Source organism: Mytilus californianus, unplaced genomic scaffold (genome assembly GCF_021869535.1).
Source record: "Mytilus californianus isolate M0D057914Y unplaced genomic scaffold, xbMytCali1.0.p SCAF_1, whole genome shotgun sequence".
NCBI lineage: Eukaryota > Metazoa > Mollusca > Bivalvia > Mytilida > Mytilidae > Mytilus > Mytilus californianus.
In genome coordinates this window covers 47,101,905-47,173,993 of record NW_026262581.1, presented here as the reverse complement: position 1 = coordinate 47,173,993, position 72,089 = coordinate 47,101,905, and the positions used below count along the sequence as shown (strand labels likewise).

Genomic DNA, 72,089 nt, shown 5'->3' with positions numbered 1-72,089 from the left:
TATGGAACTTTATAAAGCCATATCAGCATCCTGCAAAGATGAAGATGCTATTTCCATATTTTTATGCCCCCGCCAAAGCGGAGGGAGCATTTAGTTTTACCCTTGTCAGTCTGTACGTACGTACGTCCGTACGTCCAAAATTTGGTTTCCGTTCTCTAACTTAAGTTTGCCTCAAACAAACTTATATACAATGCTTATTACCACAAAACACAGATCAAGTTTGAATTTTGGTGGCGTCACTTTATCCTTTCTAGAGTTATGCCCCTTTATAAATGGAAAAACTTTTCATTTCCGTTCTCTGACTTAAGTTTGCCTCAACCAAATGTTATGAAACTTATGCACAATGCTTATCACCACAATACACAGATTTTGTTTGAATTATGGTGGCGTCACTTTTACTGTTCTAGAATTATGCCCCTTTACAATAGCAGTTTTTCATTTTTTTCAAAAAATATCAATGATGCCATTGTTCAAGTAATTTTTATACGACCGCAAAAAAGTTTTGCTGTCGTATATTGGTATGACGTTGGCGTCGTCGTCGTCATCTTCGTCGTCGTCCGAAGACACATTAGTTTTCGCACTCTAACTTTAGTTTAAGTGAATGGATCTCTATGAAATTTTACCATAAGGTTCAATACCACAAAAGAAAGGTTGGGATTGATTTTGGGGGTTATGGTACCAACAGTTAAGGAATTAGGGGCCAAAAATAAGCATTTTTGTAACTTCCAGACATCGCTTGTGTGTTAGTGTATGGATCTCTCTGACATTGTACCACAAGGTTCCATATCACAAAGGGAATGCTGGGATTGATATTGGGGATAATTGCCTCCAAATTTTAGGAATTAGGGGCCAAAAAAGGGGCAAAAAACAAGCATTTTTCTAGTTTCATGACAATAACTTGTGTGTAAGTGTATGGATCTTTATGAAATTGTACTACAAGGTTCCATATCACAAAGGGAAAGTTGGAATTGAGTTTGGGGGTAATTGCCTAAAACGTTTAGGAAAAAGTTTCCTTTGTCCATGATTATAGTTGAATCAACTACAATCAATGCTTTATACAATGCAATGTTTAATTTTGCCTTCCACTGATAAAACACAGATCAAGTTGAATTTGGGTAGTGTCACTTTAACCATTATTGAGTGATGCCCCTTTATAAATCGAAAAATTGCAAAATTTTTAGTTTCCGTTCTGTTACTCAAGTTAAGTTTGCCCCAACCAAACATGAAACCTATACACAATACTTATTACCACAAAACTAAGATAAAGTACAAATTTGAGTAGCGTCACTTTTATTGTCCCTTTATAATGTATGCAAGCAGGGGCATCATCTGTGTCGATGGGGACACATTCTCCATTTATTTTGTATAATCCGCCAACACATTTTTTAAATATCCTGTATACAAAAATAATAATTGTTAATTGAATAAAACAACCTCTCAACTACAAAAGGCAATGAAAGAATTAAATAGGCATCCGATATTTTTTAAAACCAATAAAATTTGTTCAGCAGAATCTGCTACCCATAGAGATGAAATGAATCCGTATGCTTGAAGTAAGATTAGCATATGTTGATACTATATTATCATACATGAAATTGAATATTATGTCCAGAACAATGCAAGACATAGAAGCGATACAAAAGAAAGTTATGATAAATCCGAATTTTATTCAGAATGCACCAATAAGAAACCGTAGTTTTTCTTCAATTTATTTACCTAAAACTATTATATCAGCTGCAAAATTATTATTATATGTACGCCTACATTGCACTACACAATGGAAATTAACAATGTATATTTATATAAACGATCAAACTTGTTAATTATAAATAAACAAAAGTTTCAACTACCTCATAAAAAATTGACATTGAATAAATTTTGCTATTGTTTAAGTCCTTTTTGTTTATTTAGCTCATCAACTGTTTCGGTTCTTATACATCCTTGGCTTTCAAATACTCTGTTTTGGGCGTTTCTGGTAAAGGTAAATCCAGAAAAGCGCTTCGGGCGCATAACATTTATAGTGTTGTTTTCATTTTTTCTAGGTCTTGGTTAGTTTAATAAAATTAATCTAGCCTCTTGGAATATACCTACTGTAGATAAGTACTTTTGGAAACAAGGACATTCCATAACATAAATGATGTGGCAGCTAAGAGATCGATTAGAGACGACAGTTGTTTACCGATGTTAAAATCTTATAAATCCAATAAGAAGATACACATGAAGGTAAAAACAGAAAATGAAGAAACTGCATGAACTCTAAAAGGAACGAAACGGGTTTCGTAGACTGGATAAGTGTCTCCTCGTATGCATGTGTCACCCGTCATGCGAATCCACTCTCAGTTTTAATGTCACTATCAGAAATGGAACACAATCGGTAACTTTACAGATCAGACGACCATTCTAAAATTTAGAATGAAAATAAGGAATGTGTCAAAAAGACAACAACCCGACTAAAGAGGAGAAAACAGCCCAAGGCCACCAATGGGTCTTCAACACAGCGAGAAAATCCCGTACCCTGAGGCGGGATTCAGCTGGCCCCTAAATAAAAAAATGTGTACTAGTTCAGTAAAAATGGACATCACGCTATACTCCGAAACATACAAATGAACTAGAATTAAAAAAACATACAAGACTAACAAAGGCCAGAGGCTCCTGACTTGGAACAGGCGTAAAAATGCGGCGGGGTTAAACATGTTTTGTGAGATCTCAACCCAAGTCAATACAGATATAATTTCAGCAAAAGTAGTTTGCTGAGTTTTAAAATAGAAGAAACAAATCAAGGTAAATAAAAATTGAACATCAAAGATTGCGAAAACATGTCGTGTGATACCAGATAATATATGATCCGAATTTATTTTAATGGTCCATGAAGTATTTTGTTTTGGTCTGTTAACTTTATATTGAAACCTTCATTTCAAATTTAGCTATTTAACCGAAATCTGTGTACCTTCAGGTTTTGACATAAAAGTAGAAAAGATCTATTGGTAACCTTTACAATAAAAACTGTGAAAAAGAAAAGTTAAGTTATGATAAACAATACAGTTTTCTATTTTCTTATTTATTGCTTTCATAATGTTGGAGTAGTTTTTGTATTTAGATCTGGTGAACACATATCATTTTCAATTTTATCATGAAATTGTTGTTTCATTGTATCATCTTTAAAATTGAAAGCATCTTATTTCGAATTGTGTGCGAGTTCAGAGTGAAAATGACGTATGTATATTTAGAAGTTCGATTCAGATCATCAGCTTTTATTACAAGACTACGGCAACAAAACTATTGCGTATAAATCCGACAACTGCGATAGAAAAATTAACATTCACAGAAATTATGTTTTGTACAATATTTATTAAAAAGTAAGTCGTGATTTAATAAAAAAAGCAACAAAAATGAGTGTCGTCTTTGGTTTCTAAAGTCTTCAAAAAAAGTCTACCATTAAAGCTGAAAAGGAAACACAATTCTAATAAATTTTTGGAATGTTTATATATATATATATATATATTCATCTATTATCTTTACATTTGCGATCAATCTAGACTTCCATATCAGCCCAATTTCTCAATTGATATCACTGAACCACCAAACTACCTAGCAAACTGTTCTGTGTCACTTTAATATGTTTAGAAAACAATTTGACGCAGGATTGAACTAACTATTTTTCTCAGTCTTAATACATTATACATGATGAAACGTGGATTTATTCTTGATCATACTTCAAAAATCTTTAGTTTAGATCAGAAGCCTCTGTTGTCTAAACTCCTTCCTATTATTTTTTCTATTAGCTCTTTTGTCCTGACGTTTTTTCTTCTTTTCCATTAATCTTTCATGCAAATCACATGAATATTCAAATGACCTATTTTCACATGAATCGTCGTCATCTATTGTTGGTATGTATGATTTTGTAACCATGTTCGTTGTAGGATCACATTCGCTGAAGGTAACATCAAAGCTGCATCCGACTGAAAACAAATACGTCAATATACTCCTATGTTCATAAAATACAATACAAAACTATACAAAGGGGTTCTTCAAGGCCTGGCTTTGAATGTATCGGTACTTATCCGTGTATGCAACGGAACCGTAAATCAATAAAGAAAGGGTTGCTGATTAAGATTCATTCTGAAACCTTTTTTCGAATTCAGTATATGAAGTAATTCTTTTCATGAATGATAACAACGTGGAAAATCAATAAACAGGGATACCCTTTAAGCTATAAAGGTAAAATTCATACTAATTTAATAAAATTGAAAATCATTCTATTTACTTGAACAAATAACCAGACATGACTTAAACATCAGTTTTAAAACTACTATGTGATTAAGAGCTTGACATATTGTATAGACATCTGTCCATTGTTAAAGACTGTGTGTTGATCTGTTGACGTATCTTGTTCGTTAAATCGCATTGAAGTACATTGTATATTCTTTAAAATTAACCTTTCAATCATTAGCATATACATTTTGTAATCGGGGAATCCACTTATGCTTTTGTCAATGAGAGCTTGATTGTTACTGAAAGCTTCTTTTTTTTAAATTTTAATTTTGTTATGTTGTTGTTTACTTGTTTGGTTCTGTTCACGTATTTACTTACGTCTACGCTGTTCCTTGACTATCTTTTTATTATCTTTCCAAATATTTTTCTGTTCTCTAATTAACATTTTATTCTCCTTCTTTTCATTTTTGCGCTCCATTTTTTTTGCTTTCCACTGTTGAATACGCTCAAACTTTGTACATGAAATGGTGACAATTATTGTTGGTTCGCATTCTTCTTCTTCTCCGTCCTTTAATGTCAGAACTCGGTTTACTGTGTTTGTTGTATTATCACAATCACTCCAGTTTTCCTTGTCGTATTTGCATTCTATAATAAATTGTGATGAGAATAAATTAAAGGAATTAACATATTTTACAAAGAAGTCTGAATATCAATGTTTGACCATAACAGTATATTTGTGTTAAAAAACAACAACAAATCTAAAAAACAAGCAAAACCCTCATTAAAACTTGCAACCCCCTTCCAAAAATTAAGTGATTTCCATGCGCACATCAAGTGTCTTGAAATAACTTTCATCTAGTACGCTCCTGACAATTCGAATATGACATTTCTAAGTGCATTTTAACCGTAATTATTTGTATGATTAAAAAGTTGGTAGCAGACCATCTAAGATTGGTAATACCGAATAAACAACAATAGTGAATTGAATTTAGAAACAATACATACTAAGTCTTTGTTCTTTTACAAGCTTTCTTTTTTCTTTTCTCTCTTGCTTCATTTGCAATTTTTCATTCTTTCTTTTCTGTTTACGGTCCACTTTCTTTGCTTTCCATGCCTGTATTCTGTTAAGTTTATCACAAGTTATGGTGATAGTGTGTGTTTGTTCACAACCCTGTTCGCCTTCACTCAAAGTAAAATTTCGGGTTACTGTATTTGTTGCTATATCGCACTCACTCCAGTCACTGTGGTCATACCGGCATCCTTTATAAACAGAATGATCGCAATTACAAATTAAGTAATCACTTGTATTGACTACATGCATGGCCCAATTCGTATTCAAACCAAACAAAGCATTCATTCATTTACAAAAAAAAGTACTGATATCTTAGGTTCCCGATTGCTCTCATACATCCCTCTCTCTCACAATGTTTAGTTTTGAGTGAGCATCCATGATAAATGTAGATCCAGAAAATCCAAAATATTTTTTTTCTTTACCTATATACTGATCAACGGGAGACAAATCCTTTTATCAAACAAAATTTATTTATACAATAGACAAGGGTATCGTGATAGTAAATATGATTGATTGTTGTTTGTTTATCAGCCAGTGGCAAATGTTTCATTCATTTTCAGGACAAGACAAGAAGAAAATAACTTTTATTCAGTAAGTAGAAGATTCTGCAAAGTGGGTCTACCGAAATGAAGAGCGAGATTATTTTATAAAACACGAAATTGAGATTGCTATAGTGACAAAACAAAGTCGGTGTCCCTATTTTTACCTCATATTTTGTTCCCAAATTAATGGAAAACCTTGCCACCAGTTTAAAGAACAAAATCACACTTAGAATTGAATAGGTTGTTCCTACTTCAAGTAGAAACTGATGGTATGTGGTTGAATAACGAAGTTTTGTTTAATACATACAGATAAAGATAATTATAAAGATAAAAAATAGTTCAATTATATTTATGATATCAGAGAATCGTTTTAAACTTCAGAGGGATAGTTAGAAGAATAAATTTACTATTACTTATGTTATTTGATAGACAGTTATATATTTCTAAAAAGCTTCAATCAAGTAGAAATTAGATTTTTCAAAGATAAGAGGACTCGTAAGAAAATTGTAGTCAATTTTATTAATTACACATTTTAAAAATATATTCCACATGTGTCTATATAATACTTACGTTTAACGAAATGAATAAAAAAGCTCAGTTCATTAGGAAGCGATTTTTTTAAGTGACCATAAATTGCATCAGAAACGCCAGATTTTTTCTATAAGTAACAATATTGTTTGTGTAAGATAAAATATAATATTTCCATATATTTACTTACTTTTAAGTTGCATTTTTACAAGCTGTTTATTCTCTTTCATCTCTTGTTTTTGTTCTTTTCTTTGTTGTTTCTTTTCCTGCCATTCTCTTCTACTTTCCGCCTTTTTTACTTTCCATGCTTGTAGTCTTTCAAACCTATCACATGTTATAGTTTGGTTCTGTGTCTCTTGGCATCCTTCCTCGCCGGATTTTAGAGTCAAAACTCGGCTGACGGTATGTGTTGCTGTGTCACAGTCACTCCATGCACTTTTATCATATTTGCATCCTGAAAAGTTGTTTTGTTCATTTTTATGGTTTCAAATAAAAATTATAAGTAAATAATTACTAATATTTTGACACATATTATATTCAATGTTTAACCTTTATGATAACTCAAACAAGATCTTTAATATATCAGGGAAAAAACGGATATAACATACATTTAACTACATATCTTCTTTGTTTGGCCTTAAATGAGTTCTTATTGGAGTTTTTCGGTACTGACATAATGTATAACCTACTTTTCTTAAATTTTCCGTTAATAAATTTCGAAACTATTACGAAACAAATATCCCAAATCCCTCCAGCAACGGTGACTTAAGATACAATAAACCATTTTTTGTATTCCCCATTTTGGTCATACTCTGTATTCGTATTTTATAAGCCTTTGGATTGAGCGTTAATACTGAAAAGCGCCCCGGACTCTCCAAACTTATGAAGTGTGTTATTTTAATTGTTCATTTGTAAAATCAAATCAGAATATTTTCTTTATTGATAGTATTTTATTTTATATATTTTTAAGGTCAGCTGGTTTTGATATTAAATTATTTGTCAAATTGTAATGAAAGACAGTCTTGTTTGAACTGACCATCTTGTGCACAATGTAGTAATTTCGGTAATTAAAATGCTTGTTAAACTTATAGAAATGCTATTTATAGTAAATTTGAATACTTGTTAAACTAGTTGAAATGCTTGTTAAACTAATAGAAATGCCACTTATAGTAATTTGAATACTTGTTAAACTTATCAAAATGGTTGTTAAAGTAGTTGAAAATCTAATGCTAACTAAACTAATTAAAATGCTTGTTCAACTTTAGACTTACGTTGTCGCTGTCGAAGTTTCCATCCCTTTTTAGCAGCGACTGTAGCTACCAGGACAGCCACCAAAAGAACAAACACGTTTTTCATGTTGTAGCGTATATACTAGTATTGAAGACCAAAGAAAACTGGAGTGACCTTAGCTGATGTTTGCGACTTTATATACATATTAGTAACCACAAAACTCTTGACACACTTATGGAGCTACATCATCTGATCACAATTGTAATTCTTAGTCAACTAATCCCTAGACAAATTAATTGGGAAGGCTAAGGACAAACGCATCCCATAAGGGTTAATATGAAGAAAAGATAAATAAATCAAACTCATTAGTACAATTTCTGGTTAGCAATAACCACGTCACTTCAATTGATGTCAGATGTTGTCCATTTCGTGTTATAATCTTTCCGACAATAATAACAAAAGTTCATAATATGGGATTATATGTCAAAAAGACACTTTTGTTACAAGTGTGTCACCTGTATATTTTTATGATTCACAACAGTTATTTCATTTCTGACATATTTTCAAGGGTCAATATTTACAAACAAAGCGTAACTGCTGTAGGAAAGTGTAAAAAATGTACTAAGATTACTAATGAAGTATGCAATTGGGTGTTGGTTTAATAGGTTTTCGTTTTTATGTATATTTCACTTGACATCAATTTTGAATATACATGATTAAAAAAGAAAATTGAAACAAGACTAAAATAAATGATTTCAAATAATCAACTAAAATAAAGACAAATTATAGGCTATAATTGTCCTCAGTAAGAAAATGAATCTAAATTTTTAGGATAACAGAAATTCAAATTCATTAACGGACAAACATTAAGCAATTTTAATCAATAAGTTTTCGACAGTTTCGACGAATATTACCAAACGACGTAAATCGCATAACGTACAGATGTATATACAGAAATTATTTAGATATCAAATGATAAATTTTGTAACAATATACATTTATATTCCGATTTATGCATATATGTAACTATTTTTGCATAATTTAAGCCTTTTGATTTCCGTTATATGCATAAAACGAGTTATGTGTTTACAGAAATAATTTTTAAGCATAATTGAATATTTTTGAATATGATTTCGCTCCATATGTCTTCCATGACCTTTTTGTTATATTTTTATCATTATAGAATTGTTATATGATTTGGTAAATTATGTTGAAAAATATCCTTCTTAACCACAATTAGTATTTTTTTGGTACTAAGAAAAGAAAAATTAAATAGTGTCTTGCAGAAAAAAGTTTACTTAATTCATTTGTATTAAGACATCCTGTGTCCCTAATATATCAAAACATGTAAACTTCGTTAAAACGTACACAAATCGGTTTCAACAGTGCTATGTAGTCCTAAATATTACTTTGATTCTATGAAAACAAGTGACCTGGCAAAATATAACTATATTCAACTCAGATGTCCGCTTACGGTATTGAGAATATTGTGTCGGGAACCCAGACTATCGAAATATGTAGAATCGTTTTCTGCTTTTGTGGGTTAAACAAACACAGGGGTAATTTGCCTTTTTTTTCTTTCTTTTTTTTTATCAGATTAGAAGTACTTTGCAATTTTAGTGTGTTTAGATACAGACAAGGTTGGCTGTTAAAACAGATCAATCATGCCAAATTTGTGAAATCAAAGGGATCAATAAATCAAAGTCAATTTATAGGATTGTGCAAAATTATAATTTAGAAAATGATCTTATCGATTTACGGGCATTCTGTTTTCCTAGACTCTATTCCATTGGCCCCTTGTCGCTCTCGGTAATTACAAATACATCCAAACATTTTTTTAGAATGGATGATTGACAGTTTGTTTCCGTCTGCAACTGTGAGAGAAAATGTATACTTTAACTGCATGAACTCGCGTTAGAACTTCAACCACCCCACCGTTTGCCCACAGTGCAAGTGCGAGGTGGTATACCGTGATGAAATAAAATTGAGAATGGAAATGGGGAATGTGTCAAAGAGACAACAACCCGACCACAGAACAGACAACAGCAGAAGGCCACCAACAGGTCTTCAATGCATGAATTCTCTCCATATGTCTTCCATGTAATCAAACGTGTACTGGAAGTTTAATAGTAAAAACTTATTTTTACAGAACAAATTAAATACACCAAATCTTTGAACAACTATTAAGGTTAAAGTTTAGTAAATAAATGAGAACGCAGGGAAAATGTAGAAAAGAAATATCATGACTCTATCAATTCTCTTATTCGTCATGTGCTGCACTTGCTCTGTATTGATTGTTTATCAATGTTACGATCCGGTAAACTTCGACAGCAAACACAAAAGATAATTAGCTTGCGATCAACAATCACTGAATGAAATATTATATGTTATATATTCGTAGTAAATTTTAAAAAAAAATGCATACAGAACTTAGTTTAGTATTTATGCATGCATTGTTTCAATACTTTCGATATCATTATAATTAAAATAAACTCATTTCATATGACTTTAAATTAAACATGTGTATTATATGAAATAATGGGGGAATTTCCGATGGGTAAAACCCGTTTGACCTAATAGAAATCTTCTATCTACTATTTTTTTCATGATTTCATTATTCTATGCATGCAAATTAACATACATGTTTTTTTCTTGTTCTTGTCGAATATTAAGTCGTTTCTATTGGATCCGATTCAGTTGTGTTTGTGAAAATATTTACTTTTTTTGTTTTTTTGTTTCCTTTTCTATCAGGAACTCATACCTTACTGTATTGCCAATTGGAAGCTATACCGACAATGTACTACTTTAGATCTACCTTGTCGGCTGTTGAATTGTGTTTTAAGAGTGACGATTTCTCATAGGTGTCAACTCTCCAGATATCAGCAATAATAAACTAGAAATGAATATTTTTACCAAAAAAAAAAAAAAAAAAAAAAAATCCTCTTTAAATACCACTTCTGATAGAGAGTTGAAATCTTCCACTTTAGAGAAAACAATCTCCTTATATTACCCCTTTCGTCATGACTTCATTATTATCATTTGTTTTCCAATGAAAATGAGAAATTAATGTCTAACCTTTGTTTATTACAAAATACAGTGACCAAGCTACATGACATGTTGTTTTCATTTCATTGTTGTTATGGAAATTTTGCAGACATTTAACATTTTAAGTGTAAAAAGCAATTCAAACTATGAATAACTACTTAAAAAAGGTTCTACGGTTAAACTATCTATTTTAAAAATTCCCACTGAAGAACCCCCCACCACTTTGAAGGTTTTATAATTTCACACCTATTATCGTGATATCATGTCGTTCTATCGTGGTAACATATTATAGTATTTTTTTTAAAAAAAATTTTCATGCGAAATTATGAATACGCGAATGCATTTCCTTTTATCTTCAATAGAACTCTTTAAGTAAATTTTTGGTTGATTTATTTTATTTAATGTTGTGAATCTTTAGTCAACAAAATGTGAAAATGTTAGGAAATGATTAATTGACACATGAACCCATATATTGAACTTAGATGATGATGTGGTCGGAAATGTAGAACATGACAAATAAGAAGTCTTTGGGAATGTAGGGTAGGGCTTATTTTAAGATAATCTGTTAAGTATCTTGGTCGTATGATTGTTAATTCTATACGGAAGCCCATTTAGGACCTTCCAAAAATGCAATATGTCAATTAATTTGTCTGAATGTTTGATTTTTCGCTTTTTGAGGATATTCATTGAAAAAAAACATTCATAACAGAAAAATATTATAGCTCCGAAATAAGCACCCGTTTGATATTCCTAAAATTTGCCGATGTAAAACGTTTGCTGTGACCATGTCCAGTATATTAATACTTCCATATCTGACGAACAAATCCTAAATAAAGGCAACAGTAGTATACCACTGTTCGAAAGTCATAAATCGATCGAGACCAAAATAAAACCGGGTTACAAACTAAAACCGAGAGAAACACATCAATTATAAGAGGAAAATAACGAAACAACAGAAACACTGAAGTGAACAAAAAACAAACGTCAATGCAACACACACAGAAACGAACTATAAGATAACAACTGCTATTTTCCTGACTTGGTACAGGACATTTTAAGAAAAAAAAAATGGTGGGTTGAACCTGGTTTTGTGGCTAGCTAAACCTCGCACTTTTATGGCAATGTTAAAGGGGCACTAGCTGTCAAATTCATGTTCACCGATTTGACTCAAATTCTCATATTTGATTTATAATAATGTAAAACATTTATCCAAATTATTAAAAGTCTAAAATAAACAGTTAACAGGACATGGGCATGATAACACGTAGCTTCGTTTCGTGTGTATTTTAGTCTAGATGCCATCTAATTAACTATTGAGTTGACCTCCAAAGTCATCCGATGACCATATAAGCGATGTAACCATAAATAAAGATATAACTTAAAAGCGAACTCGTGCTATTGGATTTTTCTAGGTCTGTTTAATTTCATATTATAGATTAAAAATATATGTTTATCATCGTTTTTACCTGTATAAGAATGATTTTCTTTGTGGATCGGATCAGGCAATCAAATGATTTACCTTTGTTTCACTTCCAATGTTGACATTCTTTTCCTTTAAATAACTTTACACATACAATTCACGTGTTATCCATCTCTAGCTAAGGGGTTAAATTGAAGTTCACATGAATACGGATTCAATGAGGTCGAATTATTCACTTGCAAGTGAATGATTCATCATCAATGTTTCTTAGCTTATTTTGACAAAATTGAACCATACTGGCGGCTTATTTCACTATTTCACTTTCATTAATGATTGAACAAAAAAAAATCATAAATTAGATTTTTTATATATCTCGTAGCTAGTGCCCCTTCAAATATAACACTAAAATGACACCATTACATGACAGGAATACAGTCTGCTCATTGAAGTATTATATTGATAATATAAAACCTCCATGTTCTGCCCAAGCACAACAGCAACACTTGTTTTACATATTGTACTACTGTCTTGTTTACATGTTACTCTATCACTAAATTATCTTAATTGGACTATGCTTAGTATTGTACAAATTTGACTCAGCAGAGCTATAGAAAACTGCACATTAACGGGTGTTACACGGACACTTTTCATGAAGTTACACGGACACTTTTTATGAATAGAGTCACTCGTGCATTCAGTGGGTTCATAGGCACTTTGTCGTACACCTTGTGACCTCATTACCTGCTCCTATAAATATAATTTATATGAAAAGTGTTCATAAAAAATTATATCTATAAAAAATCTAATTATGTCCCAAAATGATGAAATTAAATAAAGTGACTACGAATTTACTGACTGCAAGAGTTCTGTAACCATAAAATGTTTCCATGTTAAAAACCTCTCTTCGGTTTGCTTAGTACTTAAACTGAAATCTTCCGAATCGTCTATATTTAACTATACGGAAGATTGCCTCTTATCTCTTCTCGTCAATGAATGTGTTCAAGTCGAATTGTGAAAGCGCAAAATCAGTTTCAAATTCAAAAAAATATCACCCATTTTTGACATTGGATAGGTAAATGAAAACATATTGTGTCACGCGTGTCTATCCGATTATCACTTTAGCTTGCTCCAATTAGCACAAAAATAAACTGTAACATTTGATTTCCAAAATATGTGGATCCACCAATTTAAAAAGAGACAAAATACATTATTTTTCATAACATTTTATTCCCCATAATAAAAATAAAACGTTTTTTTTTTTAGATTCATATATTTGCTCTTTTGATTTCATATTACACGTTATATATATATAGCACACCTTTTACGAATTAACGTATTCAATTCACGAAAAGCGTAGCTTTGAGTGATTAAATATGTTAATGAGTTATGCGTGGCTATGATTTGTAACATTAATGGGCTATGACACACGTCAAAGGTTAAATGCTGACCAATAAAACTTTACGTAATTGTTATACACTGAGGGAGTATGTGTGTCTGAATAAGAAACCCCGACGGCCGGAGGCCGGAGGGGTTTTCTTATTCAGACACGCCGTATCCCGAAGTGTATAATTAACTTACACCCGATGCTAAACCCTATATTTGTTTAAATTGCATATTAAATGAAAAAGAACGGATAGCATTTTTATTGACATTATCAAATCATGATTAATAAGAAATATTTTTTTAGATGAAACCCACCTAGTAACCTTACTTTGACGATCTTCCTTCAAACTTTGACAAGTGAGTAGATTTTACAAAGTTGTCGTATTGCATGTTTTTGTTAAATCCATGTGCTAATATGGATCAGCAGGTCAGGGTTGACCGTATCGTGCATTCTTATTACAAAAAAAATACATCATGCTCCTTGTATGCAGTTGTCAATATGGACGGGTATAAGACGGACGACATTTTGAGTCAGGCGTTGGATTTGGTAGAAGAGACTAAAGATGAAGGCAATATTTATAACCCAAAGTACTTACATGTATCAGTTTAATGAAGGTAATCATAAATGTATTTTATATATAACGGTTTTATATATAAAAAAAAGCCCCACCCCCCTCTTCTCAACATTAAACAAACATTCATATTCGAACATACTGAGGGATAGGTGTGTCTGAATTAGAAATCTGAGGACATACAAAACTACAGATTGCATATTTAGGACCCCCCCCCTATCCAGGGGGTTCGGGGGGTTGGACCCCCCCTTTTTTACGATCAATGCTTTAGAATAGAGACATATGACTGGAATCCCCTTTCATCCTGGGTTGGCACCCCCTTTTAAAAATGGCTGGATCCGCCCCTGGGTTGATATCATTAGTCTTCAACAATCCAAACATTAATATTTATTTTATGATTAAGACTTGAGGGATAGGTGTGTCTGGATTAGAAACCTGACGACATACAAAAATACAGATTGCATATTTAGGAACCCCCCCTAATCCAGGGGGGGGGGGGGGGGGTTCGGGGGGTTGGAACCCCCCCCTTTTTTTACGATCAATGCTTTCGAATGGAGACATATGACTGGAACCCCCTTTTATCCTGGGTTGGCACCCCCTTTTAAAAATGGCTGGATCCGCCCCTGGGTTGACATCATTAGTCTTCAACAATCCAAACATTAATATTTATTTTATGATTAAGACTTAGTCCAAATGTAATCTATATGTTTTAATGTATAATTCAAATAAAAGTTCTAATACATGTATGTTCTTTAAGACATTACCATATGGGATCAAATATTTTTGCTTCAAGCAAAGGATTTTTTTTAATTCAAAATAGATGCTTAATTTTTTTTTCGCTATTGGAATTTCCTGAAATATGTTTTTTTTATATGTCTTGAAACAACTTGTAGTGAGCACTGTTCGTGATCTCTTATGTCCATGCTATTAAAAAAAACCAAATTCTATAGTTATGAATAACAATGGACTGTGTTTTCGGGATGTAGAAGCAGGGGTTTCCAGTTGGGAATGTGATACTTTTATTTTCAGACAATAGTTACAATTTTCTGTGTGTGTAGATTGTAGTGTGGTACGTTAAACAATGGACAATTGTCTTGAGACATGGGACAAGGTCTGACCCGGAGAGTTTAGCATAGAGAAAAGTAAATTGTGGAAATATCAATTATTTAAAACAAATTTATATTGAATTTTTTTTTGTCAATTAACCATAGGAATGCTCGACTTGCGCGCTATACGTGTGGTTTCTCACCTTAAAAGAGAGACGAAAGATACCAGGGGCCGGTTGTTCAACTTGTCGTTAAGTCTAACGCTGTCGTTAAAATATGTTAACGCATCGTTAAAATTTAACGCATGGTTAAACCTGTTGTTCATCTCTACGTTAAATTTAACGCAACGTTAAACTGTCGTTAACTTCTATAAAATCTAACGCTGCTATAGACCTTCGTTAAATACTTAACGAAGGGTTATAATTTATAAAATGGCTGCTCTGTTGATGGTACCTAGGCAAAGAAAAGAGAGAATCTTCAGAGGAATGGTTTCTCATCTAAATAATTTGACAGATACTGAAATGAGGACAAGATATAGGTTTGGAAGAGACTCTATAGCCTACATATGTAATATTGTGGGAGATAAATTGAGGAGATCCACAACAAAGGAAACTGCTTTAACAGTGGAACAACAAGTATGCATAGCCTTGAGGTTTTATGCCTCTGGGTCATTCTTACAAGTCATTGGAGATACGATGGGGTACGATAAAGCAACTGTATCTAGAGCAGTAAATGATGTAACTAATGCTTTGCTCGATGTTAAAGACAACTTCATCCAGTGGCCAAAAGACATTAATTCTATAAACAGAATGAAGTGTGGTTTCCACAGACAAATGAACTTTCCAAATGTTTTGGGATGCATTGATTGCACGCACGTCAAGATACAAGGGCCATCAGAGGACGAGGCAGCTTTTGTCAACAGGAAGGGGTACCATAGTGTGAACGTGCAGGCTGTGTGTGATTACGAAGGTACTTATTTAATTTAGTAATCTTGTGTATCTCTGATCTCCTCTTCGCCTGTTTATTTGTTTACCTTTATTATTATCAGTTACCAGTTACCAGTTAAACTTAAGCTGCTTACTGGATCCTATATACTGCAAAGCAAACGTATAAAAATGTACAAGGACGAAACCGATCCGAAATGCCTTCTATGCTCAAAGGATGACGAAACTGTGACCCATTTCATATTAAAATGTGAACAACTCCATAATGTAAGGAATAAGATACTACTAGAAACAGTTGTTGTACTAGACAGTCTTGGAATCAAATTTAATGAACTTTTGGACAATGAAAAGTTGCAAATAATTCTGGACATCACACCGGTTGCAACATCAAGAAAACTCTCTCCAGCCAGTGTAGCAAAAGTAGAACGCCTAACTAGACGCTTGATATACCAGCTACATATAGCCCGTTATAAGATAGTATGCGGTTGATAATAATAAGGATAATAACTTTAAAAGGAAAAGCTAACCACTACCATAACAGAAGAAACAATACCTTAGCCACAAAACTCATATATACTAGTCAATTTACAGAGTGTAACATAATGAACCTATTTTACCATATATACATACTAGTGGTGACACTTTACTAAAGTGTGCGATCTTATATCGAAATTATCTTAAATTATATATAGCCAACAGAATTTTAAGCAATATATGGATTATATAAAGGACTTTTTAGAAGAACCGAATATAACTTTTAGACAATACTTTACTATATATCTTTTAAATCATGAGGAAGAGGCACTCATTCTTTTATCATCTTACCGTGATAGGAAAACAAATGATTTTATGGAATAATGTTATTGATATCTTACAGAAATGAGTTATACTTTTAAAGCATATCTAGCTACGTACACAAAACGGTTAGGGGAACCGAAAACAAATGTGTAACATGCGTGTATATATATATAAAGAAAGAAAGGAATTTTATATTATATAGTGACTGACTTTTAACCACCGTATGATAGGCACAGAAACATTTTAATTATAAAACAAAGGATTTTTAATATAAGTGTGTGGGTAGGATTTCACTGTAAATATAGAGCACTGCAACATATTGGTGGAGGCATCACTGTACATAGAAATTGCGGATCACAAGTTCTACATACTAGCGTATGGTTCCTCTACAAAGGGGGTTAAAGATACAGAGGTAAGGTAAGGTATTATCTCCCTTAATCTTTCTCGTCAGTAAACGAACAACTCGGCCCTCGATGTTATACGACCCAAATATTACCAGTGATCGATCGACGATGACCACGATAACTAAATTTAGAACGCTTATTCCTTAAATGGAGTTGTAAAATGACAACCCTCACCCCAAATGTTCATCTGCATATTTTGCATTCAAAGGCGATGCAGATATCGGAATCTGAGGCTAATAAAGATGGGGGGGGGGGGGGGGGGGGGGGGGGGGGGACATGGGAAAATATTTCGATCGATTTTTGTCCAGGAGTAAGGGAATAGGGAAGTGTGAATCAGGGACCCCCTGAACACCCCTCAATAAATAAAAATAACGGATTTTTTTTTAATTTGTACGTTCAAAGCTCTTTTGTTAAAACTATACCCTCATCAGCAGAAAAAAATATGTGTAAATACATTTGTACGTTGAAAAGTTTTTGAGTAATATTAACAAATGGGGCCTTAGTGCTTATACAATTTATAAATCATGGTTGGGCTTTGGGGTTGGGGTGGGGGCATTGTATGCTATCTTTTTCAATTAGAACGCGCACCTGTGAGGGGACCCAAAACACTGTTTCATGTGCCACTTGAATCATATGTACTATTTCTAATCTATACAATGTTTATAAATGAAAGCATATTACTGTTGTATTTTTTTTTGTACGTTTAACTTTTATTCCATGATGATTTGATTGAACCTATCAGTAAATTCAATAATTTTATTATTTATGTATGTTCAAAATTGTTTTCAGGAAAAAAAAAATGTACGTTTCCTTCGTTATTTGTCACAAGTAACAAAAGACTGACCTTTATTCAAGCTGCAGTTAACTGTAACATTAAATTAGTACTCCTCATAAAATTAAAGTAGTTTAATATATTTTTAGGGAAGTTTACCAATATATCTGCTAACTGGCCAGGGTCAACCCATGATTCCCACATCTTCAACACCTCAAACCTGTGTCATTACCTGGAGACAAACAACAGAAGACTTGCAGACGGTTTGATCCTCGGAGATAGCGGGTATGCATGTCGCCCTTTTCTCATGACACCCTATCCAAATCCCAGAGAAAGACACCAGCAAAGATTTAATAGAGCACACTCCAGCACAAGATCCATTATTGAAAGGGCTTTTGGAATCTTAAAGAGAAGATTTCATGTTTTGCACTCCGAGGTAAGAATAATTATAGAGTACTTAAAATATGTTAAAATAAACATATGTGGTACGATTGCTAATGAGAATACTCAAAACCAGAGACCAAATTACATAGAAGTTAACATCTATAGGTAACCGTACGGCCTTCAACAATGAGATAATCCACGCCACATAGTACGCTGTAAAAGACCCAAAAATGACAAATGTTAAACAATTCAAACGAGATAAGTAACTTCCAGATTTATGTACAAATAATATATATACGAATCATCTTTACAAACACCCCTTATGATGCAGAGCTATAACATTTAAATAACCTCAGCAGTTTCGTACAACAAATGCAAAAAAACTTCAATCGAGAAGAAAGAAAATATATAGAGAACAGTGGCGGATCCAGAACTATTCATAAGGGGGGGCCCGCTGACTGACCTAAAGGAGGGGGGGGGGCGCTCCAGTCATGCTTCAGTGATTCCCTATATAATCAACCAAATTTTTCCCACAAAAGGGGGGGCCAGGGCCCCCCCTGGATCCGCCTATGGAGAAAAAAGGGACACAAAAAAGAAACTAATTATGAAAAGGACAAGTAGACACTAAGGGAGCTACCATTTAATTTTTTTTTTTGTGGGGGGGGGGAGGCTAGGATGAAAAAAATTGTCCTGCCTTTTTCTTTTAGTTGTGATCTCTGTCCTGCCTTTTTATTTTTCACACTTATTTTTACATAAATTGTCATTCTGCCTTTTTTCCCTCAAAACTCCTGTCCTGCCTTTTTTTAAAATTTCACACAAGCCCCCCTCCCCCCCAAAAAATCAAATGGTAGCTCCCTAAAACTAGAGACAATTGTTGCAGAAAGACGCACAGTTCATATGAATTAAAGATTGTCAATAGTGAACCTGCTATTAAAGTAACCATTGTTTTTTTTAGAATGCAATGAAAAAAAGTCATTAACATGGTATTTTTTTGTAAAGGGGATATCTGCATGGGTAATTTTCCAGGAGACAATTGTAGAAGAGAATACTCTTCCGAAACAGTATTTTTTTCCAAGTGAAAGATATCCGAATTAAAAATTAACTCTTCATGCCCATAATTATACCCCACGCAACGAGTTGCGGAGGGTATAATGTTTTTTGACCCATCTGTCCGTCCGTCTGTCCTGTTTCTTGTCATCGCAACTCCTCTCAAACCACACAACCGAATTTCATGAAACCTTTTCAGATAATAAGGACATACTCCGTAGATGTGTATATCGACAGGAAATTACGATTCAGTTTTTTTCCAGGAGTTACGCCACTTTGAACTTATTGTCCAATATACTACTGCAACCTTTTGTCATCGCAACTCCTCTCAAACCTCACAACAGAATTTCATGAAACCTTTTCAGATAATAAGGACATACTACATAGATGTGCATATCGACAGGAAATTACGATTCAATTTTTTTCCAGGAGTTACGCCCCTTTGAACTTATTTGCCCAATATACTACTGCAACCTTTTGTCATCGCAACTCCTCTCAAACCACACAACAGAATTTCATGAAACTGTGTAGATAATAAGGACATACTATGTAGATGTGCATATTGACAGGAAATTATGATTCAATTTTTTTTTCTGATACAATTTTTTTTTCTTACACTTATTTTATTTCTCCAATGACAATGTGGGGACGTGGGGTATGTGAGCGCGCTCACTAAGGTTCTTTCATTATGTTTTTAAATTTCAGGTCAGAATGAAACCAGAAAAAGTCTGTCGAGTCTTTGGTGCTTATGCTGTTCTACATAACATAGCTTTAACAAGGAATGAACCTTTGGATGATGTTTTTGGTGTACATGTTCAGCAAGACCAGCCAGTGCAAGTTCCGCATTTTGAAGGAGAACAGGATGGTAGACACATAAGAGAGCATATCGCAAGAGTTTTCTTCAACTGAAATACATGTTTTGAACACAAAAGAGTCTTTATTTTTCATCCAATATAAAATTGTGATAAATATAAATACAAGTTATGTTTTCTCAAAACACATGCATTTGACATGTTGAATTGAAAGCAAATTATGAGTTCATATTACATTTACGGTAATGTGAGCTGTTGGCACTACTAGGTGTCCGTCGTCAACATCTTTTTTACACATCATCTCCTTGTTAATTCTACTCTGAATGATATCTTACCCTAAGGATTGATTAAGGTATAGATTTAAGGTCATCCTTTGGACTTTGTTCGTCCAATCAGTAAAACCCTTGCCGCAAAGTGGGTCTTCCATAGACTGTTGGATGTGTAAATACGCGGGCACATCCGGTTGGAAAGGGGATGTAAAATCTGATTGCATTGTGTGGAAATAGTGTAACGCTATGCATATTATAAGAGCCCTTACAAAAACGTGTGAGTTGTCTGATCATACCTATTGTACTCTTTGTTAATTTGTTCTCATCATGAACATGCATGAAATATTTGCCACTGGATGTAAAGCAAACGATCAAAATGAATGGCCCTTATAAAAATAGAGTGATCAAATCCAAGGTTAGAACACAGTGCCAAACTAAAAACATTTCCAATACAATTGAGAATTGAAATGGGGAATATGTCAAAGAGACAACAACCCGACCAAAGAGCAGACAACAGCCGAAGGCCACCAATGGGTCTTCAACGCAGCGAGAAAATCCTGCACCTGGAAGTGGTACTCAGCTGGCCCCTTAATAAAATTGTGTACTAGTTCAGTGAAAATGGACGTCACACTAAACTCCAAAACATATAAATGAACTAGAATTAAAAAAAAATACAAGACTAACAAAGGCCAGAGGCTCCTGACTTGGGACAGGTGCAAAAATGCATAGTCAGAATTAAAAAAAAACAACATAACATACCAATTGTAAAATTCAATTGTCTCGAATACACCAAAAAATAACACAAGGAGACTCAAAAGTGGTATATATATATATATCAAATCAAAATAAAATAAAAAAATGCAAAATATTATTGAACGAAGAAATTGAGTCCTAAACATCATTTGTGACTTGGTACCGTACACATGCATTTTTTTTGGCAAATAATTGTTGATTGATAAGAAAAATAAATAATTTAATTCATTAAAAGTTGAGAAAATGTTAGTGGCGTATTCTCTTTGTCTCGTTTCATTTCTTCCAGCAACTCTATCTGAAGATCTAATTTCCTCATCTCTTTAGTCTGCTTTGTCATTTCTCCCTTCAAATACAGTATCTGAAATGAAAATGATACATGTAGATCTATATATTTTTAACATACCGGTATATCTTTATATGTGTCTGTATACCTTACAACTCTTGTGGAATATACAGAAGTTTTGCATGAAATTGAGAGTTCCAGATATAGTGTATGATCTGTTGGACATATGCTTTGTCCAGAGGCTGGAAGCCCATAAATTTGAATTAATTATATTGGAAGATTTTCATAAAGATGAAGATTGCAACATTTGAAAATGAAATGTTGATTAAGTGTAATTTAAGATCGATTCACGGTCTCACATCATTGCCTATAGATACAAACCAATCGATGGGGACCCAAAAGGTCAATTTTTCTTAGTGTTGATAATTGATTTTTACCTTTTCATTTTTCCGAGTTATGACAGTCTTGAACCTACCACCGAGTCATTCATTATAAGACAATGGTATGTCAATCGTTTCTAAATTATTCTGAATTATTTCTAAAATAAATGCAATTGTGAAATTTTACCTGTAGCTCATAAACATCATCAGCAGTTGCTTTCCTCTTCTTTGGATTTACTGCTTTCTGTGTTGTTAGAGTCCCCAGCTCAACTACTGCAGCTGCTGGGCATGGCACCTGGGTATTTACAGCTGGTAGAAGTGGTAGAAGTGGTAATGGCTGATGAATGGAATCAGATCCAGATAGGGACAGTGGCTGGCTTGGAGGGGTATCAAACAGGTCCTGGGAATTTGTTGCACTCTCCTCTGGCAATGCAGCTGAGTTGTCAACTAGAAAATATAATAAGGTGGTTGTTATAAATTATCATGAATGGAAGTCATGTGTGTCTATTGTTAAATTTTCTTACTTAAAGAGGTTTTTTGTTTAGCCATTCTTTCTTTGCTTTCATTGACCTAGCCTGACAAACCATATGCATCAATGACAACCAAAATGAGATGGCTAGAAACAGAATTATATCAGAAGACAAACTCCTTTCCAATTATAAGGCAGTATTGCACCATTTAAAATAATTTTCTAGTAAATCTATTGGTTTTGATGGATTAATGGATTGGTGTTTAACGCCGCTTTCAGCACTCCATGCTATTTCGTGGAAGTCAGTTTATATTGGTGGATGAAGCTGGAGTAAACAACCGACATTAGGTAGGGAAATGTCCAATCCTTATTCAATTATCATTGGATTGGAGTGCACCTGCCCCGTGCTGGATTTAAACTCACAATCTAACTCACTGGCTATATATATATATTGCTAATTGTAAAATGAAAATTACTGGCCCATCTACATTTTACACTTAATTGTAGATGTAGAAATTACATCCCCTTGGTATATTTGACAAAATAAAAAGGACCTATTCCAGTGGCACTTCTGTGTATACCTTTCTGTAGGACCCCTCCCCCTTTTTATCAACATAACTTTTTCACTCATATCCCACCAAGTTTAACACCATCTATATATATTTATTTTCAAAATCTTGAACGATCATCAAAAGATGATTAATAAAATTGTTTTAGTCTAGGCCTTTACGAGCGTATTCCACGATCGAATTTAAGGTACGGGTTAGCCAGGGTCCGAGAGACATCGTCCTGTAGGCTACAAATCAAAGGGAAATAACAGCAAGCAGGTTCTTCCATGGATAAACGAAAATTTGATCTGAACATGTATTGTCCCAAACCATCATTACAACATAGTCAAATGACAATATTTAAAATCAACCATCGTTAGAAGAAAGTGTGTCATGAGGTAATAAGGTTCAAAACCTAATATGTTCATTAGCATGCTGAGCGTCTTTCAAGGTTAAGGTTCATGTGGACCCTTTGGCTAAAATGGCTGCAATTTTACCTCAAAATTTACTCTGAGGACAGACAAACTTGCGCATCTAGAAAAGTTTTAAGGCATAGCATGCCCTAGATAAATAAACTTCTAATGCATTGTATGTTTTAGAAAATTGAAAACTTAACTGGATTTAGCAGTGCACTTTTTTTCGGCCCTGCATAAGATGATAAAATTAACAAACAGTTGAGTTTCACTTGATATGGTCCACTCAGGTACACAGTTTAAATCACCAATTATTGTCAGGTATCTATTGTCCATCTATTGTCCATGTCAATCAAAACAGTTCACTTCAATTATTACCTGTGGGGAAGTTCTCAAACCTCTTTCCCAACTTTGTTTATTTTGGCACCTTCTGGTGGAATGAAAAAAAGTGCACTGCAAAATCCGGTTAAGTTTTTAATTTTCTAAAACATAAAATATATTTGAATTTTATTTATCTAGGGCATGCTATGCCTTAAAACTTTTCCAGATGCACAGGTTTGTCTGTACTCAGAGTAAATTTTGAGATGAAAATGCAGCCATTTTAGACGAAGGGTCCACATGAACCTTAATATTTAGCACGTAAATATGTGAATGCAGACGACATAAATAATTGACTAAATGAATTAAAATAACTTATTATTCACTGAGCAAAACTGAATATAGCCGAATGCCAATTAAATACTAAGCTTACACATGATTAAGGATCAATAAATCAGTTAAATACCTGTTAATTTTGGATGACATGGTATAAATAATCGGCGATTTTTTTAATCAACAAAAAGTTACATGAAATCGGAGAGAATAACTGAATAACGAATAGCATTTTAAGATTCATTATTTTTATATATTCACAAAAGAGTATGAATTAGTTTCTGATACATACCAAGTACACTTTCAACTCCTTCAAGACCTTTGAAAGAAGCTGAGTCTTTGCAAAGGTCTATTGTCCTTTCTATGGCCAGACTCAATCTTTTTGGCTGTGGACCACCACCAGTAGCCCTCTGCTCTTTGTTCAGTTGGCTAAACACCTTTTTAGCCTCCTTCTTGGTGTTAGCCCACTTGTCTTTACAGTCTTTGGTAGACCTGTTGGCAACACCCAGAGCACTGACCAAGATAGAAATCCTGCTCCAGACAGCAGTCTTTCTAGAATTGGTAACTCCATCCCCAAACTTTTCATTTAACACTTTGTAATTTTTTTGTACTTGATCTTGTATAACATTTACTTCTTCTTGAGTAAAGTTAGGTTTTCTGTCCCTTTGTTTTTTAGCAGAAGAAATGTAAGCCATGTTGAAATAAATATTAACAAACCAATGCATTGTGGGTAACAAAAATAATCTCTAAACTTTAGTTAAATATTTAACGCGTGGTTAAAATATTTAACGTCATCGTTAACTAACGACGGCGTTAAACCAAGTTGAACAACACCATTTTAACTATGGGTTAAGTAACGACACGTTAGAGTATTTAACGACACGTTAAATTTAACGAGTCGTTAAGTTAACGACAAGTTGAACAACCGGGCCCAGAGGGACAGTCAAACTCATAGATCGAAAACAAACTGACAACGCCATGGCCAAAAATAAAAAGACAAACAGACAAATAATAGTACAGATGACACGACATAGAGACTAAAGACTAAGCAACACGAACCCCACCAAAAACTGGGGGTGATCTCAGGTGCTCCGGAAGGGTAAGCAGATCCTGCTCCACATGTGGCACCCGTCGTGTTGCTTATGTTATTACAAAATGTACAAATCCGGTAAATAGTCTAATTCGGTAAGTCACATTCGTGAAAAGGGAAGGGTATATTGAAGTTACGACATAAGGAACATATCCGATATCATCTGTGAAACGGTTACAAATGTATTCCATAACGGTCAACCAACTCGTGATGTCGTCCGTAAAATTTTCGAAGGGATGATTTCAACTTCACCATTTGGAACTCTTGGCTTAATAGCTTCCTTGTGAGCAGCAATCCTCTATCAAGGAAATCATGATAGGAAACACAAGCCCGGGAATATCGTATCAATTGGGAGATATATACTCCGTATGCAGGCGCTTAAGATATATGTAAACACAATTTAAGACACATCATGATAAACGAAGCTCTTTACGTGTCATTGAACATTTTAACTTGCTACATGTATCAGATAGTGAGAAGTTTATATTTTTATTCAATAATGAAAATGTTGCTAAAATACTAAAATTGTTAATTCAGAAATCATTAAGACACTCAGGTTACAACTCACTCAGGCAAAATTGACCTTAGATGTGGTTGGTTAATATTTTTAGGTCCCTATAAGCTCTTCCCGTGTTTCGATACTTAGACCCCGTTCACACTAGGACATTTAGATCGATTTAAACTAGATCGGTTCACTATAGATCGATTTAATGGCCTATGTGAATTCTTTGAACCGATCTTCAATCGGTCAGAACTAAAACACCAAAAGAGGTAGTTTAGTTTGAATCGATCTAAAGTAAAGCGATCTTACTTTAAATGTGAACGCAGAGATCGGTTTAAACTAGAATATGATTGTAGTCCTTGTATATATCGGTGGTTCGTTGCCGTTTAAGCCATATTTCTCTGTTGACAGACCTCAAGTAAAAAGGAACTGAAAAAATGTTGTCTTCGCCGTAGCAAATTTGTGAATCTGTGTCTCCTCTTCTTCTGTATTTCTTTTTTTCTTTTTTCAGAAACCGCAGTATTTCTTCCTTGCTACAGTTTTTTGTTTCAAAATTAAAGAAAAACTTTAAAAAATTGGACTTGTGATTCAAAACTGAGACTAAAGTAGTCTCAGTTCAAGAGAAACAATAACTTCATCCATTTTTTTCTAGTATGTGTATCAGTGTATCAACACATACATTTGATTTATTATTTCTATTTATAAACAATGTTTACGGTTTTACGGGTAATTAGGTCAGATCGATTGCATTTTTAATTGTCTTGTGAATGCAGTGGTTCAGATTAGACCGATAGAGATCGTTATGATTAAAGATAATGCGAACGCTAACTGGTTTTATTTAGATCGATTCAATTTAGATCGATTAAAAAAATGCCAGTGTGAACGGGGTCTTATACATCCTTGGTTTACACACATTTTGCGCTGAGCTTACGAAGGAAAATCTGGAAAAGCGTTCGGACGAATAAAATTAACAAATGTTATTCTCAACTGTTGTTGCCAAAAACTGCAACAATATTTATTTTAGGAGAAACGATATTTTATTTCATTAGCTTTAAAAAAAAAAACTATGTTAAATACCAATTTGAAATTTGAAAATTGAATAGGTAGATGAGTAAAACATATTCATATAATACCGTATCATGTCTTAAAGTCTTTCATGAATCGATCTAAAAGCCCGTCGAAGAAGCACTCTTTCGATTTTTGTAATTTTCTAGTTTGTCGTTCCAGAGTTACGGGACTTTATTTGTCAGATTTAAGTAAAAAGTATTAAAGTCATGCACATCGCTTATTCCAGTTTCACATACAGTGCAAATGTCGGTATCATTACTAACAGTAGCCTAAACCTCACTGCTATATAGTAAATAAATAAAAATAGATAACGATGTGATAACAAGCACTTATACGAAATAAAATGTAAAACTTCGATAGTTAGAAGATCTCATAATCCTACAAATAGTTTCGAAAATTTGTCGTCTACGTTTGACTTTCGTACAATTGAAAACATATTATTAGCTAAAATCAACACACACATATTTATGCGAGCATACTTAAGCGAGTATACATTCAACAATATAAAGCAAAGGACAAAACTGCCAAATGATGATGAAAAATCAACAACTTCAAGAGAATTCGGTACATTTCTGACCAGAACTTAGCTGTCTAAATATAGTCAACATCATAACTACCATGTACCTTGAACTGTAGCGTTGCCAATTTTTTCTGCAATAAATGCATCATAAATATAAAACACATTTATTTGGCTATGTCTTGTGAACGTGAAGAAATATGCAACATTGTGGCTTTAATTTGTTATAAATGTTTTAAGGAAGCAACTGCTTTAGTTAAATCCAGATATTACCATAAGCATTATCAATAGTTATTTTTACTTCTATAGAAATAAGAAGATGTGGTATGAGTGCCAATGAGACAACTCTCCAGCCAAGTCACAATGTGGAAAAAGTAAACAATTATAGGTCAAAGTTATTACAAAACAAAGAAAAGTATAGTAGGAAAAATCACCGCTTACAACAATGAAATATTTAAAATTCAACCTTAAGAACGATCATACATTAGCGTTACTGGCATAAGACCAAATAGATTATAATTTCGAAAAAGAAGCTGATTGTCAACATATGAAAAACCTTCATTAAATTAATAATTATTTAATATTTAGTGTGTTCAAGATACACATGTATAACCATGAAAGTTAATGTAATACTTCTATGATATAACCAATAAATCAAATCATGATAGAATTTAATCACAAATAATTTAATTTTGGATGTAACGCGTCTTCTGATTGGCTGACGTTGTTTTGTTTATCAGCTCATAGACATAATTTTGTCATGTGACCGTGACGTCATCAACGTTTTTTCATGGTTTACTCCGGTTAAAAATGGAATTTAGAATTAAATTATAAGAAATGACTGTCATATTTTTTCTGTCTATTCGAAATAACATAAAAAATGTGGTGCACACTTTAAAATAACCCGCTACGCTGGTTATTCAGTGTGCACCACATTTTTGATGTTATTTCTTCATAGACAGAAAAAATATTACAGTCATTCCTTAAATAACTTGGATAAACCTATGCATAGTTCTCAATGACCGCCAATACTTACCACAAGTACACTGTTCCGGGCAGAATTCCCGAAGCAATGCCCGCTCCTCTTCGTCATCACTTAGGCACTCTGATTCAGTCACTGGTCCACAAATATCGTAATCGTAGTATTGTTCTGGATTCTTACAAGGTTCTAAAATTAGAATTATATTTTCTTTTGAAATTCTTTCTTAAATTTAGACAGGACCAATTTTGCACGGTAAATTACAATTTCAATTGAAGTAGCTACTTGTTTTTATGATTAAAAGAGAATTGGTGGATATATCAAAAACAGTAGCACACACACACATACACCTATATGTCATATTGGAAGCCACACATTTATCATAAACACCATTTTATATAAAGAAGGTAAAATAAATTAGACTTACATAGTACATTTATACGTTTTACTGATAAAAAGTAATGAGCCTTGGTAAAACAACCCTTTCATTTTGAATGGTCGGGTAAAATAATTTTGAATTTTGCACTTACATAGAAGTAAGTAAATATTTTTAAAAGATACAGATCATTAAGGTACCACAAACATATATGATTGAAAAGGGGAAAAGTGAAGTTGACACACATGTTTCACATCAGACTAGCTCATTCCCAATTCTTGTAGTTCAACTAACCCAAGAAACCAATATGACTAATATATAACAAGTATTTTAAATTTCTTCATGCTTATTTCATTTCTTGTGCTTAAAACTGTTAATTAAATCAATAAAATTATTTTGTATTTAGTATTTGCACGCTATTAAACGTTAACGCTTTAAAGCATGCTTCATGAATTGTATGCCCTTAATTTCAAAAGATGTCAAAACAAGCAAATTGCTTGTTTGTGAATCATAACTTTTAATACATTCCTATATTGTAAGATTTAGTTCATTGAGCAAAATATTCAGGCTTAAACAAAAGGTACTATCCATATGAAAAAAGCATCTTTACAATTACAAAAATTGACAACGTTATTTATTTTTAATGGTACATTGTCCTTTCTGTAAGTGTAAAGTATAAATAAGTATAATTATGTAATTTTGTCTTAAAGCGTCTAAAACTCAGTCTGAACAGATAAAGAAGTTTCCTTAATTGTCATTTCAATTTCATGTTTTGTTTATGTGTAAATGTACTTTTGATCTCTTAAAACATATGTGTTTCTCATTAGGAAGGTAGGTTAGAAGACAAAAATAGATAAAAATTGATATTTGTGATTTGAATTTCCGATGAAAAAATATCTCAATAACAATGTATCATTTTTCCTCGGAAAAGATTGTCTGATGATTTCAAATATAATAGTGAGTGACAGATAAATTATCCAATATACCGTCGCAATTTGGTCCCATGCCAAACTGACAGCTACAAGAACAAGTGGAAATATTAAGAATACCGGATCCAACTCCAGACTTGTTGCAGGTTTTCCGGCAATCTAAAAAATAAAGACAATACTTTTTTAAAAACATACCGTCTTTTATTTATATCTAGTGGTTGAAGAGTGTTTAAATCGATCATTTGTCGCTGATTATGGCGCAGTTATTTCTTGGTGCATTATTTTAGCCAATAAACTAAATTAGAAAAAAATACACCTGCTCTATCTCAAAGATATTTTTACAATGTAGTGTACTATTTTTTGGACAAATAAAAAAATTATAGAAAAGTCTACCAGCTCTAACTCAAAATATGGACAATTCTATGTTAAGGGGGTCTATAATTCAGTTTCACAGCTTCCCTTTTTAAATTGACCAAATCAATATTTTACTAAAAAAAAAAACTCATCACCCAAATGTTTTTAACATGTAATTGCATACCGTTTTAACTATTCTATGCATAAAATATAAAGAAATTAATTTGGAAGGTGTATGAAAAAAATTTGCAAGATACACACTGATCACACTAAGGATTTTATATGTAGACCACGAAAATCAAAGGACGATATAACTGTGTCCTCGGACCTAATCAGCATTGGATAAATGCAATTGCAAAACAGGAGTCCAACAAACACGGGCAAATTTCCGTTAGGGAGGAGGTCAAATGGTTTGAACGTAAGAGACAACAAAAAAAGACCAACAAAAATACCTGGTGGGGTACCAATTTCAGATTTAGCACAGTAACACATGTCATAAAATTAACGATTCGGGATCAATTGTGTCATTACAATTAATTAGTTTTAAATACTTAGTATCACATTTTTTTGCCATTTTGAAAACCCACATGGGACGATGAGTTTTTTTATGTCAAAATATTTGCAATAAAGGTTAATTATTTTATGTTAATATACACTATATGTACTAGGCGAGACTTCCTTTTCTTTCTGTTTCTAAAACTATTAACAAATAAATTATATATTTTACAACAATATACATAAAATATATTGGTCTTTTTTATCATGCAATTCAAACCTTGACGCCGTACGTTTAGTTTTTTTCATATATAAATTTTGAATTTTATTGTTTTAATATGGCTTTAATGCGGACTGCGAAATGGACCCCAAAATAACAGTAATCTGAACATTACTCATTGTTGAAGGCCGTACGGTTGCCTATAACTGCTTACATCCACTTTATTTGATCTTTGGCGGATAGTTGTCTCATTGGCAATCATACTCATTGTTGAAGGCCGTACGGTTGCCTATAATTGCTTACATCCACTTTATTTGAACTTTGGTGGATAGTTGTCTCATTGGCAATCATACTCATTGTTGAAGGCCGTACGGTTCCTATAATTGCTTACATCCACTTTATTTGAACTTTGGTGGATAGTTGTCTCATTGGCAATCATACCTCATCTCCTTATTTTAATACTGTTCGCCCAATATAGAAGTAGGATTATAGACAGGATACTTTATTTTTATATGTACAAATAACACACAATGTATTTGTATATTTGTTACAATGTATAGTTATATTTGTCCAACTGCTGGATAAATAATAATCACATTTATATTTTTTTACTGATTAGTTTGACCCCTTGAAATCGAATATCAAAAGTAATACACAATGTATAAATCTATCAAATAACATCCTGTTGTTGGACATCAGTATTTATATTTTAGAATTTTGTATTACATATGGGGACATCCGACAAACTTCTTACAATTAGTGCAAAACAGCAAGAACTGCCACAATAGCTTCATTTCGAGATCGTATCATTAATATTTTAATTTTGAGCAACAGCTTTACCCAAAAAGATATTCTGTTTCAAAATGCATTTTACAAAAAAGGTAATGTGTATTAATCTTTTTGGGTAAAGCTGTTGCTCATATAGTTTGACAAAACTTATGCGGGAAATGGCCATTTTAGGTCAAATGAATATGTAAATTTCGACACGTTTATGACGCCAGGGTGATCTATTTTTGTACTAAAGTATCCAGATTATATTAACACATACAAAATAATAAGATATGGTATGATTGCCAATGCAACGAGACAAATCTCTTACAGAGACAAAATGACGTAGCAGTTGGCAAGTACACAATGTATATGTCACCTTTCGGCCTTCAACAATCAGCAAAAAAAACCCATACATCATACAATGTAGCAAGGATAAATGGCTACGAATTGACAAATGTAAAAAAAAATCAAACGAGAAAAATAACAGCTGTTCATTTATCAATAAATTAACATTTATTTATTTTGAAAGGCTTGAAAAAGTTTACTTTTGCAGCTTTGATTGCACATTGTAGCCTCTAGATTTGTGACTCTTGCACCATGTGACTTCTAAATATTTCTTTTTATCGTTGGTTTGCTGTTTTCTCGACGTATATCCTACATCTCTTTTGATACATAACATATATGTTCCATATATCGAAGCCACAATAAAGGTCTCACTGACTCGTTTACAGCCGACAACAACTTATCGTGTGTTGATGACAGTTGTCATAGACCGGCCAGGACCTCCTTACCTTAGCACTAAATTTTGCCACCTATTTTGTTAGGATTCGTTTGCTCTATCCTTAGATTCAAGTGTAATGGATTGTTTAATATTTGTCGTTATGTCTTTGTTCTTTTGACCATTGCACGTTGCCTGGTTTCTTTGACTTACGATTTAAACTGTTTTGATAGGCTCATGTTGGTTTTGAAATAAAAAAAAATATTTTGTTTCTTAATAAATTCTCATGGCATTACAAAAGATCATGCTTTTATTATAATGTTTATGACTTCATTTCCTACATAAGGAAATGCCTTTGCCAGGTCAGGAGTATGACAGTTGTTTTCCATTCGTTTGATATGTTTGAGCTTTTGATTTTGCCATTTGATAAGGGACTTTCCGTTTTGAATTTTCCTTGGAGTTCGATATTTTTGTTATTTTACTCTTCACTACATCTGCTAGATGTGTACTTAGTCTGATTGTTATTTTTGTCTCGGAAACATGACTTATTCATTAGATGTAATTGGCTTTAAAGCAGCTTTTAGTAACTGCAAGTACTCTCAGATCGGTACTTAGTGTTTTTTTGTCTTTTGTATTTGTCTTTTTTTTTGGCTACGTGTCGATATGCTGATTCTATCCCTTTCCAAATGAATTTTACTGTTTGTTCTTATGTTGTTCTGTGACATCACTGTCCATGGTTAAGGGAGAGTTAAGCGCTCGCAAAATTGCTCAACCCCGCCATACTATGTATGTGTCTGTCGGAAATCATGAGCCTATAATTAAGTGATTGTCTTTGGTTGCTGCATAGCTGTCTGTCATATTTGCTTTAAGTTCATTGTTTTATCATAAATATGACTGTTGGTTTGATTTGTTTTACATTTTGTCATGTCGGTGTGTTTTATAGCTTACTGTACGGTATGGTATGAATTTTGCTCATTGTTGAAGGCCACCATACGGTGACCTTTGATAGTTGCTTTCATCCATATCATTCGGCCTCTCTAGGATAGTTGCATCATAGCCAATCATACCACTTCTCCTTATTGTTATACATAATCCTAAATATAGCTTAAGATCTCTTCTTATTTTATGTAAGTATTACATACCACAAAGTTCTGAGGATTTATCACAAGGAACTGAAAAGATAAATAAGTAAAAATCAAACTTAAGATCAACTCGTTATCTATATTTGTGGGGTGTTCGTTGCTCGGTCATTAGTCTATATGTAATATTTTGTAGACTGTTGTTTGTCCTTTAGTTGTTTTTTTTTTTGTTTTTTTTTTTGCAATGGTGTTGTCAGTTGTTCTTCGACTCTTCCCCTTTGGTATCAACTTCCTTTTATATAAGTACAATCACCAGAAATAAATGTTGTCTTCAATATTTTCACCACACAGCAAAATAACTAAAGCTATTACTAAGTTCATTCCTCGAAATCCCCCCCACCACAGGGGGAGGGGGGGAGCCTTTCCCAATAAGAAAAAAAATGTTTTACATTATATCACATAAACACGTGGTCGTTTCGTGCGAATGTTGTGTCGGTATCACTATTGGTGTCTCGCTGACAATTGCACTAGACAATGTGATCGAGTATTGAAAGAAATCCATTGCGCATGCGTTAACGAAAAACACTATTGCCTCAAAACTAAATATTTCAAATTTTCAAATCACAAAAAAACAACTTTGAATACGTAACATACCACACAGTCCGTTGTCACAGAAACCCTCTGCGCCAGAACATTTTGTACACGGTGGTCCTCTCTTCAGATTTGGTGGGACCAAACTTTGTCTGTAAAAAAGCAAAAAAAAAAAAGAATGATGTATCATTAAATTCATTTAGTGACAATCATAACATAAATTTTATGGTTTCTTATTGTTATTGTAACCATGACAACTGGACAAGATTTTAGGATTATACAACATTGTGTGATGGCAAAGCTGTAGCTTCTTTTCTCTGTCAGCACATCCAGTCTCACGTCGAGGTTGATAATTATGTATTTCCTGCTGGTATATTGTTTCTGGCCTTTCTCATTTTTTTTCTTCGAAAAATTTTAAGCGTAGAAAAACCTTCCTCTGGAATTCTTTACAGTTTTAATGGAAGAGTTCCTGTTTGCCAATTATTCAGTTGTGTTTATTTTCGAATTATTCACACTTCATATGTAAAAAGTAATACACCTACCCTCCATCGTAAAGACATACAAGAACGCTGGCTCTTTTTTTGTTAACCATGCACTGATGTGTGAAAGCACAGCCTATCTGAGTATATTGAGAATTGATCATCTGCAAAATTGAATACTTATGTTAATAATTATAACAATAATTAAAACATTTTTCAAAATACAAAAAGAACTTTCTGTACAATACTTCACAGTTGAAATAAACCGAAGATTTATTTTTTAAAGTATGTCTTGCCTTGCTCTTGGCAAGTAGGTACCTTATCGTTAACCGTAACTTTGAATTCAAACAGCTAGATGAAATAATATTTATGAAGTTGATATAAAAATAAGAAGATATGGTATGACTGCCAATTAGACAACTCTCCACAAGAGACCAAATGACATAAAAATTAACAATTACTAGTATAGGTAACTGTACGGTCTTCAACAATGAGCAAAACCTATACTGCACAGTCCTGTTTGTTTGATTCGAGAAGAAAAAAATGGGTATCAGTGAGGACTTTTGGTTGTCTATAAAACTTTGTCCATAACAATGTACGTCTGTCTTTGAAGAGGCTTCTATGGCCGAGCGGTCTAGCCTATCAACAATGCGGTTGTCAGTTCGAGCCCCACACGTGGCAGGCGCGTTCGGCTCCAATCTTAATTGATTAGGATTGTCAGTATTCCTGCTGTAAGCCGGTGGTTTTCTCCGGCTTCCTCCACCTATAAAGCTGGCGGCCACAATATAGTCAACAGTACTGAAAATGCCGCTAAACACCAAAAATCAATCAATCATCAATCTTTCGTTTATTTAAGTTGTTTTATTACGAAAAACAAAGGACATGACATTAGTGGATTTTTTTTTATCATAAATCACTATGGACAATTTCAGAAATAGTATAGCGCAATGATGATGACGAATCAGTGTTTTAAGTCCAGTGGCAAATACTACACGCATATCAGACAGATAACGTGTGAATGTACGGTGACTATGAACCCTGCTTTGTACAAGACCAACACAATGAGCTAGATTTTTAACGTGCTAGTTTACAAGATAACAGTCCAAACGAGGACATGGCATCCCTTCCTTGACACATTATTTTGACTTCGAATCTACCAGGTTTTTGCTTTTGCTCCTAAATGCTGCGTGCTCAGCGGTAAAGCAGAAAATACAAATTTACAAATCTTAGGTTTGACCTGTCCGGGATCAAACCCATGACCTCCCGCCCTAGAGGCGAGCACGCTACCATAAAACCGCCAAAGCGATTGTATAATAAGTACATAACTGTTTGGACATTCTGGTTACTTCAGACATAACAAAGAGTACGATTTACATGTACATGTACTAAGCAATGTTATGAACGAAGATGCGAGTTGCGTTTCCTAATTGGTCCATTACATAGGTTACAAGCAAAATGTAAGAAAGGCTTTCCTACATTTTGTGTTCCACATGATTTTAGGACATTTTTAGCGAGCATCGATCATTATCAAAATTTATGAACCGATAAAAGTGATTGTTTGGGATATTGTCTAAAGTATACAGTAAACTCACTAATACTTGCGGGCGATTTATTTACCTGAATTCTGCGAGGAAGAAAACGCGAATATAAATCGCGGCGAAAATATGTCGAACTTGAATCGTTTCTTATATATATATGTAAAGATCAACAAAATAAGAAAATTGAAATACTAAATCCTCGTGTGGAATCGGCTCAGTAATTTCAAAGATATAACGCGAAAAAAGGGTATCTGCGAAAAGGAATTGGTTTACAGCATTTATCCTATTCACTTTCCTGATATGGGGACGATTTTTAATACTTACCGTCATGAATTGCCGACAAGAGTCAAAATCTAAACAAGTCATAAAATTAGGAATGAAATGTCGTATCTCTTGAAACCATTTATGTATTATACTAGCAATGCCTCCATCTTTATTGAAACCAATGTTCATCTTTTCAGGCAAAAGGTTCGTCTTCGTGTTTAATAGTTCACAATCAAGCATTGCTTCAGCTTTATGTTGTAAACTTTCATTTAAATGCTGCAACAAAAATGTAATAATTTTAGTATGGATTTGAATACAAAGTTTTAAAGCGTTATATAGAACAGAATCTGATAAATTCTGGCTTTGTAGACCCGTTTAACCAAGCAATTTCTTTTTTTTTCCACAATCTCCGCGTTTCTTTTCTGGTTCTACTTGAATACCAACTAACTTCATCTTCCATGAATTCCCCATGATGTTGATTTCATAAATAAGCAAAGTTAGTGTATTAAGGTGGTACCAAACACCTTGACTAAAATTAATTTGGCTCGTTTAATTTTCATAAAATTTTGACAAAATATTTGCTTTGACCCTTTGACAAAAATATAAAAATTTCAAAAAACTTGAACCACACCCTTTATCGGAAAAATTTCATTGGATATATAGCAGTTTGACAAACACTAATTTTGATCTAAGCGAAGCTTGAAATTTCCTTAACAATAGAACGTGATTAAAACGTTCAGCTGATTTTTACAGAGTTATCTCCCTGAAGTGTTATTTATCACCTTAAATTATTTAAAAAAATATTTGTATCAAATGTAGCAACATTCCATGGATGTTTTGTTAACAGTTTAACGTTTACTTTATAGATATATGATATTATCTGTAATGAGTGATAACAAATCTCAGTGAATAATCAAACACGCATATTCTATGAAAAATATTATTTATAGAAAAATATATAGTAGTTTCTACAATTTTAAAATTTTGCTTGGTTTAATTGTATACGTTCTTTTTATAAGTAGAAAATAATCTAACCAATTTATTCATGTTTGCAACGTAGAAATTGTATGCTCCATTTGCCAAAATACGTCTGTATTTATTGTGAATTGCAGCAGCTTGATATGGCTCTGTTTTCCAAGTTATTCTGTATCCACTAATAGAATAACTACCGGATACTACAAAAAAAGAAAATGAAATATAAATATATAAACGTTCCGGCGTGATCATCTGGTCACGAACATATTTCATATTTAGATCTTTAGGTGGTATTTCAATCTTTAATTATATCTATGGTAATGTCTTAATTTAACATTTAAAGTACACGTAACATATTCAATAAATAAAACTGACATTCTTTCGTCTGCCGTTAATATACGAAAAGGAAACAATAATGTACGATACAATATCTGATTCAAAAAGAATAGGTCACTTGTCCTTTTACTTTTAAATCAACTTATTTTGTATCTCTTGAAAGATATGTTCGTAAAATTTGGCCAAATTTTATAACATTCTCTGGTTATATCCTTATCTCATGGATATTCCTGTGCTGTGTGCACACACAATTGCACACACATGTGAGTTATAACGATTTTATACAAATGAAACTAGAGGCTCACATGAGCCTGTGCCGCTCACCTGACAAAAATGTGCAATATTAAAATCATTAGCAAAAAGGGCAGCCATCTTTCACGCTTAGTAAGATTATTGTGATCAGGTTTGATCCAGATTTAATCAATTGAATCTATAAAATCTTTAAGTTATATAAGGAATAGAACCGAAAAAAAACCAACTAAACTTGGACATGGTGAAAATTTTCATTTAAAGACACTTACTCCATTTATTATACCCCTATCCCACTAGGACCACGATCCCACTACGACCTCAGAAATTATGCAAAAGTCGTTGTAAGATCGTGGTGGTCGTAGTAAGGGCGTGACAAGGTCTTCATGATCGTGGAGGTCCACGACCAACCTTGAACATGCTCAAAACATTCGTAATGCAGTCGTGGCCAAAACTGGTCGTAGTAGAAGCGTAGTAATGTCGTAGTAAGGACGTAGTAAGATCGGGTTGAGCGTATTGGAAACGTGGTGCAATCGGGAAGCCAATAGAAAAGATTTAGCTGCCACCTTACTACGATTCCACTGCGACTATCCCGATTTCACTATGTCTTTATTACGCTTCTACAATGATATTGATACGATTTTGATACGAATATACTACGATGAGGAAGACAATAGTACTCTGCTACTACGAACTTGCCGTCCTTAGTTACTTACGACCTTACTACGATACTACTACGTCCTAGCCACGAAAATTGCACGACCTCATTTAGTTGATACCTATACTTTTAGCACCACGACCTCTCAGTGTTTTTTGATATTTTTGGTGGCATGTTTTCTCAAGGAAACTGGTGTGTACAATTGGAAAGTCAAGATATTTATAGGGACGAAGAGCGCAGTGACAGCGTAGTGGAAACATAGTGGAGTCGTGGTTCGATCGTAGTACTCGTTTTGAGATCGTAATGCGATCGGGAAGGTCTTGGTAGAAGCGGTACAGAGATAGTGTAAGTCGTGGTTATTTCTTATTAGACGTAGCAAGATAGACAATATCGTAACTAGAACGTGTTACTATCGTAGCGGAATCGTAGCAGGATCATAGCAAGGTCGTGGTATGAACGTGAAAACTATGAAATATTAAATATTCAAGCCGAATATACCACGATCTCACCGCGATCTTATTTTTTGTATAGATCGTAGTGGGATCTTCATGGTCTTGGTCAAGTGTGAGGGGGCTTATATTAGTTGAATGACAATTTCGGCCATTGACATAAATGGAAATTTTGTTTTTCTTATTATTTTTGCTGTTTACAATTTCTTTCTTTCTTTGATAGTGTTCAAGATTATTGACAAAAAACGTCAAAATGGATAAATACCGTCATTGAATGGCAATAACTCATATAAGAAGTCAACTGATGCTGTCAGTCACTAAATATATTTGTAGATATGGTCTTATTGGTTATTTTAGTTGTTTCTCTCTTTAGACTGTAGTTTTCTTAAAAAAAAGAAAAACTGAGCGAATATCTTTATTGTAGGGCAATAACGCCTATATCTATAAGGGGTCAATCCTAATTTTTATCGATTTTTGTCAGATTTTAAAACATTCTGAATAAGTTGGAGTTTGAGCCTTTTATCTTCTCCGTTTAACGGTTATTCGAAATATTATTTTTGACGATTTTAGATATATCAGATACATATGAATGAATTAAACACCGAATTTGGTGACCCGCTTTACATTTCATATCAATAACACATTTGAAATTTTAGTAGCATTTATTAAGCAAATTCGTACTTCATTTTCTTTCGACTGCTCTTCGGATTACACCATTACATGTATCACAGACTACTAGTACTTGGTAATTTAAATGAAAAATAAACAAAACAAAAAAATTAAATAAACATTTTGTTTTTAGACCATCCTTGCTTGTATTTCTTATCTTAATGAGCCGTCTGTGCATAGGTTTAAATTCAATAAATGCAATTAAATTTAATTTATTCAATAAATTCATTAAGAAAGATGAAATTTTTAGGTGATAATATTCATAATAAGATTTTCACACCGCAAAGACTAAAATTTATTCAACCCACTTTACTAACAGTATTTTCATACATAATAGAGATTCAATTGGTACAAAGTAAAAGACTTTATTGAAATCAAAAAGGTGCTTGAGGACAGAACCCCGTGTTGATCCTCCCATATACTCCCCTTTTATTATCAAAATTTCCCGATTTTCCAACATGTATCAGTTATCTGTACCATTAGCAGAGGATCCTGTCTTCACGCACCTATGGAAAATTTCAGCATGTTAGATATTCAGTTTTACCGTAGATCATGCGTTTTGTCTTTTTTATGAATATCTTACGAGCTCAAATATTTTAAAACTGTGTCCCCGCATTTGTATGATATAAAGAAATATGGTGCTTGACGAGCCGTGTTGTAAGCATTCCTATTGGCACCAATTGCGCCCTTTTAATAGCTTACTTGTTCCTGTATCTTTACGAACCACAGTTTATGGCCAAATTCAGTAATAATACGTCAAAATTTTATTTGATTGATAACTTAAAAAGAAAAAAACACTTACTATTACCTTGAGGATATGTTTGCTTAAAATATTAAATAATCTTCTAATTCTACTGCGGAAATTTCCCCACAGGAACTTACTTTAAATAAATCTAATACATACAGCTATAATTGTCCTTTTTCTAGATTTGAATAACACTGGAAACTCTATACAAAAGTTTACGACAAAAGAGACGATTTTTCGTTCCCGATTGTTAATTTTCCCTTTTTGAACGTTGACGTTCCTTTGTCCCCTTCTTACGGTATGAAAATTTCACAAATAATTCGCTTAGCCTGTATCTGTAGTCGCGTTTTAGATTTCAATAAATGTAATTTATGTATAAAGGTAAATTATTAAGTCAGGGATTCCGTTACCACATATTAATTAAAACCTTTACCAAATCATTACATACTAGATACATAGATTTGTTTAGAAAGTTTGGCTGTACCTGTAGAATCCTATTAAAAATGGGATAGCGCACACTAATTTTTACAGTGATATGGTATACAAATCCCGTAAATGTTGATACGATCCATGTAAATCCTTTGAATAAACTTATTCTTAACGATGATCAATCTAATACAGTAGTAAAATCTTTAAATATTTTTTTTTATCGATACTAACACTGATTTTGTTTATTGAAAAATTAAAACATAATTTAATATATATTGCTATATATTTACAATTATGAGAGCTCATGATCAGACACCCTGTCTATAATGTTACTTATATTTTGGCATAGCACAAGGTCATGCGTTTCTCAGACTGTTTATGATGTCTTTACATTAAATCCGTTGGATGTGTACTGATTGATACTTTTGTCTGGTTGGACATGATTTATTTATTAGTTGTAATTAGCTTTGAACTAACTTTCAGTATCTGCAAGTAGTCCTATATCGATATTTGTATCTAGACTTGTATTGTTAGTTGGTTTGTTCTTAATACCGATCTTTTGAGCTCAGGTAATTACAACTGGTTTTTACAGTTAAACTTTGTTCTTATAATGTGCTGTTACTCCACTGTCCCAGGTTAATTAGGGGGGAGTTTTGCGCAATTATATTCTTGATGTGTCTGTCCAAAGTCAGGACAATCTAATTAAAATATCAATCAATCGTAACTTTTTTCTAATGAGTATAACGAAAGCAGATGTCTATATTTCAATTAGATTGAAGTCAGGAGCATGGTGTTCAGTGGTGGTCTTTGGTTCATGTTCAAATTGTTATTTTTCTCGTTTGAATTGTTTAACATTTTCATGTCGGTGACCTACAGTAGCTTATATTTTACTTCATTTGAACTCTGGTAGATAGTTATCTCATTTGCAATCCTACCACATCTCCTTATTATTTTTATATCAATAAAATATTTTGTAGCTTATACCGAATTCTTTACAAATGCTTTTTAAAATGTTTAAAAATGAATTTATCGTTTTTATAAAAATGTATTTTTTTTTCATTGACTACACTCTTTGTTGATAATCATAACATAATGTCTATGCTTTTTATCATTTCACAACAACAACAAAAAACAAAATGGAAATGAAAATAACACTTTTGAATTTAGTGCGTCCCAAGAAACGATTTTCTGGATCTACCTTCATCAGGAACACTGAAACCCAAAAATATGGAAGCCAAGAATGTCTAGATATCATCATATTACAATAAGATCATGCATTTGTTTGTTTTTTTTTTAAGATAATAAGATTTCTATTATTAAACTATTATAATAGTTAACACCTTACCAATCAAAAATGAAAAAAGAACATTTCCTATCTGTCGTATCAATTCCATCCTTTCGTCCTATTGATCGTGAAAGAACTGATACTAATAAATGTGTTGTACTTTAAAGAAAACTTTCTGGGAGGGAAAAAATATCTTGGACATGAATATTTATGTCAATAACTGTAAAATCATGGAATAATCAATATCTTACCTCCTATACATTTCTAGGAATATGATTGGTTAAAAGCGTCCGCGTGGAGACCGTGTATATTCCATATTAGGTTAGTAGGGAGGCGGGGCTTATTTCAATACACGGTTAGTAGTGGTGTTACGTCCCTTTATTAAAACAAAACAGTACTGAGAAAAAATCTTAAAGGTTTCAACAGACAAAGAAATTGATGATGAAGATTGAAATAAATTCATAAAACACATTAAAAGCTATATATAACAAGTTGTTATTTTTGGTATCTGTTTTTGTATGATCAATGGAAGTAGTTTCTTAATGCTAACGGTTTTGAAGACTTGCTCATTTTGATAGGCCACTAGACTATGTCTAAATATCACACGTTAAGATAGTCGGTAAGATAAATTAGTTACATAGTGTGCTAGTGACGTAATACGGTATATATGGGGTCTCACCCCATATGGAATTTACTGACCCCATATATACCGTATTAGGTCACTGGCACACTATGTAACTAATATTGTATTTGACATTTCATCTATATATAAAGGAGATGTAGAGTAAATTTAAAAAAGAAAAACAAGCAACAGCATCAAAAAGACCAACAAGGACAATTAAATTAAAAAAAAAAAAAACAAATCAAGAGGTGACCGTAAGGTCGTCAACAATGGGTAAGCGACCCCAGTGTATGACAGGCATTTGATACCCGCAAGTCAAAGCAAATTGTCAATAAACTCAACAGATACCACCAAATTATCAATAGATGAATCGTCCTAAATATGCATTTAATTTGCCGCTGGACGTTAATCAGCCATTCATCATCATCATCAATAGATGACAGCATAACATGTCATCGACAGGCAATGGCGGGCTTTTAGACATGCACATAAACATGCATCCGGATTCAGCTAGCTTGTTTATTGAGCACTTGCTTTTCTCCTTTTAACTCAAGAAGGTCTGGACGGGTTTACAGAATAGAGAATAATAGGCAAACATTAGAGAATAAAGGGGTGCTAAAGTATAATGAATAGGGAATAATGGGCCCAGGGGCGGATCCAGCCATCTTAAAAAGGGGGGGGGGGGGTCCCAACACAGGATAAAGGGGGGGGGGTCCAACTATATGTCCCCATTCAAATGCATTGATCGTCCAAAAAAAAGGGGGGGTTCCAACCCCCAGAACCCCACTCTGGATCCGCCACTGGGGCCACATGAATAAAGAATAGTGAAAATTGTCTAAAATATAAAAGAAAAGAATAAAGCCTTTAAGGAACGAGGGACACCATCCAGACCCTCATTCAATGCATATGGTATCAGTGGAAGACAAATTATTCAGTTAATAAAGAAAAAAACCCGCATGGTGTAGTATTACCAAATGCTTACCATCACTAAAGACAAGCTTAACGGACCGAAATGATTTATTTTGAAAATGTGGCTTCTAACACTCATATATGTACCACTGCACTTCTTAAAAGCTTTTACATAGTAATGATACAAAATTTGCACGAAAAACAAAAAATGTTGTGCAATACTTATAATGAATAAGTGTAAAAATCCAGATAGAAAAAAGAGCGTCGATATAAACTAATGTATTTACTCTATTGGTTGATAATGAAAGAATAACAATAGAGGACAAAGCATATGTATAAATATCAAGATTAAAAAAACCTACCTTGTCCAAAGAAAACACTCTAGGAAAAATTGGTATTGGGTACTTTTATGTATAGAGTAGATAATATATATCTAATGGAGGACAGCATTAATAAATTGATTTTAAAGCTTCTAAAAAGATTGTTAACCCAGGAAAACAAATATACCGTTTATTGCCAAAAAAATTACAATCCGTTCCGTAAAAAAATGTTTCCATAATAAAATATATAACATCACTAATGAATCATTATAGTAAGTCAATATGCTCTTTGCATGGTCATAGCAAATATTTTGACTTCAGTACTTATCAGGAAGGTTGTTCTTAATCAATTTTTACAAGAATTTACATCAATATTTCATAGACAATTAAACGGAAATCGTATGTTTTACTACAACTGGGACGATGCTGCTGATAGTGGGTGGTATCCGCGAGGGAACCATCCACCCACTAGTATGTGATCAATTATTCGTATGATTCAATTAGTTTGTCTAACCCAGTTCATAAAATTATATATTGACCTAAAAATAAGGCTACAACCCGCAGGAAAATTAACATTAGAAGATAATGGCTGTTCTGTTTAGACACTTTTTAGTTGTTATGCCTTCAAACATTTTATATTTTTGGTTTCCCAAACTATTGGTCACGAGCATACCTGGTCAATGTTAATTCAGAAACGGGAACGGAAAACATATATGACATGTGTTTTAGTTATTAACTAACTGAAGTAAAATGGTTGCAGCTGCAACGAGACAGTATGTTCTCGTTCAATTGTGTTACCATCTAATGATACATGTAATATCCATGTAACAGAAATACAGCAAAAGTCATTGACTACAGTTTATTTTACATTAATTTTTTTTAAAACACGCGATTTTGTGTATGCACATGTATGAAATATAAAATAAAAATGAAAATGAAAATGGGGAATGTGTCAAAGAAACAACAACCCGACCAAAGAGCAGAAAACAGCACAAGGCCACCTTGTCTGTAAGCGCGGTGCTCTCCTAAATTCGGAACAAATGTGTAACAGCAATGCGATATAAAAAAGAAATCGAAATCAGAAAAAGACATGTCATATAAAGAATAAGGAATCCGAACACAATCAGTAGATATTGAGAGCTAATTTCCTAATGCTTGTCGATGAAGACTTTGGTTGGCTTGCTTGCTTTGTTTGTATAAACGTTTGCTCAAGCATTGTAATTGAGATTGACATCTGCTAACAATATAAATAGGCGGAGTCAAACCTGTATACATTATATTTAGATTTGATCGGACACTATCAAAAAATCAACTTTTACTACAATTCAAAAGAGGACACTGAAGGCCAGATTTAAGTACAAAACAATAAACGAAATACAAATATGATATACAGCAACAATAGACAACAACTGAACTACAGCCTCCTAACTTGGGACAGGTAGATACAGAATGTGGCGGGGATAAGCCTTGTATTATCTTTGATGAGCATTTTAAACTATTTCTATTCACACAACCGAATTTGAAGGTAAATCTATTTGTGACAGTTATTTTATGTTAGGAATACGAATTTCGTATATTCGCATAATTTTCAGAATATCATGATTTTTTATTTTTAAAAATATATAGAGTAAAAGAGGCGGATGTTCATAGTATTGAATTTAGAACACAATTACGGGCTACTAGTATGCAGACAATAGGTACGTAGGCTGTCGAACAACACTAATGAAGATCGCAATAAACTGCAGTCTTATCTATGTTGGTGCAATATTGAGAATGTACACAGACTATGTACTTTCTCTTTGGTTGCCATTTATATACAAAGAAGACACGATATTTAAACTTGTTTTCGTATTTTTAACTGTAGGTTCTTGTTATATATGATACTGAATAGTGTATTTCCACTACATTAACGTCATCAACATTAATAATTTTACAGCAACAATTTTTGCAATCGTTTTTCACTAGCTCGAAATCGACTCGTAAACCATTATCTTTTTTAAAATGTCATGCTCATATCAATGTAAAAATTAGATGTGGTATGATTGCCAATGAGACAACTATCCACCAAAGTTCAAATGAAGTGGGTGTAAGCAATTATAGGCAACCGTACGGCTTTCAACAATGAGAAAAACCCAAACCGTATATTTTGTATTGTAGCGGCTTCACATACAGTATGAATTTACTTGTGTCCAATACATTTTATTTCGAGTAAATAAAATATATTGTAACTTAGTCAAACAGAATGTAAGACCATAAGTTTTCATAACTGTATACCAAAACATATTTAGTCATGTTTTGATTTATGTTATGTGCAGCAGAGTACATGAAAAGCGTTGGAGCATCAATAACATTATCCATAAGAACCACACATACGTCTAAGGTAAATCTTTATCAAATATGGAGTTTTAACGTCTGTTACCGCAAAATTTAAAATAAGTATATTTATTAATCATGATTTAGCAGGTACGAAACCACTGGCTTATGGCACTAGACTTTGTCTTGGTTCCTTGTTACTGTTTTAAAAAGTTTATATATATAGCCATAGGAAAAACAAAGTGTTGATGCGTTATTAGTAAAATTTGGTGCATTCTAGAACTGTGATAAGCTTTACATGTGTTAATAAATGTGTGTCCATTGTTTATACTGTACTTTTTCTTATTGTTGACATGGTAACTGAGATAGGTGTGTTTAAATTTTTTTTTATCTGCTTGAAAATTCCAACATTTAATTGATAAAAAAAAATCGCATAACAACTTTTGTCACGGTTGCAATAGCAACGGATATGTAACTTATTACAATTTTGTAAATATACTGATTTGTAGAAGTCGCAATAAACACAATGTATATTCTGCTATGTTTTTTGTAAATATTTTTGTAATCAAATTATATAAGAATAGAGCATTTTTAAATGAATGTTGCTGTTACCTTCAATTTTTCTAACGGCTGTTGAAAAGATGAACTTTTACACCGAATAACTGTAACAGTTGTTTTCGCAAAATTAACCATGGCATACATACAGGCTTCGTTTTAGTAATACTACAAATGTATATTTAAAGGGGAAAAGGAACAAAATGCCAAGGTAGCAATTATACAATATAAATCAAAAAGGGACAAGCAACATAAGGGAGCTACCACTTGATTTTTAGGGGGGGGGGGGGTTTACTCAAAACTCCTGTCCTGCCTTTTTTCAAATTTCATCCTAGCCCCCCTCCCCCCATAAAAATCAAATGGTAGTTCCCTAATAGCCAAAAGAAAATGAAGAAACAACAAACAGTCCACACCAAACAAAACAAATAATTTACACAAGCCCCAGTAAAAACCGGGGTGATTCAGGTGCTCTGTAATCTGTTCCTGTTCCAACAATTACAGCGATTGGCATCCGTCTTATTTATTTCAGACTTGAAAGCATTATCCGCAGCAATAATATAACGCACGGCGAGCCTGGCAGACATCAAACTTATATCTCAAATTACACATAACTTGACCAAAAAGATCAGACATGACTGAGCATAACAACATCATGTCAGCAAAACCGCCATTTTTTAATGTCTTTTACGCCCCCCTCCCTCCAAAAAAAAAAAAGCATATTCAAACACATATTATATTTTATGATTTCCTCCTACAACACAAACAAACCACTAGATGTTTAACATTCACTTCAATGAATCAACGAGTAGCTCGTATTTTACATTCTATTGGGTAATGCATAAATGAAAAGAGAATAAAAAAAGTGAATTTGGGAAATACTACTTAATCAGAGTAAAAATGTTAATTATACAAAAATAAACAATATATATATACATTTGTCCAACAAGATAATAATGAATGAAAAACATAAAACGAATCGGATAATAAAAAAATGTAGAATACAATAGTTTGGCCTAGGAAGGGGTCAACTAAACTACCAGGAAAGATGTAATAAAAATAAATCTTTCCTACCCCACAAAGGCCAAGCACTTGGCAAAAAATGTTAAATCGTTCTTCGTTAATGATGTTTAATAAATGTACAATTTGTCTTATTAGCTATATTAGTTCAAGCTCAATCTATGTCTATAACTAACAGTAAAAATACTGAAATGTAATTGATAATAATTGAACAGTTCTAAGAAGCGATGTATAATACCAGTCCACAGCTAATGCTACGTATCTGAGCATCCCCGAATAGCCAAGCCAGACCGCTTGTACAAATATTTGGGTGAGGATATACTACATCATACAGGATGTAAACCCTGTAACTTACCACTACTTACAAAACACTATGATAACTGAGCCAATTTGCAACTCAATGGTATAGTAAGAACAACTTTTCAATGTATTTTCATTTTGGAAACTATTATTATAGAAGACAGGAGGCATTTATATTTCTAAGAATATGATTGGTTAAAAGCGTCCGCGTGGAGACCGTGTATATTCCATATTAGGTTAGTAGGGAGGCGGGGCTTATTTCAATACACGGTTAGTAATGGAGTTACGATTTTCGGACTATTTGATTATCTAAATGTATTAAAAGTTCTGTTTAATATTGTTATATCAAGGTTGTTGATATTAAATTGTTATTGTTGACATTAGTTTTTTTGTGCAGACCAATGGAAGTAGGTTCTTAAAATTGAACACTTGAACACTTTTATATAAAAATAAGAAGATGTGGTATGATTGCAAATGAGACAACTCTAGTCTAAATTCAACAAAAAAAGATAGTCGGTAAGATAAATTCGTTACATAGTGTGCTAGTGACCTAATATGATATATACGGGGTCATTAAATTCCATATGTAACTAATAATATCTAAAACTATTAGAGTTTTATTGAAAACCATTCGCGTTTTCGCCCTTCATATTCTATAAGGCGAAAACGCGAAAACGCAAAATCGAAAACGCGAAAACGCGAAGTCGAAAAAACGAAATATTTTTTCTTTCCGATTTTGCATTTTCGACTTTTCGACTTCGTGATTTCGCGTTTTTGCGTTTTCGCCCTATAGAATATGAAGGGCGAAAACGCGAAATGGCTTTAACCGGCCACCATATTTTACCAGGATATCTTATGATTTTTCCTTATAGCTTTAAAATATAAATATAAAAGGATTTTTTTATATAACCTGAATCTGGTGGGACGGCACAGTCTGTTGTTTTTAGAAACGCACTGATTGTTTCAGAGAGACCACGTATTTCAAAATACTTATCATTAAAAAAAAAAACTCCGAATATCGATCCTTTCTTATCAACAAAAGGCATAATGTCTAATATAAGTTGTTTAAAGCTCTCCAAAATACAGCATCTGTGCATCTGTGCATCTTGCAATCATATACTGCTCGAATTATTTGTGTTAATATACATGTAACTTTTGTATTTCTTTTGCCTATGTATTATATTTCTCTTAATAGGTATTAAAAAATAAGAACCATAATGATTTAAATGTATAAATGAAATGTTTCTGTGCAAATAAAAGAAAATCAATATAAAAAATAAGAACCATAATTATTTAAATGTATAAATGAAATGTTTCTGTGCAAATAAAAGAAACTCAATATAAAGACTTAGTCTAGACAAAGTGATGCCCCCGCACTCCACTCTGAAGTAACTGTATTATAACACAGTCAATGTAGGACTTTCTTTGAGATATTATTGTGTCTGGGAGACACAAATGATGCCCCCGCAGATGCAAAGTGTTATCTTAAAATACACAAAGTTGAGCATGGGAGCACATAGGTCTATGGTTCACTGTAGGAGGAGTTATCCGGAAACGCTATGCACCTCTTATACAAGTATATACTCCAAAAATGACAAAGTTCAACTATCTCCCAAAAGAGCAAATATTAATAAAAATCAAAACTCTGACCACATGCACAACTTCAATATATGTACAAACAGCCAGCAAAGTGAAAACTTCCTAGCATTCAAATTGTAGGACGAATTATCTGGAATAACTATATACCCATAATTGGACGGACGGACGGAAGGACAGACGGAAGGACGGACGGACAGGGGTAAAACAATATACCTTCAACTTTCAGTTGCGGGGGCATTAAACATGTAAAAAGGAAAACAAAAATCTTATTTCTGGTATTTTACTTTTCCCAATGTGTTCAATAACTGAGAACTGCATCTATTTACGTGAACATAGTTTTGTTTTTCATTTAACAAACACGACCGTTACAACACATGTGAAAGCGCGGGTTGTACGATCGTTTTCCACAACATGAACCTTTTGAAGTTACCACGCCTCCACAGCAACTGTTCAAACGATAATTGTATGATCGGGTACCACAACATGAACCTTTTGAAGTTACCACGCCTCCACAACAACTGTTCAAACGATAATTGTATGATCGGGTACCACAACATGAACCTTTTGAAGTTACCACGCCTCCACAGCAACTGTTCAAACGATAATTGTATGATCGGGTACCACAACATGAACCTTTTGAAGTTACCATGCCTCCGCAACAACTGTTCAAACGATAATTGTATGATCGGGTTCCACAACATGAACCTTTTGAAGTTACCACGCCTCCGCAACAACTGTTCAAACGATAATTGTATGATCGGGTACCACAACATGAACCTTTTGAAGTCACCATTCCTCCGCAACAGCTTTGCAATCTTGGGTTATATCGTCGGTAACCGCATACACCTGGATACAAAAGCTTAATTAGCTAGTTTTTGATAGGGCAAACATTAATCATGTATATTATTCAAAAGATGGCAGCAAAAAATATAAAGAAAAAAATTATAATTATTATTAAAAAAAAACGACTATAACCAGGCATCCAATAGACCAACCGGAATATAGAAAGTTATGCACGTTTAAGGGTCAATCACGGATATGTCAAACTGGGATCGTCTCTTGCATAAATACATTAAAAAAATCGCGAGAAAAAAATGGCTGCAAAGAATGTTAGACAGGATTAACATGAAAAAGTATCTGCGAAAATAAGTTGGTTTACTGCAGTAAAGAAGTACTTGTACCACAAAAACAGATCAGATAGATTTTTGTTGAAGTGTGATTCTATCTGCAGGTATATAATCACCTACACTGATGGAAATTACATAGGACGAGGATTGGGATTTAAAAGAAAATGATAGATTTAATATATATCATTAAGAAAATAAGGTCTAACTCCCTCAGAAAAGTTAAAATTACAAGTAAACAATTCATTTGTCTTACAACAACTGTATTAGAAACCGGAAAAAGGCGATATAACACTTTTAGTAAAAGTAAAGATTTCTGTCGCCAATCTATTTTTTGTTAATATATTTACCACCCAAACTGCTATACCAGCCATTAATAACCTTCACATTGAAATTGAAAGCAAACAGGATAACGAAAAGTCCAAGTTTCATGTTGATACCCTGTGAATTGAAAAAAAGTACGTAAAGTTCATTTTGCATTTGCAAGTTAAAACTAATTTTCAAAACAGTTTTAATATGGGTTCGGTAGAAAAAATCATTGATGCAGGCTTTACACTGTCCCGAAATTGACAGCAGATGGTCATACAAATATGGAATTTTGAATTTCGCGCGGACCCATGCTCCGAACTTGGTCAACAGCCAATCAACATCGGAAGCCAGTACGATGCGTGTAGAAAGGCACACGATAGCACCCGAACCACACACGCATGCAACGCAAAGATATTTTTTAAGATATTAGATATTTTATTAAGTAGTTTACTCACAGTACGCACGACTGTTACAGTATACCTCTCTGGAACATGCAAAGTATCAGTATATGTATGAAGCTAGGTCAGAGAAATTCAGGGGAAAAAATACCAAAATAACCGATTGAAAAGCAGCAAACTTTTTTTAAGATTATCACTTTTGAAATTAAGCTACTCGAATTTGACTGTTTTCGCCGACTTCGTGGTCCCATCTCTATGTCATCGTACTATAATACGATGGCTACACGACGGCATTGCGAGAGCTTCACGTAGTCGTGATGCCTACCTAAGACAATTGGGCAGCTTCTTGTTTCCTTTGTAATGTCTTCGTGAGGCTAAAAATGCCCGACGGCACTGATGATCACTGAAGATAAGAAGAAGATGACACAATTTGACAAGATGCCCTCACGATGGCCTTACGAAGGGCAAAATGGACACTCGAATTCAACACGAAAATGAACCTTCGAAATGTCTTTCTGTAATTTTTTGTCATGCCATACAAAGAATTTCCACCGCTCACGACGTTGCTGCCGGCGGTCATACGATGGCTTAAGGTGCCCTCACGAATGGCCCGATGTGCTTTCGATCAGATCCGAATTTGAACATTTGTTTATCGTGTGCCCACCTGGTGTCAATTTCGGGACAGTGTGACGCAGGCATTACTAGCAAATACAAATATAATATATCGACACGAATCTGAACACTTCCTTATTTTGCTCTAGCTGTTTTGTTCAGATTTTGTGGTCTGATGCTCCAAAATATATTGTGTTTTTTCTTTCTTTTCAAACTTTATTAAAAAATAAACACGCGTCGGCTTAATGAAATCGATATCATACGCTTTTTACTGAAGCATCTGCTATTGATCAAAATATAACAAAAGTAATTATTCATTTCCCGCGTTTGTAGATTTTCCATTTTTTTTTTCTTTGAGACTTCTTAATAAAGTTCCATGTAGAAATTAAAAGTTTTTCGACTGCAGGATTTTTTTAAATTTTGAATGAGAATTTTGGGAATTGTTTCTTAATTCCCGCTTGATTTATACAGGTAGCTTCTTGCTTAGCAATATTGGTCCTCGACTGACAGAGCTAGCACAGTCTTATGACTGTTATTCATTGCTATTGAATCAAAAATTAAAAAAAAAAAAAAAAACAATTGATACAATCGATACAAACGTAGTTTAACATTATCCAAAGGTTGCAAGTAGAATGCTGCATTGTTTAATGTACATGTGTCAATAAACTTCCATTTGCCATATTTTATGTGTTTTGTTCATTTTGTTTCATTTTCCGCTTAAATTTAGAACCATGTCAACCATTTTGGAAATTCATTGGTATCTAACATGTATAAGATTTTTTATTACCATATTATTATTATTATTATTATTATTATTATTATTATTATTATTATTATTATTGAAACAATTAAATTTAATTTTGGAAGAAAACAAAATAACAATACATTTTGTATATAACCAGTGTAAATCAAACTCACCTCGATCTCTTGTACCTTTTAGTTCACTTTCATAGGAAAAATGTCAACAGCTTGATAACCAAACATATCAGTTACATGTAACATATTTATAGGATATTGTTTCCACATATTCCATTTTATAGCAATACTTTAAAAATTACTCTCGAAAAGAAATGTATATCTGTGCCATGAACACATGACATGGCTATATATAAAAAATTACAGAGAACTTGTCCGTTTTCTTTAATCCTTAGCGAATTGTGTAAAAGGACGAAAGCGAACAAGTCAACGAAGAAATTGTAATTGAACATATGCTTACTATCTTTAATCCTAACATTCGGACAATAAAAACAGTTTCTGTCTCATTTTCATGGTTTTAGAATGATACATTTAAAAAGAAATAATTAAAATACATATGGAGTTACCTCTTCTAATCTTTACATTGAATAATATTATTTTTGATCATTGACTTGTGGTGAATGTGCATGAAATTCTTACTGTAAATAAAACTCTATCTTTTGTATGATATATGGAACAATAGATACCATTTTATTATAAATAAGATCAAGAAGCTAGGTAAAGCATGTAAGATATTCGATCAAAATTACTCTAGAGTATCTAAATATATGCAAAAATGTGCACGGATGTATTTTTCAGGTGTTAAAATCGTGTAGTAATAGAATTGATTGTCGTTTGTTTAATGTCCAGCGACAAATATTTAATGTTTAATAAATATTTGGGACAATGCATTTTTTTATATGTATACGTCGATATGCAGTTGATAATGTGATAGCAAAAGTACATACACTGAATTAAAATATACCAATTGTGAATCTCTTGAGATGTTATACATGTTCATATAACAAGCATATAACATATAACATTTTAAATGAAAGTTTAAATAGTTTGAGAAATAAAACATCTATTTATTTTTCTAGGAAAAGAAATGCATGTCAATTTTAGAACAAACAATGCACAAATCATACATTCAGCACCAAGAAATCCTCTTTTCTCAACAATAAAATTATTCTTATTTGTATTACATACCCACATTTGATTCAAGAAAATCTCTTTTTTTTCACCCAGAAGATTTGTATTAATAGAAGGAGATGTGAGGCATAAGTCAACGAGACAGTAACCCACCGACACAAATAACCAAATGACATCTATATATATGTACATGTACTAGCATGTCATGTTTTAATTGCGTTTATGTTGTGTCTAGCTTTGCATTTTGATTTGATTATTTGTAAACTGAATTTTTTACATTTCCGTAATTTCCGTATTATTATTCGGTGGACAGATGATGATGATTCAGATCTCGAAAAGATAAAATAAGAAAAAAAGATCTATCGAACTTGAGGTGCTATAAATGCGATCATGAAGTATTACTTATCCGTGCAGAATGCATATGTAATGGATGATTTAACACGTTTACATTCGACTTATTTTTCGGTTCAAGTGTTCCTGGTAAATGGGGGATAACTCTAAATCGAACATGCTCCCTCTGCCATTCCAAACATATGTTTGTCTTATAAGACCGATACTTAAGCAAATGAGACTTAGTTTTTATGCTAATTTACCAACCAGTTTGTTCACCATGAATTTGTCTTTATACTCCAGTATGTGATCCGTATTTGAGAAAAACCGGCAATACGATGACCAAAAGAAAAAACAACATTTACTTTACACAAAACACCATACAAAAAACTAAAGTTAAGCAACACCAAAACATTTACTGCTCTGTAAGGGAAATTTGTTCCTGCTCCACTAGTGTAAACCATCGAACCATCGTGTTGACCATGGCAATTACAATACGTTGACAAGTTGCATTTGGTGATGTCAAAATAGAGTAAAATAGAGCGTGGCTGTGTTTACGACAAGTTGAACATATCCATGGTCATCTGATACACAGAACACGGTCAATTAAATCATGACAGCCCCCGTAACACTTTCGAAGAGACGGCTTTAATTTTGCCATTGGTTCAATAGCTTTCTTTAAAGCAGCAATCCTCTATCAAGCAAATTGTGATGGGAAACGAAAGCCCTGGAATATCTTATAAACATGGATATAAAAATTAAGAAATAATTCATGGGGGATTAAATTTATCGTGATTTTACCACGGGTTGGCCCTTTATGCTAAATATTTTACCACAAGCGATAGCGAGGGGTAAAATATCAACATAAAAGGCCAACCCCGTGGTAAAATCAATATAAATTCAAGCTCCCATGAATTATTTCTATTCTAATAGGACAAAGACAGCAATTTTTATGGATCGAAGCGCTCTATGTGAAGGGAAATGTTTGCTGTTCCCGTAATTGAGCACACTATTAATATTGACGTAAACGACGAACAAAATTGAATAATTGACATTCTAATATAACGTGCTTCTTTCGCTTTGTAAACAACACCGTGATAAAATTCTTATCCTGGGGCATAACAAAAAGAATTAATGCATTAACCCTTTCCCTTTCACACCGGTACAGCTTACCGGTGAAGCAAATTTTAAGATATTTTTTGGGCATTTAGTCTTGTTCCATCGTCCTTTGCTGACGTACAGATATGGTTAAGGGCTCAACTTAATCCTCAGGATACCAGCAATATGATTGAATGTGCATCAAACTTCTATCATTATCAGTTTATAGTTAGTTCGCCTCTTACTGACATGTATTTTTTCTGTAAAATCCATTTTTTTTTCGAATTTTAAAGAATATTTTCAAAAAGAAGTGCATAGAAAACTGTCCTTTTTGGGGGAATTATGACTTTTTTCAATAACTGTGCAGAGAGTTTTTGAAGAATGGTATTAAAATAATAGTTCTAACTTGTGCACTTGTTTAAAATGTATTTTTTTTTTATCAGCGCAATCACAAACTTGAAATGCGCTAAAAATCCGTAGTCATTTCTTAAAGATTTTATCGTAAAAGAGACAAAAACCACTGAAATGTCCTGAATTTTTTTAGCAAAGTTGAAATAGATGTAACAAAACATGGTTTCGTAAGTGTTTGGGTATGATAAAGTTGAAAACACTTTTGTGAAGGAAAATGTATATGTCAATGGAAACAAGACAGACTAAGAACTGGATTCCTGTTATATTTGCGCAAAAATCATGCATTTGGCCATTTGGCATAAAAAATATATCATCTGAACACATAATTTCTAAAAGAAAACAAGCTGGGTGAGGATCTTCATATGTTTTTTTTTTTTTCTTTTTTTTTTTTTTTTCACGTCTTGAGTAGTAGACATGGTAGACTTAAGTACTTAAATTTCAATATATTCCTAACGATGCCAGTGTTGCAGGGGTATGCTGATCAAACCCAAGGCGGAAAGATCGCGTGTTCGATTCTCAATGCCGGAGGTGGAAAAATTATTTCCTATATTAAATGTAACTTAACTTAACTTTACTTTCAATTTCAAAAAGAAAAACAAACGAAATACTTATGTTTGTTTGTAAAAGAATTTGTGTGCCAAATAGCCCCCCTCCCCCTTTTTCCCCCATTTGCTTCATCGGGTTCGGTCCAGGGTGCGCCACATCAAGTTATCATTAGTAATTCAATGAATTTTCCCTTAGAAAAACAAAATTTAGGTTACTGCTTGACTGAAAACGATTTAGACAAAAAACTACAATGTAGTGTCCGAGTTTGAAATTGGACGAAAAGAGTGTCTGAAATCAGTTATTTTGAATGTTACGGACATCGAGATTTCAAGACATATAGCACGTATTTCCTCTTTTAATACCAATATGATAACTTGTATGTCTTTAACAGACTTGGGGCATTGTGTTTCCACCAAAACCTTACCCTATTAGCGCAACAATATGTCTCTACACGACTTTTGTCCCAAGGATTTCGTATTTTTCCACATTTTCTCCAAAAGTCACGTGACTTTTCGAAACATCCCACGTGACCAAAAAAGGACAAATTATCTTTTAACGTAATTTTCTGAAATATTTGACCAATTATCTTTCATATGAGCCCAACATGGCATGTGCATGACCATTGGTGCGAATGCAGTATTTAATTGAACTTTGATAGTGTCTTTTCGATAAGTAAAGGTCTAAAATGCCTGAAAGGGAAAGGGTTAAAGCTCGGGAAAATGTACAAAATTAAAATAAAGTAAAATTCCGCGAAATACCATTACTGTTTTTTGCGCATTAACCCTTTCGGCGCCAAAACGACATTTTTGTCGTTTACCGCTAGCACGCCAAAAACGACATTTTTGTCGCTTTTTAGCAGAACCCACAAACCATTAAAAATGTATATAAAAAACATCATTTTACTGCCGAAACCATAACAGGTTTGAAGAAAAATAACTGACTTTGTTCTGTTATGCAAGAATAACCCTAAAAGTCACAAATATATATTGAATTTTCCTGGTTGAAAACATTTTTTTTAGAAGTAACGTGCAAATTTTTACACAAGCTATACTCCAATTATAAACTATGTATGTCTTTATTTATTAAATTAACTTAGTGAAATTCGTTCACATGGTTGACAGTAAAAAAAAACGAATTGTTATTTTATTTTCAAATTGTAACGTTTATCCGAATGACGTCATCAAAACTGGTGCTGTGTGTGTGACGTTTGTGCGTATAAAAGTGGCAGGTACTTGAAATTACTGGTAACTTTTTGTAGTAAAACCATTGTATTTTTACTGATTTTCACAATGTGGTGTGTTACAGATTGCAAATCGTTCGGTAATTGATATCACAGTTTGATTTCTGTAAATATATTCAATAAAAACTGTTTGTTCAAATTTAGGAGGCTAGCTCGGCAGATAAAGTCGGTCGAATTCTGGAATATCTGTTTTTGAATGCACTTTTTTAACCCCCGGGGGGGGGGGGGGGGGGGAGGGGGGGGGGGGGTACTTCCTATAGTTTTAGTGGTACGAGTGTGCCGCAAAACAGGGTCGCTTTTCCATGCCCTGCTGGTTAGAACAGGGTCCCTTTTTCATGTCCTGCTGGTTAGAACAGAGTCGCTTTTTCATGCCCTGCTGGTGAGAACAGGCAGTATTTGTCTAGAACAGGATCGCTTATTTAACTGTTTAAGATGCAGTCTAGAAACCGGGTCTAGAACAGGGTATACATTTTCTGAGCGTGTCGAGAACAGGGTATGTTTTTCAATATTTCTGTTTAGAACTGGGTATGTTTTTCAATGTTTTCTGGTTAGAACAGGGTATGATTTGGCAAGTGCTGTCGGCACAGTTATACCCGATAGGATAGTCATTAACCCCCCACCCCCGGGATTTTAACCAACATATTTCTTGAGAAACTTACCCATTAGCTGTTGGTGTAAACATATGTTGACTTCATTAATATTAAAAATACCAAAATATTAAAGTTATTAATAATTTCGACAATGTCTTTTAAAACAATTTCTGCGAAAAGCCAAATCATACCCTGAATTTTTTATTTATCATTCTAATACTTGATCATATCATACAATTTTCATACTCTGTCTTAATTGTTCATGCGTCCCACTTTGTTGTCAATTCAGTGTTTGAAAACATGTTCTATTTTTAGTTAAGATCGTGTTTTGAATAACATATCCTTTATTTTTTTATTTACTTTTTGTCTTTTGTCATTGTGTTAGGTTTTTTTTGTGCTTGGTCCAATTCTGATAAGTCAAACTTTTTTCAAATATTTTTTTGCTATTTGTTCTAATGTTATACTGGTACACGACACCGACAGTTCAAGGTTAGAAGAGGGGATCAGCGCCTACAAATACTGAACTTTTCCAAAGTCAGGAAGAAGCCTTTGGCCAAGTGGTTGTCGTTATAACCCTTTGTTTGTCATGTTTGTTTTTCGATCCTTCAATGCTAAAAGCTTAACATGTCGTGAACTTTCTCATTCTAATTGTTTCACATTGTATTACACGAAGGACAGTCTTGCATACATAAAAGAGAGACGAAAGATACCTTAGGGATAGTCAAACTCACAAGTCGAAAACACACTGACAATGCCATGGCAAAACACGTAAACTGACCGAAAGACAATTAACAGTACACACAAACAATAGAATACTAAAGACTGAGCAACACGAACCCAACCAAAAACTGGAGAAGATCATATATACAAAACTATTGTTGAAGGCAGTACGACGAACCGAAGTTTATAGCCTTGTCCTGATGTCTTTGGTGGCTATATGTGTCTCATTTGTAACCATACCTAATATCATGACTTTCATATCATAACGGACTTTTTCAAAATAATACTGGTACCAAAAGAAAATTATGAATTGTTTACTTTCACAACCAAAATTGTTTAACAGTAGCTAAAGAAACACAATATATAAACACGGACGGCAGTGCATGATTCTATGCAAAAGTTAAGCTAATACTAGTACTGAAAATTCAAATCCAACACACAAAATTGATATACGAACTTTTTTTATACAGAAGTTATTAACAGCAGTTAGATTTTTTCAGTCCATCTGATCCATTAAAACTATAAAACTATTGTCAGCATTTTGAATCTTTTTTGTGTTTGTTTTTTGTTTTGTTATTAGGAAAGATTAAACAAGACTCTAATCTAACTACTACGTATGACTATATATGAAAAAGATCAAGATATAATCAATAGAGCTAAGGAAAAGAGATACAATTATACAAAATATAACGGGGCCTTTCTTGTAATTCCGAGACCACAGTGTTGTAAGAAATGTTTCCGTTTGGCTTACAAAAATCCAAATCTCGAGGGAGCGAACATTCGCTGCGCCACGTCCTCATCGTGATCATCTAGTCCAATAGTTTATTTTTAAATTTTATGTGAAAAGCTTTCCTTATGGTGGAACCTGAATATTGCATATACCAAAGTATTGTTTTTTCAGTTTTAAAAACACACAAGAAAGGTTTGATTAATTCATGTAATTTGAAAATGTCCATTCTTGAAAAAAGAGTTTTATTTCAAATTTTTCAACTGAAAAAAATAAAGTGTCGTCTAAAATCGTCTTAACACAAGTGCATTCTTCTTTCTAACTTTATCGTTATACAAGGGATGGGATATGAGGACTGTTTCAACCCGGCACCATTTATCTGTGTCAGTCAACGGCGGATGTTTTCATTCATGTCAGAGTTGATTTATTGTCCCAGTCGTTGTTTTCGTTAATATTTGAGTGTTTTCTTTTATTGCCCAAGAGGTTGTGTTCGTTAATATCCGACTGCTATATTTTTTTTAGGAAATGAATGCCGATAGCAAATTTTAGTAGTCTCTGATAATTTATTCATGTATACTTTATCCTTTTAGTGTTTGAAATATTGTATAATGTCCGACTATCTTTTAAGACTGTAAGTTGACCTCTGTAATCTTTGTTAGTTGTTTGTGTCCTGGAGTTAAAGTCTCATTTACATCGAGTCCGCATCTCTGTTTAAGGGTTTTTGAAGTAACCAGTTTGTGATTATGTTTGTGCATGTATCAAATCAAATTCCAAAACTTAAAGAATCAACCACAGTCAAAAGGAAAGTACGTCGTCCGTAATTATGATTGGGGTAAACTATTGATACCAAAATACCTCTTTTATTTCGTACTTCAAACTAACCATGTACTAGTTTTGAAAGATAGATACTACATCATAAAGTAGGAAGCAATGAAAAAAAGATAGTTACAGCATTTTGGGCCATATCGATTTTTACCGAAATTCCTAAATGAACTCTTGCCAAAATAGTGTGTCTCTAAGATAAGATAGTTTCTTCTCATCATCTGCCTAAATCACACCATTGAAAAAGGGATTTATATCAGATTTTCAATGTCAATGATCGCAACAAGAAATAGAAAAAAATTTTATCGACAGGCCTCATTTAATGACACAACTGATTTAAGTCGGACATGTATTTTACACAGCAAAGGATTTCTTTAACCTGTACATGTACCTATAATTGTGTTCATAACACTTAAGTGTTATCTGTAAAAATCAGCATACTCATAAAAGGGTCAAGACAGTTTGAACCAGAGATAAACATCAAATTAAGAATTAAATGTTGCATAAAAAATACAGATTTAGCGAAATTAATGGAACTTCACATGCCTTTGACATGTAAAATATTGACTTGAATACAAAAAGATAGAAGATCAGTTTAGGCTATACATAAAAAGAAGCAAAATTGATGCTAAAAGTTCACTACTACTGGTTTCGTCAGACAAGTGACATTCCTCAAAACAAAATCGGCAAATAACAATGAAGGGTAAGTCACACAATTGTAATGCAAAGGTAAACTTATTTCAGATTATATATTATCAGAAAAAAGATAAGTTATCATTGTGAATATTCATGAAATATTTGCCGCTGAACGCAGTTGTCATTCGATTTATTGATCAATCAGTTAAGACTTTGATGGTTAAATCATAAATCATTAAAATGCTATATACTAGTATCCCGATTTTTGTGGCGATGTATAGTACAAAGTGTTAAGTCGGACTCTTCATCTACGGTGATTTATAAAAAAAAAACACCCACGCCAACTATGAATATGAGAACACTGCTCGTCTTTTGAATCCTTCGATGATATCAAATCTTGCATGATTCTTTATATCAAAATACAGTAATTGAGCTATATTTTCTTCAGTATATCTTTATTGTTTGTAATATTTATCATATTATAAAAACCTTTATCTATTTCCATATTGTCGTGTTTTTTTTATAGTATTCTAGAAAAAGAAATAGAAATGTAATAAATAACTTCGATTTCCAACCCAAAAATTAAAAAAAAAATCACTGAATATACGCAAGGTCCGCTACGTGTACTCAAATTAAAAGATTAGTCCCGAGGATGTTGGATTTCCCCGAATGTATGAGATGTCCAATTAATCGATTAACGAGGATAACGTGCATGTGCTTGCTTGTAGGTAATGTGTTGACGTTACGTTACGTATCGTTTATAGTAACGTCATTCAAATATGTATGGCAACGTAACAATGTGAAAAAACAACGTATTGGCGCTCAAAGGGTTAATGTCATTTCAAAACATGACGTCATACGTATGAAAACGCCATAGCTGAAGTTTTTATTCATGCAAGCTACAGATTTATTAATTTTTTTTAGATTTATCTATCAGGGGGTAAAATAGAACAGCCACACACACGGCATACCCACCTTCGCTTCAGTTTTTTAATGACCGTATTTGTCCTATTAGAATCGAAATAATTCTTAAACGATATACAATAACATACTTAGACAGATTTGGGTGAATTTAATTTTACTATCTTACTTCCATTTCAGAAGATATGGACATTATACAAATTCTTATTATCGTTTGTTTATGTTTTCATGTTTTGACGACTTTCAGTCCGATTCATGCATTTTCCCGTAAGATCCTTACATTCTTACGTCATCGTTCAATGACGTCATTTACACCATCTGACGTGAGGTAAATCATTCATTAAAAGCATACGACGTGGGAGTAGGATTGGAACAGCCCAAACAAATCATGACGTTGCCAATCAGCTGACATATGAATGTATTCGAATTTTACCACGGGTGTGTACTCAAATCGTTTGAAGAACGTCATAGTAGAATTCTTAACATTCAGATACTATAATGGAACGTTGCTAGATAAGAATGTGAAAATAAGTAGAAATGATATCTTTTGTCGTAAATTTAGTTCTCAACTGATCCTGATTGCCCATTTCTGGTTGGAAGTCAAGATATAAAGCTTACCTAAACGCAGCTGTGGTAGCCTTTGGTTATTCAATGAAGGGACATCATTCGTATATAGTACACCGTGAGGTTAAAGGATAATGCTAGCTTCTTTTCATTTCCTTGAGAAGCCCTGTATGAATACTGCATTATACTGATCAAATAACAGGTCGGTGAGAGGAGTAGTACAGTTAGCGTCCAAAGGAATGCCAACTATCTGTTGGAACAACCAAACGGATCAAATACGTTGCCAAACAAAAAATCAAATACATCAAATATCTTAATGATGTTAATTCAGAATTTCAAAGTATGTACATATACGATATCACGCCGTATAACCGACACTATTAGTTTTGTTTGAATACCGACGGGCACGATCATGCGCCACCATACAAGGAATACCGTATTTAATTTTTTAATTTTTGAAATCTTCACTCCTTGAACGAAATAGGCTGTTGATTATTTCAGTTTACTTAATATTATTGGAACAACATATTAAACATAATTAATTATGCAGTACCTATATTTTTTATTTCAGGTTTTTAATTTTACGTCTTTTTTGCAATTATCAATGGCATTTTAATATGAACTTACATTGATAATACTTCGGAAAAAACCCAGCAACTTCAAGACAAAAATTGAAACCGTGAATTCTTGGGAATGAAATATTACGATGTTTCCCTTGTGAATATGACGGTACATGATGTATCCTAGGTCTCGGTGCTGTATGCATTTTGAATAAAACAGTTACCTACATGCTAGGTTTTGGTCATGTAAATTACAAGGTTATTGATCGAATGTGGGTTAGCTTATATCTTAATTGGTTTCTGAAGAATAGGACCACCTTGGCTTATATTTAGCAGGGGAGGGAGTGGTGGGGTGGGGGCATCACAACAATCCCTTTGAACAAAAGATCATGTCATTTTCAAAAAAAAATATTACGTAGAACCGCTTCATCTGTTCAATAAGACGAAGAACGTAAAACAAAAAACGAATTTTTAATTAGTAGAAAATAGAATGAAATGCGTATTGACTTCCTGACACACCTTTCAAGTATACAGTGGTGCATGATAGTATCCGTCGGTTTTCAAATAAAATGATACATTGATAGGGATCGGTTAATTAAGGTGATGATGATGAGGGTGGTTTTTAACGACCTTGACTACCCATGAGGGTCTTGCACGGTCGGTAGTTAATTTGGCTGGGGTGTCTTCCTCCATCTTGGATTTTGAAAAGCAGATAACAATCGGTCTAGATCTTTAATGAAATGTGCAAATTTCGAGAGTAGTATGTAATTCATGTGTAAGACTTTTCGTGTTAATATAGAAAATTATGTGTTTTATCATATTTTACAGCTGTATTTTTTACAAAAAATAGAATTTGTTTTTATTCCATTTTTTTCAACTGTGCCACATAAGGGGAGATAACTCAGATAAAGTAACTTTTATAATAGAATGTGTTATGAATTTACATATTCTGTGATGTAGCAAGAAAACGAGTTCGGTGACCCCACTTTTTCTTTTTCTTATCTAAAGCATATTATTAGAGCTATCTTCTCATATTTTATCTTAAAATTCTATGGTTTAGTTTTCTTTTTATCACAAAACTTTGGGTTTTCCATGCATAATCTATTATACAAAATATGACAATTTTGCACAACCTGCAGATCGAAAAAAGCCCGGTGACCCATATTTTTTATTATATTTTTGAAAAAAGCATGACATAAAATACTTTTTGACAAATTATTAAAAAATTCTATGGATTTGATTTTAGACCCCCCATCTACCTTAATGTGGATGTGTAACAGTTGTTTCTCCGGTCGTTGTTAATTTGATTTTAATTGGCTTAGTACGTCATGGTTTCTTAAATTATTTTATTTGTTTTCCCAATAAGCTCCGTTTAAGATAGCGTTTGCAAGTGAAAAGTTGGGGCTGGCTTTAGTCATACTGCATTCGAATCGGTATTCAAATAATACAAAAATAATATTTTAATATTTTGTTTTTGTTTAGCCTTTCTCAAAAAGAATATCTATAACTGTTATATTTTTTTCATCCCAAAGGCCCAATATGAATTAAGGCTCCTTCAGCGAAAAAAATATTGGTCAAGTTTCAATCTGTTCGCTACATCTTAAGAAAATATGCATTTAAAGTATTTGAACAGTACAGTGGAGATCACTTCTAACCTCTCATCAAATCTGTCAGAATCTGTCAGGAGAACTGTTCGAGGACAGTATGTAGAACTGTTATCCTGACACTTTTTAGACAGTTCTAACCTAGAACTGAATTGGTCAGTTCTACCCAGAACTGATTTAGACAGTTCTACCTAGAACTGATCCTGACAGTTCTACGACTAGAACAGTTCTACGATTAAAACTGATTTGGTCAGTTCTACGGCTAGAATTGATTTAGTTAGTTATATCCATAGAACAGTTTTAAGATCTCTTTGTCTTGAATATAAATAAGTCAAAAGAATATAATATATATTAAAAAATTGCAGTGACGTCATTTAGAACTGTTCTACAATCCTGACAGGTTTGGTCAGTTCTACGGATAGAACAGTTTTAGACAGTTCTGCTGACAGTTTTACGGTTAGAACTGATTTAGTCAGTTCTGCTGACAGTTCTACGGTTAGAACTGATTTGGTCAGTTCTGCTGACAGTTCTAAGACTAGAACTGATTTGGACAGTTCTACCTTGAACAGTTTTAGACAGTTCTACACTAGAACTGATCCTGACAGTTCTACCTAGAACTGATTTGGTCAGTTCTACCTAGAACTGATTCTGACAGTTCTACTTAGAACAGTTCTAGGGTAGAACTGTTCTATGACAGTTTAGAATAGTTCTATGACAGATTGTTCTGACAGTTCTAATGAGAGGTTAGAAGTGATCTCCACTGTATATTGTTCTGCAAGAAATTCATATTTTAAAGCAATTATAAAACTAGAGGTACTTGGGTAATATATTAAATGAGGTTACGATGTCGTTAATGGGTTTGTTTCATTGTGTACTTGTATTGTTATTTCTTATAGGACGTGTGAACGGTTTCCATATGTCCAGTTCTACGGCAACTTTGTGAGGACTTTGCTTTTCCGTTGTACTTTGATTCTCCTTAGTTTCGGGTGAATTTTCGTTATAACCATCTTTGCTGTTCTCAACATTTTCTTCTGTCTTGTCGTTGCTGTTTACGCTAATATTTTGTTTCTTCTTGATAAAAGTACTTTTCATGCTGATTTTTAAACTTTTTGATTTCGAAAAATTCAGTGATGATTTATTCGATTTCGACAATTCGTTGTTGATTTTCATATGTTGTTCCTTGGTTGTATTGTCTTTCTGGTTTTTCCTTTGACGAGCTTTGACTTTATTCGGATTACCACTTGATTCGTCATCGTCGTGGACTATTTTTCTGAAGAAAAAAATCAATACCGTTACCATTTAGTGCTTTAAATGCTGATGAGAGCAAAACAAAGACGACTTGATATGTTAAACAAGTAACCAGTAAAATAGAGTTACATGTACTTCCCTTAGTACCTGATTCCCATTAAGACTTAACTTAAGTGTCAGGGAAATCTAATAATACATTCTTCAGTCACACTTCTAATGTATATAACCTTTGAAGTCACATAGTGAGATATAAAGATTTTTTTTTATAATCAGGAAATATATTCGACCACAAGAGGAAACCAACAACACAGGTTATCTGATCTTCCGAGAAGTGAAGAACTGAGTATTTGGAAAAAAGTCGAGAATTTCCTCATCAATGCGTCAAACCTTAAAGGCTCTGTATAATGGTAACTTTTGGATATATAAAACAATATTTATCCACAATTATTAATTAGGGAGCAACCATTTAACTTCAAATGGGGGAGGGGGGAGGGGGGGGGGGGGGAGGTTGGGGGGTATGGTTTTTTGTCTGAGTCAGAATTTTTTCTTCAAAATTTAACACTATAAGGTATGGGGAAAATCTGGATTCAGAATTTTTTTTTGTCATTTGCTTGACCACACTATTTTTTTCTTCATCAAATTGGGGATCAGAATATTTTTTTAGGAAAAAACCATAACCCCGACCCCACCCCCCTCCTTAAAGTTAAATGGTCGTTCTCTTACAGAAACACGTGTAGCACGCACGAAAATCAAGGTCTAATGTCAACTTTTCATGCTTTTAAGGCATGGTTATGAAATTAGATTTCATTGCGGAAAATAACTTTTATTTCAATCAACGACAAATTAAAATAAAATGTATAATTGTTCGTTGAATGTTTCCCTATAATATTGTTATGAAGGGGATAATGTACATCTCTGACTGAACTCGCCTGGCGGTTTAAAATAAAATGTTAGCCTCTACTTTGTACTTTCACTATCATTATCATATGAAATTTGAATTATCATTATTATAATTATAGAACAAAATGTTTTGTTTAATTAAAGTACTTAGTAAACTATATGCTTTATTTTCTCGTTACTAATAAAATTGAGAATGGAAATGGGGAATGTGTCAAAGAGACAACAACCCGACCATAGAGCAGACAACAGCCGAAGGCCACCAATGGGTCTTCAATGCAGCGAGAAACTCCCGCACCCGGAGGCGTCCTTCAGCTGGCCCCTAAATAAATATGTATACTAGTTCAGTGATAATTAGTCTATACTTACCGGCGATAAACAGCTAAATTAGTCTATACTTACCGGCGATAACGATATTTGCAGCAGAACACACAAAACACACCCAAAACAACTATGAAAATTAGCATGACAATGGCTCCGATTAAATAGAAGTAGGCTACAAGTAAAACATGAAATAGTAAAATAACATTTAAAATGTATCAAATGTATTCATTTCAGTACATATTTGTTTTGCTAGATAGTAAGTGCGGGCATAACAGTGTATTATTTTATTTTTTTACGCTTATATATTGTTTACATATTCTTGAGATAACTTCTCTTTTTGTATTACTTCTATTTATCGCATTTAGCCAATGCGTTTAATGAAATTGTTATGCAGACATCCAAAATTCCTTACTTTAACTATTATACATTGTGCATTATGTTCTGCCAAGTCATGTAACATATATTTAATTTTTCCCGATGTGCCCCGTGAATTTCAAAATGATTATATTATAACTATATTTTGTCGACCTAAGGTGGATGTGGTTATGAGGAACATTGGTGAAGATTATCCCCACTTAATTACAGGTGGCGCTGTGGTAGATCAGGTCCAACAACATCTGTTTGTATGATAAGGAAGTCAGCATGCATTCATAGGCATGATACACATACATGTGTATGCTGATAATTTAGTCTTAATAAAGATGTTTTGTTTTAATTTTTATATTTATAACTATTTCAAATATTTTAATGATACAATATAATGTCAAAAGTTTTGTAATTGAACACTGCCTGAACTAAGAAAAACAATTGAAATTAAGAGGTGCAGATGTAACAAGAAGACAATTAAGAGAGTTGATTGAAGGATAGGTTTAAAATTTATTTATAAATATAAATATAAATGCATTATTATCATGTCTTTCTTCATTAAAAACAAATGGAATATAGAGAAGTTTTTAGAAACATGTATTCATTACTGAATATTTAATTAAATTTATTTACAAAAGTATTCAAATTATAATGAATTTTTCGTTTTGGTTTTCATTGGAATTAATTTCATAAATGTATTAATTAATTAGACTTTGTAATTAGAATTAAAACTATATACATCTATATAACAAATTATAAACCAAATCTAGCTTTAAAAAAAATTGATGGGTTTTTCAACAAAAAAACTATAAAAAAAAATATCTCTCAGGACTCTTAGTTAAGAATATTTGACAGAAAGCAAAACTTGGAAATGACTTTGTACATTTTACATCAAAACCAACAGAGGTAAATCTGGACCGAAAGCAAAAAATACAAGGTACTACAGTTTAGCAGTTGTACAACAATATACCTGAAATACTTGCGACTGGGAATCGAAAATGACTTATTGTTTGTCAATTCAAAGTGTTATACTTAAGTGAAAAGAAAAATCTCATACAAAGTTGATGTTTTGCAGAAAAAAAGAGACCTTTTTATTATTGTGTCCAATTGTGACTCACTGTGCTGCTGGTATAGTCACAACAGCTCATAGTAAACATGTATAAATGCAGTTCGTTTTGGTATGACAGTTTGTTTTTTTCAAGGAGTTGAGGACAGAGAAAACTTGATCACAACATTTGCTTCTCCAGGTGGATTAACCGAAAACAATATAGTATCAGTAATCAAATGCCCATATACATTTCAAAATGAACCGTTCACACCTAAATCTGTTCCTTACTTATCTGAGGTAAATGGGGAGTACAAGTTAGTGTTGAGCCAAAAAAATCATTATACTTTCAACTACAATGAAAAATGTTTTGATCTAGAAAACAAGCATGTGATTTTTTTGTGTACATATTTAAGATCAGAAATTAATATCAAAGAAATTGAAAATGTGTAGCTGAAATGAAAGATGTTTTAACTTTTTTTTAGAAAAATGTTTAAAACATGCAGATCATATTTATTTAATTATTGTTTTGGAATATGAATACTTTTCATTCACCAAAACTTGTTATTGATTTTTTATCACTCATAAAAAAAATATCATAGAAAACTACACTTCTTTTGTTAGGTGTCCATTCTTTGTGGGTTTTATCCTTTGGATTTTGTTTTATTGCAATTGCCCATTTCATTTTTTAACTTCCCATTTTTAATATGGAAACACGTGTCTATCCACCTCTATTAGAACATGCAGGTACACAACAAAATGGCATTTTAGTGAATAAAAACTTATTATTTTAACTTGTAAACAAGTAATCAACACACTGTAATTCTAAATATATAGGTTATAGATAAGAGATGCTGTGTGTGTTGGACCTGATCTACAGCACTGCCACCTGTGTTATCATTAAAGGGGAATAATTGACCAATGTTCCTCATTATACATGTATTTTAGGTCATATACATGTTGCTCTTCAACTATTTCGGTACATCATTGGCTTTCAAATATTCAGCTTTGTGCGTTTCTGATGAAGGTAAATCCAGAAAAGCGCTTCGGCGCATGATATTCATAAATACAAAAAAAAATCGTAAGGGTTCCGCGGAACCCAGTGTCTCGCCTACTTTTGCTGTTAATCGCAGGCTCAACAAAAATTAGGAAAAAAATCAATAAAAATATTCCTTTAAATACTATCTTTTGATTGTAAGAAGCTTCTGTCAAAGTTTGGTATAAATCCAGGATAGTTTATGAATCTAATAAATGTTTTAAAAACTTTAACTGCAGACTGTATTTAATGTTAACTGGAAGAAAAACTAAGTCCATTAATGAGTAAAATACGAATAAACAGGTACAAATTTTAGATACTAGCTTTTGATCATAAACAAGCTTCTGTCCAAGTTTGGTACAAATCCAGGATAGTTTAAGAGAGTTATTAAAATTTTAAAAACTTTAACCACAGAGTGAATGTATTGTTTCCTGGCAGAAAAACTAAGTCCATTTATAAGTAAAACAAGGAAAAAATGAATTTTTTTTTTTAACAAATTTACTTCTGGATACTATCTTATGATCATAAACAAGCTTCTGTCCAAGTTTGGTACAAATCCAGGATAGTTTAAGGAAGTTATTAAAATTTTAAAAACTTTAACCACAGAGTGAATGTAATGTTTCCTGGCAGAAAAACTAAGTCCATTTACAAGTAAAATACGGAAAAACAAGAATTTTATTTTTACAAAATTTACTTCTGGATACTATCTTATGATCATAAACAAGCTTCTGTCCAAGTTTGGTAGAAATCCAGGATAGTTTAAGAAAGTTATTAAAATTTCAAAAACTTTAACCACAGAGTGAATATTTGTGTACGCCGCCGACGACAACGACGACGACGACGCCGACGACGCCGACGGAATGTAGGATCGCTATGTCTCGCTTTTTCGACTAAAGTCGAAGGCTCGACAATAAGAAGATTAAGTCTTTTTACATTTTTTTTTGCAGTGACAGTTTGTTATTTTATGACAACATTTGTTTAGTTTTGTATGGGCATGCTGTTCTTAAAAGAAAATGTTATCTTATACGATGGAACATGTCTACTCGAAATAGGCCTACTCCTCCTTATTACATACTCAATATGGAGATTAGTCTAAAATGAACGGAGATTAGGAATAAGAATAACATTTGTGACGTCACAGAATTCCATTACTGTTTACTGATTGAGGAATTCCCTATTCAAAAGTGCATACAAAATGGATTTGCAACAAACGAGAAGACGGTTATGCTAGTAGGAGGTGTCACCAAATACAAGAACTACTTGTATATCTCTTTCAGTTTGAGCAAGGAGTTTTCCTGTAAAAATCCTTCAGTATTATAGATAGACAAAACGAGTGAAGGGTTTTTGCAACCTCCAGACTCGTCTACCTTGTGCATGTACACAATTACAAGTTAGTATTTACAAGTATAACATGTTGCAGATTACACACACACACACACACACATAAACAATAGCAGTAAATCTGTGTTTAAATGTCCATATAAATCCGAGCAAAAAACCATCACAGAACATCGAAAATTGAAAATAAAAAATAAAAAAAACTTGAGTTTTTCAAAACATTTTTACGAGAGAATTCATTTATTTATTATAGAAAACAAGTAGAAAATACCGTTGACTTTATAACTTTGTAAACTTTGGAATTAATGATTAAATTAAGAGGACACAAAAGCAATGAGGCAAATCAATAGCAAAGATACAAGTATACGGACAAAAGAAATGCAACCGAACCATGAACATTTCAAACTAAATATTTAGGTAATACGAACACCAGAAGTGATGTTAGGCGCCCAGGAAGGGTAATCATGTTCAGATTCACATGCTACACCGACATTTTCATAGTTTCAATATTGTTTTTGTAAATACATGTATATTATAAGCCAATGACTTTAAAACTAGTGTTTTGAATTTTTTCCGTAAACAACTTGATTTTTTTAATTTAGATTAATTATTGAGTATTAAGATTTTACAATTTTGAAATGAGAATTTTGAATCCTTTGGTTTTGAATAATTTACTGCACATACCATTTGACAGGAATGACAGACGACAGGAAGGATGTCCTCCAGTCCAGCTTCCGAAACTGCACGTGACAGTCGGATTTCCAATCATGACATAATGCTGTGAACAGACGTAATGAAGCTGGTCTCCCTGATTATATGAAGATTTGGTCCCAACATAATATCCATTAGAAATATTTTCAGGCTCATGAACGCATCGAGGGGACATTTTGCAACCTTGTCAAATTTGGTACAAGCGTTATAAATCAAATATTAATTACACCTGCTTTATCTTTAACATAGCAGATTTTATTTAGTGAAGATTTAAAAACATTGATTTTTGATATTGTAAACAGAATTTATCAATAATTCGATAAATTCTTATATTATTTAAAAGTATTTGAATACTTACAATGTAGTACTCGGTGGCATGTACTTTTAATTTATGACCTTATAAGTGCTTTTCGACACGCACGGAGTTCTCCTGTTCTTATGTTTTGGGTTCATCGACAACCAACTACTCTGTTATCGGTCAGAACTTTGCTTTCCACATTTTCCCTGTTAGGAACCCCCTTGTTTTTAAGCTTACTATTGAAAAAAACGTCGTATGTAAGAACTTACACATTTCAATTCAATTCATTGCCTTAATCAAACCATTCTCTTTGGTCTCAACCAATACTTTTGTCCATTTTTTGGTTAGCT

At 33.1% G+C, this 72,089-nt stretch overlaps 4 protein-coding genes and 1 long non-coding RNA gene across 5 annotated transcripts; 1 reads left to right on the top strand and 4 right to left on the bottom strand.

Annotated features, from left to right (window-relative positions):
- Positions 1–3,328: 3,328 nt before the first annotated feature.
- On the bottom strand, positions 3,329–7,770 carry LOC127704216 (uncharacterized). The gene is made up of 5 exons (XM_052208167.1): positions 7,626–7,770; positions 6,545–6,808; positions 5,218–5,472; positions 4,591–4,857; positions 3,329–3,959 (listed from the first exon to the last, which is right to left on the bottom strand). Exons 1-5 carry the CDS (start codon positions 7,708–7,710, stop codon positions 3,730–3,732), a joined length of 1,101 nt encoding a protein of 366 aa, XP_052064127.1. The 5' UTR covers positions 7,711–7,770; the 3' UTR covers positions 3,329–3,729.
- Positions 7,771–15,287: 7,517 nt separating this feature from the next.
- On the top strand, positions 15,288–20,308 carry LOC127721798 (putative nuclease HARBI1). Its single transcript, XM_052228625.1, has 3 exons — positions 15,288–16,019; positions 18,118–18,404; positions 20,105–20,308. The coding sequence occupies exons 1-3, from the start codon at positions 15,482–15,484 to the stop codon at positions 20,306–20,308; spliced, it is 1,029 nt and encodes a 342-aa protein (XP_052084585.1). The 5' UTR covers positions 15,288–15,481.
- Positions 20,309–21,432: 1,124 nt separating this feature from the next.
- Positions 21,433–24,915, bottom strand: LOC127704421 (uncharacterized). Its single transcript, XM_052208461.1, has 3 exons — positions 24,270–24,915; positions 22,084–22,343; positions 21,433–21,591 (listed from the first exon to the last, which is right to left on the bottom strand). The coding sequence occupies exons 1-3, from the start codon at positions 24,700–24,702 to the stop codon at positions 21,454–21,456; spliced, it is 831 nt and encodes a 276-aa protein (XP_052064421.1). The 5' UTR covers positions 24,703–24,915; the 3' UTR covers positions 21,433–21,453.
- A 2,092-nt stretch (positions 24,916–27,007) lies between these two features.
- LOC127721706 (C-type lectin domain family 18 member C-like) lies at positions 27,008–36,136 on the bottom strand. The gene is made up of 7 exons (XM_052228537.1): positions 36,008–36,136; positions 34,209–34,309; positions 33,730–33,818; positions 33,139–33,168; positions 29,496–29,597; positions 28,191–28,322; positions 27,008–27,288 (listed from the first exon to the last, which is right to left on the bottom strand). Exons 1-7 carry the CDS (start codon positions 36,134–36,136, stop codon positions 27,251–27,253), a joined length of 621 nt encoding a protein of 206 aa, XP_052084497.1. The 3' UTR covers positions 27,008–27,250.
- Positions 36,137–49,641: 13,505 nt separating this feature from the next.
- Positions 49,642–52,802, bottom strand: LOC127704564 (uncharacterized). Its single transcript, XR_007983366.1, has 3 exons — positions 52,739–52,802; positions 50,852–50,942; positions 49,642–50,223 (listed from the first exon to the last, which is right to left on the bottom strand). It is a non-coding gene; the product is annotated as an uncharacterized LOC127704564 (long non-coding RNA).
- Between the last annotated feature and the right edge of the window lie 19,287 nt (positions 52,803–72,089).

Coding starts and splice junctions, on each gene's coding strand:
- LOC127704216 (XM_052208167.1), bottom strand. CDS start 7,710: ATGAAAAACGTGTTTGTTCTTTTGGTGGCTGTCCTGGTAGCTACAGTC. Junction 5,473..6,544: donor TGTAAAAATGCAACTTAAAA/GTAAGTAAATAT, acceptor CTGTTTATAAAG/GATGCCGGTATGACCACAGT. Junction 3,960..4,590: donor AGTCAAGGAACAGCGTAGAC/GTAAGTAAATAC, acceptor ATTTGTTTTCAG/TCGGATGCAGCTTTGATGTT.
- LOC127721798 (XM_052228625.1), top strand. CDS start 15,482: ATGGCTGCTCTGTTGATGGTACCTAGGCAAAGAAAAGAGAGAATCTTC. Junction 16,020..18,117: donor GGCTGTGTGTGATTACGAAG/GTACTTATTTAA, acceptor ATATATTTTTAG/GGAAGTTTACCAATATATCT. Junction 18,405..20,104: donor TTCATGTTTTGCACTCCGAG/GTAAGAATAATT, acceptor TTTAAATTTCAG/GTCAGAATGAAACCAGAAAA.
- LOC127704421 (XM_052208461.1), bottom strand. CDS start 24,702: ATGCATTGGTTTGTTAATATTTATTTCAACATGGCTTACATTTCTTCT. Junction 22,344..24,269: donor AGGAGTTGAAAGTGTACTTG/GTATGTATCAGA, acceptor TATATTTTCTAG/TTGACAACTCAGCTGCATTG. Junction 21,592..22,083: donor ATGATGTTTATGAGCTACAG/GTAAAATTTCAC, acceptor TTTTCATTTCAG/ATACTGTATTTGAAGGGAGA.
- LOC127721706 (XM_052228537.1), bottom strand. CDS start 36,136: ATGAACATTGGTTTCAATAAAGATGGAGGCATTGCTAGTATAATACAT. Junction 34,310..36,007: donor CTTGTCGGCAATTCATGACG/GTAAGTATTAAA, acceptor TCAATTTTGCAG/ATGATCAATTCTCAATATAC. Junction 29,598..33,138: donor TAAATCCTCAGAACTTTGTG/GTATGTAATACT, acceptor TTTATTTTTTAG/ATTGCCGGAAAACCTGCAAC.